The following is a 71,239-nucleotide window of genomic DNA, read 5'->3' on the forward strand; positions in this document are numbered from 1 at the left end:
TGAAGCTTTCTATGATTCAATTGATGAATTAAAGAAACTAGGGAAGAAAAACAAAGAGCTGAAATTGGAAAATCAGTCCTTAGTGAAACAAGCTGAAATTCTTTCAATTGAAAAATTCACATTGATTCAAGAAAATCAAAACTTTAAGGATGAAATTAACAAACTGAAATCTATAGTAGATAAGTTCACCTTAAGTTCAAACAAGCTAAATATGATCCTTGATAATCAGAAAGCTATATATGATAAGGCTGGACTTGGTTATAAACCCCTGAAGAAACAAAAATTTTTGAAGGATATTTATGCAAATTATTCAAGCAAAAAGCCTACAAATATTACTTGTTTTAAATGTGGAAGAATAGGACATAAATCATACACATGTCTTATTAACAAATATGCAAACACAAAGAAATATGGGTTCCAAAAGGAACCATTCTGACTAACCTGAAAGGACCCAAGAAAGCTTGGGTACCTAAGACAGAAACTTGATCTGTGCTTGCAGGTGTGTCTAGCATCCCAAGAAGGAAACAGGAAATGGTATCTTGACAGCGGATGCTCGAGACACATGACTGGTGATGAATCACAATTCATCACGCTTGATGCTAAGGATGGAGGGATGGTCACCTTTGGAGATAATGGCAAAGGAAAGATCATCGGGATAGGTAACATTGGTATCACTCCCTCCAAATACATTGAGAATGTTTTACTTGTTAAAGGTTTAAAGCATAACTTACTTAGCATTAGTCAATTCTGTGATAAAGGGTATAAAGTAAGTTTTGAATCATCTGTATGCATTGTGACGAGTCCTATTAACGATGGCATTAAATTTATAGGACATAGGCATGGCAATGTTTATATGGTAGACTTGAATGATTTAACTAAATTAGACATGCAATGCCTAGTTTCCTTAAATGCTAAAATAAATGAGACTAGTTGGCTGTGGCATCGTAGACTTGCACATATTAGCATGCATTCTCTTTCAAAATTAATCAAAAAGGATTTAGTTCTCGGTTTGCCAAAATTAAATTTTGAAAAGGATAGAATTTGTGATGCATGCCAATTAGGTAAACAAACTAGAATATCATTTAAATCCAAAAACACTATTTCAACTTCTAGACCTTTAGAGCTCTTACATATGGATTTATTTGGACCAACTAAAACCACTAGTCTAGGAGGAAAACGATATGGATTTGTAATAATTGATGATTACTCTCGTTTTACTTGGGTTTTCTTTTTAGCTCTCAAAAATGAAACTTTTCAAATTTTCACGAAATTTCATCGAAAAGTCACTAATGAAAAGGGTTTTCAATTCAAAATATTAGAAGTGATCATGGAACAGAATTTGAAAATCATGACTTTGAAAATTTTTGTGATGAAAATGGAATTGGCCACAACTTCTCTGCTCCTAGGACACCCCAACAAAATGGGGTAGTTGAAAGGAAAAATAGAACCTTAGAAGAAATGGCCCGTACCATGCTCTGTGAAAGCAACCTTCCAAAATATTTTTGGGCGGAAGCTATTAACACAGCATGTTACATTTTAAATCGTGCTTTAATAAGACAATTTTTAAAGAAAACCCCCTATGAACTTTGGAAAGGAAGAAAACCAAATATTGCCTATTTTCATGTTTTTGGTTGCCGATGTTTTGTATTAAATAATGGCAAAGAAAAACTTGGTAAATTTGATGCAAAATCAGATGAAGCAATCCTTCTAGGCTACTCCTCCACTAGTAAAGCATTTGGAGTGTTCAACAAAAGAACCTTAGTAGTTGAGGAGTCCATACATGTTGTCTTTGATGAATCTAACGATCTTCCTTCAAGGAAGAATAAGGGTGTTGATGATGCAGATCCACTAATAGAAGGTATGAAGGAGATCACTCTAAAAGATTCAGCAACTCCAGAAGACAAGGATCAAGAAGATGAACAAAATGAGAAAGGTGAAGAAATTCAAGAACAACCTCAAGGTACAAATGACTTACCCAAGGAATGGAGGTATGTTCACAACCACCCTAAGGAATTAATTATCGGAGATCCTATGCATGGGGTAAAAACACGTTCTTCACTTAGAGATGAACTTAATCATTGTGCTTTTGTATCTCAACTTGAACCTAAAACTTTTGAAGAAGCTGAAAATGATCATAACTGGATTAATGCTATGCAAGAAGAACTCAGTCAATTTGAAAGAAATAATGTTTGGACCTTAGTGAAAAGACCTAAAGATTATTCAATAATTGGCACAAAATGGGTCTTTAGAAACAAATTAGATGAGCATGGAAATGTAATTAGAAATAAAGCAAGACTGGTTGCTAAGGGATATAATCAAGAAGAAGGAATTGATTTTGATGAAACCTTTGCACCTGTTGCTAGATTAGAAGCCATTAGACTTCTACTTGCTTATGCTTGCTTTATGAAATTCAAACTATTTCAAATGGATGTTAAAAGTGCATTTTTAAATGGATATATTTCTGAAGAAGTATATGTAGAACAACCCCCTGGATTTGAAAATCATGCTTTTCCCAATCATGTCTTTAGATTAAATAAAGCTTTATATGGTCTAAAACAAGCACCTAGAGCATGGTATGAAAGGCTAAGCAAATTTCTACTAAATAATGGTTTCTCAAGAGGCAATGTGGATACAACTCTATTTATTAAAAGAAACCAAAATGATATGCTAATTATACAAATTTATGTTGATGACATAATTTTTGGGTCTACTAATGAATCCCTTTGTCAAGACTTTGCTAAGCTTATGCAGGGAGAGTTCGAGATGAGCATGATGGGAGAACTCACCTTCTTCCTCGGACTCCAAATCAAACAATCAAAAGAGGGAATCTCCATCACCCAAAGCAAGTACACCAAGGAACTACTCAAAAGATTTGGAATGGAGAACTGCAAACCAATTGGCACACCAATGAGTCCCTCATGTAAGCTTGACAAGGATGATGAAGGTAAAAGCGTAGACTTAAAATACTATAGAGGTATGATTGGCTCATTATTATATTTAACTGCAAGTAGGCCTGATATCATGTTTAGTGTTTGCTTATGTGCAAGATATCAATCTAATCCTAAGGAATCTCATTTGAATGCTGTTAAAAGAATCCTTAGATACTTAAATGGTACACAAACTATAGGGTTATGGTACTCTAAGGACTCACAAATTAATTTGTTAGGATATTCTGATGCTGATTTTGCTGGATGTAAATTAGATAGAAAAAGCACAAGTGGAACTTGTCAATTTCTTGGAGTTAACCTAATCTCATGGTTTAGCAAGAAACAAAATTCGGTAGCACTGTCTACGGCTGAGGCCGAATACATTGCAGCCGGAAGTTGTTGTGCTCAAATCTTGTGGATTAAGCAACAACTCGAAGATTTTGGAATCAAACTTAATGAAACACCAATAAAATGTGATAATACAAGTGCTATAAATCTATCTAAAAATCCAATACAACACTCAAGATCTAAACATATTGAGATAAGACATCATTTTATAAGAGAACATGTTCAAAACAAAAATATAATTCTTGAATATGTTTGCACTGAAAATCAATTAGCTGATATCTTTACAAAGGCCCTTAGTGAGGAAAGATTCTGTGAAATTAGGAGAAATCTAGGAATTCTAGATCCATTTGTCTGAAATTTCTCAATTTCCAAAGAATAGATGTCAAAATCTCTTAGAGCTCAATTTTCAACATCTATCCTGGTTCCAAAAGCTCAGGTTTATCACTCTAAAAACTTATCATTGAGCAAAATTCTTTCTCCCAAAATTTTGAATTTTTCTGGAATTTATTTGCATTTTTCCTGATTTTCTGAACTTCATGAGTCGACCCCCATGAGTCGACTCAATGGCAAACTTGTAAATCCCACCAACTTCCATCGGGTTCATTGTTTTTAAAACGGGAAACCTGTTTATGAGACGACTCATCTTCTCGTCGTCTTCCTTCCGAAAGCCGTCCTCTCCAAACTTCTGTTTTGCTCCAAATTCAAAGATTAATTTCGAGGCAATTCTCCCTCCTTCTCTCCACCAAAAATCGCCTCCTTGAAAAGGATTTTTCTGTGCTTTCTCGCAGTGTTTGGCGCGGGTGGAACGTGCCCTAGAACTTCATCGTTCATTCAAAATCCACTTCTTTTTTCCACCAAAATTCTTCTTTACTCTTTAGTGATCCCTCCTCCACTGAATTCAAGTCTTCTTGTCTGCTACCTTATTGGATATGGCTCCAAAGATGAAACTTCCCCAAAGAAGGAAATCAATCCGAGAGCCTGAGGAAATTGTCCGAAAGAAAAGGCATGCTCAGTCTTCCACTGTTCCCAATCCAGTTTCAGTACCTGCTCAAGGTCCCTCTCAACCCTCCATAAGCCCCAATGTAAATCTTCTTTCTGATAGAAAAGTAGAAACCGGGAAAAATATAGATTTTCGGTTCTTTGAGAAAGAAGGCTTTACTTTTGCTACCAAGATCAAAAATCAAGGATGGAAACTTTATTGCTCTCTTAAGGAAGTCACCTATGTTGATCTAGTCAGAGAGTTCTACCAGAACCTAAATTATGGAAACGGATCTGTGACTTCAACTGTAAAGGGGATTGACATCTGTTTGGATTCTAGGATATTGGGAGAGATACTTCAGTTGCCTAGTGAAGGATACTCATATATGGAACTCCCAATTAAAGAAGAAGGGATCAGAATTATCTTAGGAGAAGATTTTTCAGGAAGTTTAAACAGATTGGAAGCAAAGCTACTGTCCATTGAGATGAGGGTCCTGCATCAGATTGTGACAAAACTATTCTTTCCTAGGAGTGGTAGACATGACTTACTATCTGGCAGAGATGTATGTGTCATGTTTCATATCATCACTCAGACCCCCTTAAACCTCCCTACACTTATGATAGAGGCCATGAGAGAAACTTTGAACAGATCCAAGGCACACTTGCCTTATGGTATGGCCCTTACTAGAGTTTTTAGGAGGTTTGGAGTTAGCTGTGAAGGGGAGACACCTACCAAGCTCTCACATGTGGACACTTTCAACCAACACAGCCTGCACCGAATGGGAATTACAAAGACTGTTGGTGGTTGGATCAAGGGCTCTGAAGAAAGAGCTGAGGAGAGAGCTGAGGAAAGAGCTGAAGACAGAACTGAAGGCAGAGTAGAAGAAGAAGGTCCAACTTCTCCTGTACATGATTTCAGGGCAGCTTCACCAGATACCCAGTTCATTCATGATACTGAGGCTGGCCCTTCTGAGTTTACTAGGATGCCCACACCAGTGTATCAGCCAGAGAGCAGAGCACCTCATTCAGAGTTCAGACTGGCTGACGATCAGATCGAGCATATATCTCAGCGTGTGGCTTCTTTGTTGTCTAGCCAGTGGAGTAGTACTTCTTTTGCACCTGGAGCTACTTCTTCTGATCAGACCATTACTCCCCACATCTCCACTATATTTCAGATGATTTCAGATCAGTCCGTCAGGATACAGCAGCTTGAGGATACTGTCTGGAGACTTACTGGCAGAGTTCTTGACTTGCAGGGGCAAGTCCTTGCATTGGCCCATCCCCAGCCACAGGAGTCTACCATTGAGGTCACAGACCTCACTGCAGAGGCTGGCAGGCTCAGAGGAGCACTAGAAGGTGGATATGAGCTACTGAGGAAAGAGATCAGAGGATCGAGTGAGCATGCTACCACCCAGTTCACTGCTCTACTTCAATCTGTTTCCAGAGCACTGAACGTCCTTGATTCTATTAGACTCACCATTTCTGTTCAGTCCCTAGCATCTCAGCGTTCTCAGCCACCCAGTTCATCTCGTTCTCCTGCTCGTGGCAGAGGCAGACGGGGTAGAGGACGCACTTCTGATCCATCATCTCCTCACCCTATATCTGATGACTCCGATCCATGATTTGTCTTGATCATTGACTTATCTTGATCTTTACTAGGTTCTAGGAGTTAGTATCTTGTTCTAGGATCTATACCTTGGGGCCATGTATTGACATTTAGCTGGTTGAATTTTATGTATTGAAACAATTATGATATTAATGGAATCATCTTTCTACCTCTTTGTAATGATTATATTTCAATCTCCGATACATCTGTTGAAATATTATCTTCTCCTTATTGTTGTTTGCTATTGATAATTGCTATATTAAGGGGGAGCAAACATCTGTGAAAAACTCTAAAGAGGAAGAAATTAAAGAATATTTTTCAGAAAAGGAAAAGAAAGAGTTAACTATGTTTGATGATGTCAAAAAGGGGGAGAAATTAAAATTAAACAAAAATTGAAATTAGACAAAAAGCAAAACCCTAAATTATGAGAAAAAGGGGGAGAAATTAAATTAAAACAAATATTGAAAAAAAAATTAAATAAATATTGGAGAAATTAGACAAAAACAAGGATTGAAAGATTAAACAAAACTTTGAGAAATTTTGGTATCGAAATTTGGTATCAGACAGAGAAATTTGGTATCAGACAGAACTTTAATCCATCAAAAGCAAAATCATGAGTACAATGCAAATAAGTATTTTTTATATATATGCTCTGATATTCAAACTTGCTTTTGAAATTTTACTCACCTTGAGACATCAATAAGAAATTTATTTTACTCTGATTCATCCTACAATTTCTTTCAACTTGATCTGATACATGATAACATTTGATCCGATACAGTGTGAAGGTTTCTCTAAAATATTATAACATTTGCTCTAATACTGTATGAAATTTTCTCTGATACATTAAAATTTTCTTGCTCTGATACATTATAAAATCTTTTCTGATATCATTGTAAAAATTATTTTTGCTCTGATACATAGAAAAAGTTATTTATCTTCTCTTGCTCTGAAATATTTTGAACTCAAAATGATCTAATACCCTTTTCAAATCTTTAAGAAAATGGACAAACTATTTTTGCATTTATATTACATGCCAAAAGAATCATACTCTTTTTAAGCATATACACCCATAATGGATTCTTTTGAAATTAATGCTTTAACATAAATATTTTTGTTCATATGTTTTGTCATCATCAAAAAGGGGGAGATTGTTGCTCCTAGATTGATTTTGATGATTACAAAGCAGATTAAAGGGATACAAACAATTGAAAAAGTCCTTATGCTCTTCAAGGGCAAAATCGTAATTTTGCTAAAATCCTGATTTGATAATATCATTTGGTAGAACAAATGATTTGAAATCTATTGGTGAAAATTTCATTGTGTTTGGACTAATATTTCTGAAGTTATGAAGGTTTGAAGTGCATGAGTCGACTCATGAGTCAACTCATGGCACTATGAGCTGAATGGCACGAAAAAAAAAATTCCCATGGCACGCTGGATTTTTTGGCTTGGCACGACCTGTGAGTCGACTCATGAGTCGACCCACAAGGCATGAGTCGACTCATGAGTCGACCCCTGCGACGGGAAATGTCAGCAACGGCTATTTTTTTGCCCGTTTTAATTGCCATTTATGCTTCCTAAAAATCCTCTAACGGCTCTTTATCTGCCTAAATTGTTTTCTCTTGCTTCTAATGCTACAAAATGCTTTAAATGATGAAAAAAATTGCAGATTAAATAGCGGATCAAACGTGAAATCAAATGAAGAGAAGAAAAGAGAGGAAAAAGAGAAGAACAGAAGAGAGGATCCGAAATTTGCAAGAAAAAGCCTGAGATCAAAGAAATATCCATAGAGAAAAAGAGAGAGGATCCACAATATACCAGAGAGATTGTGAAAGAGAAAAGGAAGATCTTTCAAGGAGAGAATTCTTCACGCCTATCGTTTCAACCTTGATCTAGAGATCGTTCAAAGCTTTCAAGAGATCTTCAATCAACAATCAACCTCTTCTCAAGCGTTCAACCGTTCATTCATCTTGAGAAAATCTGAAAAAGGGGTTCTTCATTTGAGTAAAGCTTTTATTGTTATATTTGCTCATTTAAGGAGCTGTTTTTGTATTCATCTGTGCTCTAAATATTCTTACTCTTTGTGAGTTTTTGCTCTTGTTTTTGGAGGATTTCCAAAACAAGGAAAGGTTGATCCGAACCTGAAATCGGAGTGTTGTGGGTTGGCTTGTACCCGGGAAACAAGTGTTCTAGCTTGGGATAGCTAGGGTCAGAGTTTCCGACGTCCTGTATTCTAGCTTGGGATAGCTAGTGTCGGAGTTTCCGACGTTTTGTATTCGGGTTGAATACAAAGGATAGTGGATTAAAATTCCCAAGTGGGATCTTGGGGAGTGGACGTAGGTGCAAGGTTAGCACCGAACCACTATAAATCTTTGTGTTTGTGGTGTGCTTTATCGCTTTATCTTATTTATATCCTTGCAATACTGCTTTAGTTAATTAATATTGATTTAAAGCCATTATTTTGTTCTTCATAAGTTATCTGTTGGGCTTAAAATTTTTAGAAACCCAATTCACCCCCCCTCTTGGGTTGCATAGCTGGGCAACAGTATCCAGCGAAGGCGTCCATGAAGCTGAGCAGTCGAAATTCGGACGTCGCGTCCACCAGCTGGTCGATCTTTGGAAGTGGAAAGCTATCTTTTGGGCAGGCTTGATTCAGGTCGGTATAGTCGATGCAAATCCTCCACTTTCCGTTGGCTTTTTTGACCATGACAACATTGACGAGCCAATCGAGATACGTGGATTCTCGGATGAAGCCCGCCTCGAGCAGCTTGTCTACTTCTTCGTCGATGGCCCTCTGTCTCTCTAGAGCGAAGGACCTTTTCTTCTGCCTCACCGGCCTCATCGTCGGGTCGACGTTGAGTCGGTGGGTTATTGTCTCTGGGGGGATGCCCGACATATCCGCTGCCGACCAAGCGAATACGTCGGCATTGGTTCTCAGCAGCTCCACCAGCCGTCGTCGGTCTGGGTCGGGTAGTTGAGAACCGACCCATACCTTTCGGTCGGGATCCCCGGCAATCGGGATGGGGACGAGCTGCTCAGCCGGTTCGCCCCGTTCTCCCTCCTCCCGTGGGTCCAGCTTGTCGATCGTCAGGGAGCCTTTCAACTCGTCGCTTTGGGCGGAGATCTGGAAGCATCGTCGGGCGAGCTGTTGATCCCCGCGCATCTCTCCGACCCCATTTTTGGTCGGGAACCGAACAAGGAGATGGTACATCGAGACGATTGCCTTGAGGGCGTTAAGTCCGGATCTCCCAAGTATGGCGTTGTAGGCCGAAGGCACTTGGACGACCGTAAAAGTTAAGGAGACCGTGCTTTGTCGTGGTTCGGCGCCGGCCGTCACAGGCAGGGTAATTTCTCCTTCCGTCGTGACAGCATCCCCGGCAAAGCCGATCAAGGGCGTAGAGACCTTCTTAAGTCGGTCGGTTGACTGTTGCATCCGGGAGAAGGTCGAGTAAAACAAAATATTTATCGAACTTCCATTATCTACAAAAATTCTTTTTACATCGTAGTTTGCTATTGTGGCTGAGACAACAACAGCGTCGTCGTGGGGAGTTTGGATGCCCCGAGCGTCTTCTTCAGGGGCTCCCTCTCAGCAGACGTCCCCGGGCCGAGTTGTTTGGAGATCATATTGATGACCCCGACCGTCGGCTAATTGGTGGTCGCTTCCTCAGTCGGCGGGGGTCGTCGGTCGGCCACAGGTTGGGTTGGCGGGTTCCTCCGAAATTTACCGAGATACCCTCAGCGGATGAGGGCTTCGATCTCGTCCTTAAGCTGGATGTATTGCTCGGTATTATGGCCGTGGCCCCGGTAGAACCGACAGTACTTCCGTTGGTCGAGACCTTTTGCCTTCAGAGGCGGAGGCTGTCGCAGGTATTATTTCCCCTCGATCTCCATCAAAATCTGCGCACGGGGGGCAGAGAGAGGAGTGTAGGAATCATACCTGGGGCGTGTCGGCCTTGGAGTCTGCCGCTGGGGCGACTTTTGGTTCTGTCGTAGTGTCAAGACCCGACCGTCGGTCGGGGGCCTGCTGGGCGCAGCAGGTTCCCGACCCTTCCTCCGTTTCTCCTTCGGGCCTCTGGGCTCGGCCAAGCGTCGGTTGGAAGCTCCTTCATCCGCGCGCATGTACTTGTATGCGTGCTCCAGCAGCTCGACGTACGTACGGAGGAGGGTCTTGTCCAGGGAGTAGGTGAATCGGGACGCCCTCAGCCCCCGTTTCATGGCTGAGATAGCCATGTCTTCGTTGAGGTCCCGGACCTTAAGCGTGGCCGTATTGAATCGCGCCACGAAGAGTCGGAGCATCTCATTTTCTCTCTGTTTGAGAAAGAAAAGGCTGTCCGACATTCGCGGCGGCCTCCTGCTGGTGCTGAAGTGAGCCATGAAAGAGTGCTCGAGCTGCCCGAAGGAGTGGATACTCCCCGATCGAAGATCGGAGTACCAGGCCCTGGCAGCCTTGCGGAGTGTGGCGGGGAAGCCGATGCAAAAGAGAGCGTCGGTTGCCCCCTGAATCGTCATGAGAGCTTTATAGCTCTCCAGGTGGTCGATTGGGTCGGTGGAGCCGTCGTAGGGCTCCACGTGCGGCATCTTGAACCAGCTGGGGATCGGTTCATCAAGGATGAGTCGGCAGAGAGGCTGGGCGGTCTGAAAGTCGACGTCGTTCGAAGACTTCTGGTCGTCCACCTGCAACTGCGCAAGCCGACGGTCGATTTTCTCGAACCTGCATTCGTAGTCGTCCGTCCGCCGGTGCTGAGAGACCCCAGGGGTGGAGTCTTCAGAAGAATCCGAGAGAGAGGCGGACGGCGTCCGCGGGCGCTTCTTCTTCCTTGCTCGTTCCAGCCGGGACGGAGAGTCTCGTCGAGATCGGTGGGTGTCGCACCGCGGCCGTTCCCCCTCCTCCCGGTAGGAGTGCCGTGGTAGGTGCTCCTGCGAGGGCGATGGAGGTCGACGCGGGCGTTGGCGGCTGCTCCTGAAGGGCATCGGACGTGCCGCGTGCTGTTCGGCCGGTGGCGGTGGCAGTCGGACCGACTGTTGCTGAAGGCTTTTAACTGCATCTGTCAGCACGGTCATCTACCGCACGATAGCCGCGATCTGCACCTCCGTGGTGACCGCAGGGTGTGGGGAACTGGGTTCCGCCGCGGAAGATGGCGGAGAGGTCTCTTCCCGGCGGGAAGAGTGCCTCGCCGACCCAGTGATCCTCGAGCGCTGAGCCCTTGTCTTTGTCATTAGAACTGCTGTAAACGCTGTAGCTCCCCTACCTGGCACGTCAATCTGTTGCGGCCAATCCCCTCGTCGCCTGATCGCCGGGAACGAGCGCCTGCAAAAAAGGAAGTCCACACTGATCGGAGGTGACTCCGACGGGGACCCTCCGACGGTCAAGTCAGAGAGGTGACTGGGCAACAGTGAAATGAAGACATAGAGCTCAAACGAGAGAGAGAGAGAAAGAGAGAGAGAGAGGGAGCAAGCCTGTGGTTTTTCCCGTCCCCCTGCACTGTTGCCTTCCCCGATATTTATAGTGAGGCGCGGCATGGCGCCGTCATTAATGGCGCGGACAATTGAGGAATTGTCAACTCACTGTAGACTGTCAGAGTCGCCGTGAAAGCGTCATATCGCCGCGGGGCTGTCAAATCACTAGGGTTGACAATTCTCTAGGCGGGATAATGCCCTTGGGTGGCAGTGCCGCATATTGCTGTCAGGACTGACAGGCTCCGGCGGCTGCACGGCGATCGGAGGAGTCGACCGACCCTAGGTCGGTGGCCATCTGTGTGGCGTCGGGCGGAGATTCGGGCCCCTTTGACGGTCAGCCGGGCATGTTGCGAGAGTCGGCATGTTGCGAGAGTCGGCCCGGAGAGTGGAAACCCGACCGACATACCCACGGACGGAAGAGGGCCGTTAATCGACCGGTCGGTCGGTCGGTTCCTCCGCCAGTCGGTCGGTCGGACGGTCCCTCCGTCAGTCGGTCGGTCGGTCGATCGATCATAAGTTGGTCCGAGGGTGGGTCGGTCGGTATTCCCCAACAATCATTAAGCAACTTCGAGCCTTCATCGAGTCCTGAGCTTTTATTTATATTGAAGCATGGCCACTTAGAGGTACAATCTTTTTTTTATTTGCTAAAATTATCTCAATTAATCTCAGATCAGTAAAAGAGGACACCAATTAAAGTGGGAATCCATTTTTCAAACATGATCATAACTAATATTAAAAAGATCAGGCAGCCTCATGAGCTATGTCTAACGCAAGATCATCATCTGATGTGAAGACCGACAAATTTTATTTATCACGTGGATCGCGCATGCATATTCGCATGCCCGCAATGCCCTAGGTACGGTGCCAAGGCCACGATCTGCATGGGCGTTGGCACGTGACCACAGTCGGTCCCGTTGGTCCTGGCGCATAATTGCGGCACGAGCCGCCAAGCAGCAGGGTCGGTTATTGTGCCAAAGGAATATTAATTATTACATCTTCTTCAAACGCCTCCTCAGAAGGTATCGTGGGGCAGAAGGCAGAGAAAGACGGATAGAAGCCGGGGATGGGGAGGGAGAGCGAGGCGGAGGCAGGGACGAGGGCGGTGGCGAGGCTAATTGAGAAGGCCACCAATTCGACGGCCGGCGAGGTGGACCCGCGCCTCCTCAAGGCCATCAAATCCACCGTCCGGTCCTCCTCCGACGAGATCCACGCCGCTGTTGACTCCCTCATGGACCATATGAAGAAGCAACACGCCCAGGTCTTGATCAAAACCCTCTTCATCACACCTCTCTCTTTCCCTCCCTCGTCTTATAAATTCGTCTCCTTTTCCATCGATTGCCTTGAATTGACTTACGTTCCATCGTTTTACTTCATTTCTTCCCAATTATAATTGTTTAATCTAATTTCCTGATTGTAATTTCTTCAAGTGCATATAATTTCGATTAAGACCACAGACGGGGAGGTTTATCTGGAACGTACGAATAATTGTTGTTTGAAGGGGTTCTTTGGCTGTTTAGTTTTTCCTGGCGTTCATTGATGCTGAGGATTCGGTATTTTTGTTATTGGTGCGTGAGGGATAGAAGTTGGTATTAAGAGATACATGTTTTCTTAGGAGGAATTAGAGGAATTCTTGTTCTTATTTTTCTTGACCAATTATGTGGAGAATTAGGGATAATATGTGATACTTTGGATCATGTGTTGTGGAGATAGATTTTATGATAGGGTTTTTTTTCAACCGTTTCTCAGATGTTCTTCAGTTCTTTTAGGTTATGTTTTTGGTGGTGGGAACGGGGTGGTAGGGTCAGAGTATGCAATTAAAATGGGGAGGGACTAAATGCGGTAATCCAGTAAAAGATTGAAGCTTATAGGACTCATTTGTTGCTTCCTTATATTATTATAGATGAATATTAGTGATTGCCTATCAAATAGGTCAGTGCGCCCTTTGTTCAATTCATCAAGAACATTGCGAACGAAAGAAAGAGATGAATAGTGATGACATTAATTTCTGGACTTAGGCACGCCCTTTTCTATATTGGACACTGGATTGCTCAAGAGATTTTGGTTCGGTATGTTGGATGTTCTATGTACTGTTGATACATAGCAAAGGACACCAAAGTTGAGGGGAATTTGTTACTCTTTGGATGAACCACACTAGTTATGAGTTTTTTTTATCAATAGCTTATATTAACTTCTTTGCCTTCACATTCATGTGTTAGAAAAAAGCAGGCTAACTAACTTTGAAATTTAAATTATTTTTTTAATGTTATCAGTGAACAGGTTGTTTATTAGATTACTAAGAGATATTCCACATTCATATCATATTACAGGTGCGATTCCTAGCTGTTCTTATAGTTGATGAATTGTTCATGCGTTCAAAGCTGTTCAGGTCCGTCCTTGTAGTCAATTTGGATCAGTTCCTGAGCTTAAGCATTGGTTTCAGGAGAGACCTGCCTCTTCCTCCTCCTTCTTCCATTGCATCCCATCTGCGCTCAAAGAGCATAGAACTGTTGGAGAAATGGAATGCCTCTTTTGGAATTCACTACAGGCAGCTTAGATTGGGTTTCAATTACCTGAAGAACACCCTCAGATACCAGTTTCCTAATCGGTTGGAGAATGCCACTCGGTTGCAACAAGAGAGACAGGAACGAGAGATGAGGTCAAAGCAGATTTTGCTCGATAAATTTGAAAATCTTAAGGACAAGTTTTCCTCCATCCAGGCTGAAATTCAGTCAACGATTGATGAAATAGAAGAGTGCTTAGAAATTCTTAGTGTTAAACAAGAAGAATTTACTCCGAATCTGTCCACTGAGGATGATGAGGTGGAAGAATTTAAATCTCTTACATTGCAGCAAATCCGTCTTGACTCCTTGAAGGAGGGAGAGAAAGTCAAGGAAGACAGTGATAACAAAGTTATCTTTGATGCCCTCAGAGAATCACTTAAGCTTTTAATCTCAAAGCATTTGTCATCAGTGCAGGAATGGATTTCTGTTCTTGTCAGGGTTGATCTCACTGACAACAAATTCAGGGATAATGCATTAAAGGAGTTCATCGATATCCGCAATCTTATCCATTCCGTCAGGGCACGCTGTGGTCAGTTAGGCTGTTTTCTTGACAATCCCTCTGACCTCAAAAAGGATGAGGATGATGATGATTTGTGGGAAGAGGGAAAGATAGAACATTACATGCCTGCGACTTCTAGTGTACCTAACAGTTCAGTTGGGAATTCTGCAGATACTGCAACAAGCAGCAAGGGAAAGGATGTAGCACTCCCTGATGCAAACAAGTCATCAATTGGGCATGTTTTGAGCTCAACTTCTGAGAGGTCAAGACTATTGGTGGAAGCTCCTGTAGTGACATGGGGTCCATTCTTGGACAACTGGGGTCCAAACCAAGATGTTTTAGCTAATCATAGGGGTCTGGAGCTCCAGGCTCACTGGGGTAGGGTGGATTATGATGCTGTCATTCCTGCAGAGAAGATCGCAGAGCTGAATTTTCATCGAACAGTTTATAAGGAGGAACCTGTTGAACTTCCACCTTGCCGGGCTCCTTTGAAGAAAGGGGGACTTTGTCAGAGAAGGGATTTGAGGGTGTGCCCGTTTCATGGGCCCATCGTAGCACGCGACGACGAGGGAAATCCAATAGATCAAAATTCACAGGGTGATAGGGAAACTGAAAAAGAGTATCCTACAGCAGCAACGGACCTAAGAAGTGATTCGGTAGATGCCCATGGAACTCTCAATCTGGGAAAAGAAATGGTTGAGAAATTGGGGAGACAAGCAGTCAAAAATGTACGGGAAAGAGAGAGGGATATGAAGTCAATGAAGCGAGCGAAGCTGGCAAAAATTCGTGAACACAATGAAGATGTTTTGCGGGAAGCTGCAATTGCTTCAACTTCATACTCAGAAGCTTTTGCAGAACATCCAGCAACATCAGTTCGAAATGGAGCTGAAGTCAAGGTTAAGAAGCCGACATTGGCATCGATGCTGAAAAAGAAAATAACTGCAAAGGATAGATTAGCTCAAAGGCTTTTAAATAGTCGTGTAACCGATTCTGCAAGTAGACAGCTAATGCAGGGGGAGGATTCAAAATACCGAGAAGCTTTCCCAAATCAATGGTAGATGGAGACTTTGTTAGCTAATCAAACTGGTAAAATTTGAATTGAAGCCTGTATGCAGGTCGTAACAGGAGGGCGCAGAGTATTGTATTGTATTTAGTACAGATCAGATGTCAGTTATCTTGAGGCCTGAAAGATGGAACTCTAAAGTAGCTTTCTCCTGGGAAAGGCAGTCAAAGAAAACAGAACCAAGTCATTGATTCTTGAAGGGTCTTTTCATGATACCGCAATATATATTATGAGGTGATATTCACTGGCATCTTCCATCAGTACGACCTTTTTTTTTTTTTTTTGGGGTGAGGCCATCAATACCACTGTTATCAGAGCACCAAGGGTCGTTTTAGACGGAGTTGCAAGTGATGAGTTTCTGGTATTTAGAGGAATGACTGACAACTATTGTACAAGCTTTTTTTTTTTTATGTTTTTTTGTACAAGTTAATCAAACAAATAAACGTGGGAAACTGAAACTAGTTTCTCGACTGTTTCTTGGGAAATTGTGAATGAGGACTACACTTAAGTGTTCCTCTATTCCATTTCCACTCTGTGCTAGCCTAGCACCTAAAATAAACGCGAGTGCTTCTCAAGTTCAACGATGAGATCGGCATTCCTGATGCATAAACGATGAGATCGGCATTTCTGATGCATAAAGCCTTGGGTATGTTAGGTTATGTAGGTTAGAGAAATAAGTGCGTTGGGTGAAGGTCACACATGGGGTCTAGATAAGTATATGATAGATATTCCCTTTGGAGTTTTCCATTTTATATGGACAGAGCTGGAATATATTGATCATGAAGTTGACATGTGTCAAATTGTAATTACAACCTACATGTGTTATTACTTTATGACTACTAACATAACATAAAGTCGTCATTTTTAATCTCTCTCATTTTAATATCGCATGGTGAACAAATATCTAAAATTTCAATTATGTAGTTATGAAATTTAAGATTGTTATCATCTGCAGACGTAAGTGATCTTAGCTAACAGAGCTGAAAACATGTCTGATAAAATCAGATCATATCTGTCTTAATATCCAATTTAGATCAAATTTGGATGGAAAATCTTGTAACTGATAGATTCGAACATATATTTACAGTTAAAATTTGCCAGATTCAGATCTGATAGGTTTGATAAAATTCATCTGTATCCATTTTCGTATGCGATTTGGATGGAGAATCTGGTATCCTACTGGATTCGGATCTGAATTCAGCTATTTATTTTATAAATCTTGCTGGATTAGAATTCGGATTTTAAAGATTTTTAGAAATTAAATCTGGATGGACTATAAATTTTTTTAAAAAAATAAATGGTAAAATCTGGAATTTGAACATAGGATTTTTTTTGAATAAAATACAACTGTATTCTCTTTTGTACCTGATTCGGACGGCAAACTTAGCATCCAATCTGATCCAAATTCGAAAATATTCTACTTAGATGAAGGTTAAATAAATACCACTAAGAATATGATATTTTTATCTCATACTAGATTATCGAGTAGAGGTAATTTAAAATTATCGTTACTTGATGAAAATATCCCTATTTATATGATATTAATAGTATATTAATTAAATTATATATTTAATATATTAATTATACTAATAATATATTATATGTTCCATTAATATTTATTAAGTAATATATATATATTTATTATTAAATATATTATTATATTAAAATATATTATAATTATATATTTATATTTATTATTAGTTTATAAGCTATTACAAAGTAATAAATACATCGATTTTAATAAATATGTTAATTATATATATAATTTCTTATAATTAATATATTTATTAGTTATTCATTACAATCAGCATAATAAATTAATTTAATAAATTTGATATATTAAAATATTATTATTATTATTGTTTTTAAACAATATAACTAATATATATAATATATTTACAAATTTATAATTTGAAAATTTATTGATATGCCAAAAATATACTAAAATGTATTTATAATGAGAAGTATATTTGCTAATATATAAATAATTAATTTAAAAATATTTATGAACTTTTACAAATATATTTGAATATTCCAAATGGTTCATATTGATGGGCCATAAATACTCAAACAATAAATCGAATGAGAAAAATATCACTATTTGAATTATTTATTCATAGAAGCTATTGAAAATTTAATAATATTTTCATACAAGATTATCTTTAATTAAATATTCTAATTTTTTATAGTATTTTATAGATAATTTTTCACCAATCAAATATGGTAAATTTTTTTTTTCGTAAGTAGTTTCTCGTATAATCAATGTCCAAAATCTTGATAATTTAATAGACCCCAACCATACAAACTCTTTCTACTGACCTCTTGCAAGCCTTGCATGGGTATGGATTGATTCATTTTTGGACTTTAGGCAGTTCGTTTAGACATTTTGATCTTTTATCATTATTGTAGGATTTGATGGCTATATATTGTAATCATTTTTTTTTTAATTATATGAGTTGCTGTACACTGTAAAAAATATTCTTTTATACACCATCTTTTTGATACGGTGAGTTCTCTTTCTAGAACATAGACTAAAGGCCAAATTATATAAGTAGGGGTGAAAGTGGTATAGATAATATTCATCCAAATCTATTTTGTATACAAATTAATTCGGATATAGATAAAAATTTGAGGATCCGACTAATATCTGTATGTATATCCTTTAAAAAAAATTGATATGGATATAAATAGATGACTATTTATCCGTATTCGAATCTATCTATAATCTTGTATAATTTTATATAATACTTATTATTTTTTAAGAAAAATATGGTATTAATTTGATTTATTATCTATTTAGTAATATCTTTGATTCTGTAGTTATAAAATTCAGGATAAATTATATTTTTGATCCTTGAACTAAGTCAAATTTTTTAAAATGATATCTGAACTATAAAATTCTAAACTTTAGTTCTCCAACTAACTGAACTATTTTAATATTGCCCTCGAACGTAACTCTGATAATTTTCACTCACTAAAAATTTGATGTGACAATATCTGATATTTACATGATGCTTATGTGGTATTAAAATATAAAAAAATTATTGATATGATGCTTATGTGGTATTTTTTTTATTATATATTTTTTTCTTCATCTTCTTCCTCTGGTCTCTCTTCTTTGAGGAGGATGGGGTCACGAAGGGAAGGAATTTGAAATGGGAGAAGGATGAAACCAATGCCAGCTCAATGGGAGGCATGGGAGGAGGCGATAAGAGATGAATAAAAGAGAAAGAATCGAGCAAAGAAGGAGGGAGCCATAAAGGAAAAGGGATTTTTCTTTCTTTCTTCTTTTTTGATTAGGCTTTTGGGCATGAGAAAAAGAGAGATGGAAGATAAGAGATTTAAAAAAAGATGGGTAGGGAGAGTTCAGTGAGATAAAATAGTGAGAAATAAAGAAAAAATGATTATAAAAGAGAAAGAGAATGTGGCCGGAAGAAAGGGGTTCTTTTCTTTCTTTTTTTTTTATTAAGATTTTAGGAATGAGAAGAAAAGAGATGGAAGATGAGAGATTTAGGGAAGAAGATGAAGATTTGAGAAGATGAGACATTAGGGATTTTGGCATCTGGAGAAGAAGATAACATGGCTTAAAATATTTTAAGCTACATCAACGTCTGTTGAGCCATGTGAGCAAAGAATACTTCGTATAGGTATTAAATTTTGCTACATCAGATTTCGATGAGAAAAAATAATTGAAATCGCATCGAAGGGCATCATTAAATCAGTTCAGATTGTTAGAGGACTAAAGTTTTGAATTTTATAATTTAAAAATTATTTAAAAAAATCGATTTAGATCAGAAATATAATTTATGCTAAAATTTAATTATTCAATTTATATCCATACTTTCGATATTCAAATTATATCTATATTTATATTTGATAAAATAAATATGAATATAGATATACTGATATATAATTATTTATACTGCTGTCCTCAATTCTAAACCATCAGTCAATGTTGTTTTTAATTCTGATCAAACCTCTCAAACACGAACGGGAGGATGACTGCCGTCCGGGATCAGGCAGCTCGGCTGGCATCGGCGGCTCTCAACGTTATCCATTAGAAAGCCCGACATCATAATATAACAAATTACTGTAAGACGGAGAAACAGAGCCGGATACGTAATAAATACCCTTGCCACTCACCGGACATTTTTTTTCTCCCCGTTGCACATCAAATTCCAAATTAAAGCCCTTTTCGCTGCCGAATCCCCACGAAGTTTCATCCTTTCTCGTTTCCTCTCTCTCGCGATGTCCGCGGCCGTGAGATCGAGGGCCGTCGGAGCGGCGGCCGCAGTCCAATCTGTGTACGTCTCCTCCCACCGGATGCACGCCGGCAGGATCTCCAATGTCCACGGCAAGTACCGGCGGCGGTGGGACGACTTCTGGACCTGGGCCCCCCGCTATTTTCGCCCCCTCGAACTGGTTTCCGTCCAGGGCCACCTCGTCGACCGGGGCACCCTCTTTCCCAACGCCCCCTCGCTGGAGACCAATGGGCGTTCCGGCTGGGAGCCGCCCGAGATCTGGCAGCAGCCCGGGGATTCTGGGGTCACCGTCCACTCGGCCAGCCTAGGCCGGATTAATGTAATTAGGGTTGGAGGAGGAGGTGGAGGGGGCACCGGCGCTGGAGGCGGTGGCGGAGGGTTTGACTCGAAGGATGGATGTTGGGGCGGTTCCAATCTCGGGAACAAGTTCCCAACTCCCAAGGAGATCTGCCGAGGTCTTGACAACTTTGTGATCGGGCAGGAGCGCGCGAAGAAGGTAAATATCGGAGCTTTTGATAGAATTACGGGGTTTGTTTGTAGAGTTCTTGTATTTAAAAAAAGAAAAAATCTAAAATTAATCGTTATGCGCGTCTTTCAGGCCTCTTGACCAATTTAATTTGGTCTTTTATGTATCACTTCGTGTTTTAAGATTTTCTCTTATAATTTCTGGGTTAGCTGGTAGAATTCTTGGATGAATATCTCAATCAGACCAACTTAAGCTGATGTTTATTGGAGTTTTGTTGTCCTTCATAACTGGGTGTTTGTATTTTAGATCATTTATTGCTGTACTAGTCATATGATGCGGACAAAGGTCACAGAAAATGGTCGACGTCCTATGAATTTGGAATAATTTCTCTTCGTGGATATTGCCCTTGTCCGGTACTTGGGGGATTTGCTGCTTTTCTTTGGCTTGTTTTTCATTTATTGCATTAAATCTGTTAATGATCATGGATCCTCAGACATGAAAACATAAAGTTACAAAGTCACTGTTTATTACACTGGAGCTGTATCATGTATGAGCAAACCTTTAATAAACAACATGTGATCATATTTAATAAAAATTACATTGTTCCCTGCAGGTACTCTCTGTGGCAGTGTACAATCATTATAAAAGGATCTATTATGAGTCCTTATCGAAATGGTTAGATTCTCACTATGCTTGATACATTTTATATTGCAGAAACATGATCTCTGTTTTTCTTTATCTTTGTGGTAGATTTGTAAATCCATTGTTGGGGCATTCACAATTGAACTCACTTCATTATGCTGAATCTCAGGTGTGCAGCTGGTTCCAATGAAAATGAAGCTAGTACAACTGACATTGACACAGTTGAACTTGAGAAAAGCAACATTCTTTTAATGGGCCCAACAGGCTCAGGTATCTGCATCTGCTGTATATTTTAGTATGCGGTATTGATTTAATATTTATTTGAGTTGGTATGCTAAATGACCATACTAGATATGTTACAGCTGACTAATTTGTTAAGAGACTCTGGCACCTATGAGTTGACCTGGTCTGACTTTTGGATCTGATTACCTCATATTGCTGTCCATGTTTGAATATTTATTACTAGCATAAACAATTGAAACTTCCAGTATAGAGTTGGAAATTATTTCCTTTGCAATTTGGTTCAAAGCAAGACTATCTTTAAATGTAAAAGATATTGGACAATCTATTTTATCTTATGAAAACCAGAAAATGAATTGATTTCAATCTAATCTTAGCACCATGAGTTGGAATTGGAACGAGCCTAAATATTCTCTAATAATGAAACTCCATTTGGATCAAAGATTTCTATGCCATGTTGGAGACTTGGAGTATCATGGTCTCTTTTTCATCTAATGCAAACATTTTTCTTGTCTTCCTCACTTGTCTCCTTCATCCCAGAGAGCTTTTGATTTTTGTTTTTGCTTTTGTTTTTCCTGTGTGAGAAATGCAAAATACTTTAGTGATTTCTCTTTGATTAACTCTCTAAAGTCTTCCCGTTGTTTCTTCCTCTCATCTACGTAAAATTGGAAGTAACTAACTCTATATCTATTCAAGGATCAAACACATAATTGTCTGGAGGTTTTCAGTCTATAGCACTTGCGGTCTCTTCTTACTTTTTAGATAATTTAGAGGTGAAGACAAGCCAAGTTTTTGATTAACTTTGGATCTAAATGTAATATAGGGATGCCAATTTTAAGGCCTGTCTATTGGTAAATGGATATTAAGCAACACCGAATAAGAATTAATTGATTGGATGATTGCTGAGATCTTCCATTCCCTCACCTGAAAACCTGATATTCTGGATTTGCAGTGTGTGGCTGTGTGCATGTGGAAATTGGTCGGGGACATTTGCTCGTAGCCATTCCATGCCATGCAAACGACATTGAGAGAATGTTGTGCATGGACTATGTGCATCGAATGGTTACTGGATTCTTCGGATCCCTGCAAAGTCAAACCCTGATTATTTTTGTACTCATGAATCATGATAGTTTTCACTGGTAACTTATCTCTGATTTCTTATGATAATTAGTTTTTTTAATGTATCAAATCTGTATATCTTCTAACAATGATTTCATTTTTAACTGAAATTCTATTTTTTTATTTGATTGATGTCTAATAGGCTTGCATGTATTTTGGTGCAAATATGTAAAGATAAAAGTGCAAGTCTTTTAATGTTGTAGTCACTTCTCTGATTTTGAGAGAATAATGAGAGACAGTTGTTGTAGTACTATATGCTTCTTTTTACTTATATCCTTGTAACATTTCTTCAAAGACAGGGAAAACATTACTGGCAAAAACGTTGGCTCGATTTGTGAATGTGCCTTTTGTAATAGCTGATGCAACTACTCTCACTCAGGTAATTTTCCATATCATGTAGGAGTCTGATAACATAATTTTCGTTGTCGTTTAGCACTATGACAGGACTAATGACAATGCTTATATGGATATGGTGTTCCCATTGTTTCACGGCTTCAATAGTCGCTATTCCGACTTCGTTTGACTGGGAATTCGCCTTCTTTGCATGTACCAACATCTTTTTGCACCCTTTTCTGTCTTTCTCGCAGGACATCAGATGTTTCTTATGGAACAATTTTTTATAACTTGATTAATATAACTTTTAAAAAATTATGACTGTCTTTTCGATGCATGCTACATCACTTTTTTCTTCATTCATTTGGAATATACTTTTTTTTATTCTGGATTACAGTAGGCTTTGGGAAAACAAATGGCATGAATATAGGATAAGTGGGAATTTTGTATCTTGTGATATCACAATCATGCTATACTTTGTTAATATAACTGAATTCTGGCTTGAAAATTGGCATTAGTTATCCAATCTCTTCCCTTTGCATGATGCTCTCTTGATTATTATTTGTTAAACATGAAACATTTTGTTGTTGTGGAAATGGAAATGTAGATCTTTTTATGTTGTTATAGTTAAACTTGTTCATTCAGTTGTTTGAACATGACTGCTATATTGCTATGTGCAGGCAGGATATGTTGGTGAAGATGTGGAGTCTGTATTATACAAGCTTCTTGTGGTACTTGCCAAGCCTATAATATGAAAGCACCTTAAATATAATTCCTATATTTTTTTCTCTTTAATCATGTGGTTGACTCATGGCCGGTGAATTTGCTTATAAGTGGTACTTCGATTTATATAATTTGTACTTATTGAGTTTTTATTTCAATTTGCACCTTTGAAGATCTTACCAACAACAACTCTTAGATCATTGAGAATATGCCAGAGCAAGCCTGATGTGTTACCTAATCTGCTCTCAGACCAACAAAGAGAATTGTATAACTTAACAAAAGTCAATTATGGTGTGCTTGCTGCCTGGGGTATTGGTACATTAGTTGATGTTTGGGACAACTGGTATGCATGTTAGGAATCTATTTTTTTCTTTTCTTTTTTTTTTCCCTTTTTGAAGGCAGGGTGGGGGGTGTTGTGCAGGAGAAGTTGTATTGGCTTGGTGGTGGATTCTTTATCCTGAATCCCCCTAATTATGCCACTGATCATATTGTTAGATCATTTATTCATTCATCATTATCACTGAGTGGCAAATTCCATTGCTGTCCGATATATTTCATTCTACAATTGCTTCAGCTTCCACACATCTTATTTTAACTGCTGATTCCAGTTTTTATACAGTTTTCAGATGTATTAATTACATTAGGAGAGATCCTGTGACTTCAGCTAGTAGATGTCAAAACTGCATTTGAAGTACTCGAATATCTGAACTTTTGTTTTTTATGGTGCAAACAGCTTTTGTTACGGTGTCGGTTATTCCTAAATCTGGGAAAATTAGATACTCATTGAACAGGGAAATATTTCAGAGTTAACTTAGTGAAAGAAGCACAATACTCTTTCTTGTGATGTACTTCAGCTGGGTAGGTAGAGTTAATGTGTGATCACTGTAAGGTCAGATTTTTTTCAGTAGGCGCCTAGTAGTTACGTGCTTAAGACTTAGCAAATCTAATTGTTTAATTTGGATTCACATGGTTTATTGTTCTTCATTGCTTTCAGACTAAGTTCTTATACCCTGAACTTACATAAAAACCTCAAGTTTTTTTTTTAAAAATAAATTTATAGCTTGAGGTCTTGATTACTTGATCGTTTACTTCATGTAACTCTGCAGTCTGTATATTGAATATGCCAGCAGACATTTTCAAAACTACCACTAGATCTTCCTATAAGTTATGCATTACCAATCTGTGTTGTTGTTATCTCAGGCTGCTGACTTCAATGTAGCGGCTGCACAGCAGGGCATTGTCTACATCGATGAAGTTGATAAGATTACCAAGAAGGTATCTGTTAATCTAGTTGAAATATATGTTGCACTGTGTACTTTCTTTGCTCTAAAGAACTTAACTTTTTACTTCTTGAGCAGGCTGAGAGCCTCAATATTAGTAGAGATGTATCTGGTGAAGGCGTTCAACAGGCATTGTTGAAAATGCTTGAAGGAACAGTGAGCATCTGAACACTTATTTGAATGCACATGTTGCATTGTCTCTCTTCTATACTTATCTTTTTCAAAAGTTGATTTTTCTGCTTACTAAATTTTTCATGTACTACTGATGATACAAGACTCTGAAGGCAGATATGAAATTGTTCTAGAAAACATTCTTCTGATTGGATGTTTGGGTGTCATCCCTACTTGTGCAGTTTATGGTCTCTATGCTTGTGAGTTCTATGGTGCTGCGTGAATCATACTACTATTTGAGAAAAAAGTGATTAACATTACTGTTTTAAAAGGGGCAAAACCTTGACTTTGAGTCGCAGAACTTCTCAAGGACAAGGGATTTAGAAAATTAGATATGGCTACCCTGCTTTTAAGCCACTAAATCAAAATGTAAACTAGCTATATTACCTTTTTTTTTTGTTTGCCGGGGGGGGGGAGGGGGGGGCGCTACAAGATTGCATGCTAGGACATCGGGACTCTTAGTTTTTCGTAGCTACTACTAATCCTGGCTGTGGACCTCTGCACAGTTTTTAGGTATCATAATGACTGAACAAGATGAACTCGTGACTCAGAAGTAGGGGTGACTTTAGTCAGCTTGAAATTGATAATTCATATGTCTAAATTGTAGATATGTACAGTGACTTATGTGAAGAAAATGTCTTGGTTTACCTGAAAACTGGATTATAAACCACAGTAAGTCTCCTGAAAGGCATCACTAGTTGAAGATAATCCATCTTACTGCATATATGATGCGAAAAAAATCTCTGAAGCCGGCCATGCATAGGGAGTGAAAGTGCTTAGCTTGAGTAAGCCAAGCCTAACTTAATCTCAGCTTGTTTTGCAATTGAACCAAGATTGAAACAGCCATTTTATTTTAAGCCAAACTTGAGCTGCTCCTGAACAGCTCATTTAGGAGATCTAGTGGGAATGTGACATCCCTTGAGGCTTTCATATATTTTTCCATGGAGATAATATGCATTATTATATTTCTATATCATATAAGAATTCATTATTTATAAGGAAATCATATTGTTTTAATAATTATAATATAAATACGTTTTATGACATATTATATATTAATTATTTATTTTCTCTTGTATTGAGCATTTTCAAGCAAAGCTTGAACTGCCGAAGCCTAGATTTTAGGTTGGCTCCTTTACTATTCAAGCAAGCCTAACCCAAGCTGAACACAAGCTGTCCGCAAACAGGTTGCTCGTTTGACAGCCCTAGCCAAGTTGGATTGAGACCCTTTATGAAGTCCTCACAGGCTGGGCTTTTATGTCTCTATTAAGTTATTTCTGCCCTCTCCTTCCTCTCACCCAACCCTGCGACCAACAAAAATAAAGAAAGAAAGAAAGAATTGCACGAGCATTTGCCCTAGGGTAATGAAGAAGTGTACTTGCACAAGTTATCTGTTTATGGAGTCACATACATAATGGAGAAAAATCTGTATTCACTAGGGGATCACAATCATCCATTCTCTTTCATGTTCATTGCACCCTCAATATTGGTAACTAAAATGTAAACAAACAAGAAACCATCATTGACATTCGATTTCAAGTAAGACATATCACATAAGGTGTAAATAGGATAAATAGGTTTAGCCATTACTATCTTGGTCTTTGCAAACATAAAAGGTCTGATTCAAAATTCATTTACTAGTACCTTATTTAACTTGAGAACATTGTCTTAGCTGTCATTGTATTAGTTTTCTAATGAACTCAAAATGCTTATAAGATTTCCCTTCATCTGATTTGGTGTAAACACAACATTTACTGATAGAACAATGTTCACCTTCTATTCTCCAATAATTTGTCTGGCTACAGAGGGCACCAAAGACCACCAATATCAGTTCATAATGTGTAATCTTGAAAACCCTTGCAGACTTGGTAAACCCACGTTTACTGCATACTGAACAGTTGATCATATTGGTTGATAAAGCACAAGCTCTCAAACACTTCTATCGAACTACATTCAATTGCGACCGCAACATTTTGATCATGAATATTAATCAGCTATGGATGGGCTTGTTAATATTAATTATATGAGACATGGCAACATGTTGCTTATCGATTACAGTCTTTTGAAATCTTGAGGTTTATCTCAAAAGAAGGCTGGCATTTGTAGTGGTGGGATGGAATCTGAAGAGTGAAGACCCTTCGAGTTTCAAAGCACCTGGTCCAAAACAAGCCATTTGAAAATGGTTGTTAATTAATTTTTTTTCTCCTGCTAAGATTGAGTTCATATGCAGTAAGATTTAAATCCATGTTGACTCAAGATCCGGTCAGAAGTTCTCCATTTAGCCTTGTAGAGTTTTCTCATATGATTTAATGGATCTGAATTTGAAATTTTGCATTAGATTGGTACAGTCTTGGGTTATCAAGACATTACAGCCATATTTATTGTTTATTATATTTCTCCTTTCATGTATGCTAGTTTTATTGTGTCAATTTTAGGTTTATTATAGATGTGATGAAGGAGGAAAGATGTTTGAAGTAATTTTAAGAAGTGAGCATTATGGGAACATGTTTATGAGGATATCTTTTGCCCCCTTAAGTGAATTGTCATATAATGTCGATTGTCAAGGACCGGATGTAAATGTTTAGCCTTGGTAAGATATTGGGTCTGCCATCACTATGCTAAAATCTTATAGTGGAAATGAGATCCTCTTATTTCCTTTTATTTGGGAATAAAATCAAGGAAGATACTTTTGATTATTTTCTCCATCATCTTTTGTATGAGATTGTAAGTATGGTATAGAAATCCAATATATTTTCTACTGATTTTAAAAATAGGAGGTGGAGTAGAACTGGTATTTATAGTGAGCTTCAACTGCTCTGTTTGCATAGCTGACTGTGGACTGCCTTGCAGAATATAGGATTTCAGTTATTGAAGATTTGATGGGTCTATACTCTAGTTTTGAACACTCAGAGAAACTTTGTATAAGGTCAAACTCCGAATATTAGGATGTGGAATAAATGTGTCCAGAACTTCATTCTGGCTGGACAACTCAAGTGGTTTTGACAAGGAATGGCTGAAAAATGATGTATAAAGTTGACCATATGTAGATGTGGCATGGCTTACTGGTGCAGGATATGGAGAAAATTAGTGCAAATTTAATATTTTCCTACATATTGAACATTTTGGAAGGACATAGGCTACAGTTCTTAAAAAAAGAAAATATTTATTTTCACCATAATATTAGAAGTATGAGATGGACGTAGGATATTTTCAAATTCAAACTCATGAATTTCAACCGATCTTATCCACTGAAGAAAAAGCAATGCATGAAAGTAACATCAGTTTATGGGTGTTCATAACACTGTTCTCTTTTAGGACTCATTTAGACACTTCATCAACAAAAAGAATTTGGTCCATGTTATATCCTGAAGCTCCTTACCTTTTGGATTGTTGATCTCCTAAACAGCAGCATACTGAAATCTCAGTCTTATAGATTTCAGGATTAGCAGCCAACACAAATGCTGTATTCTGTAGCCAGCAAGGGCATGGGCATTAAATTCTATTGTACTTAGAAATTTAACTCAATCAGGGTGATATGCTGGCTTCAATAGATATATAAAATTGTATTTGGTTTTGATTTTCAGACTAGTTGATGGATCTGGAATTTTTTTTTTCCTTCACCCTTCTCTTGTTGTTTGGTTCACTTACAAGTCCACTACCTGGCATGGTACAAAATTATCTGTGATGTTCAATCTTTTTGTTGTGGTGCTGCAGTAGTTGAACGTATGTCCTTCCCTTTGGATTTTGATGTTGTTCCTTGAACTAGGTTGTTAATGTGCCTGAGAAAGGAGCTCGGAAACATCCAAGAGGTGACAATATTCAGGTATTTCTTTATTCAATATCAAAATCTTATTGTGATATGGAATATCATCTTTATCCAAATCAATAATTAAATAATCTTTTAGTCATCCCAATTCATGCTCAATATGCTTCTCTGTCGAGTTGAATTTCTTGCTACTTAAGAGTTCTTTTTACACACCATTGCCATCTCTGTTGGTAGTTAACAATCTAGTTTGTTGTCCTTGTCATGAATATCTATTTTGTCTATTGAGATCTTATAGGGGGGTTGATGCCTTGATGGACTTCAAAATGAATGCATGCACTTCTCAATGCTTGCAGTGTGGTTGAGTTGGTCCAGATAGCTGATTAGCACCCAGGCAGATTGTCCTAAGATAGAGATGCAATGTAAACTTTGATATATGTACTAGTAATTGAAAATGCAATTGCAGCTTTGATATATGTGGACTGATTGGTATGGTACATAAACTGTATTTTGCAATAGGATTAATAGTGAGGGAAAAGAATGAAACCTACTGTTGGACATTTTTAGGTGATCGTTAGGTAGTTGTTCATGCATTAAACTTTTCAGAAGGTTGGATGTGAAAGTCATACCAAAATGATTGTTTCCCATCAGAGACATACAGGTTGTCGCTTGCAACAACCATTCTATATCTCAAGCTGCAAAGGTTCAGTTTTATGTTTTGGAGCATTCATGTGATGAGTAAATGCTTCTGTGTATGGCATTGTAAATCCGTGTCATTTACATATATGAAGCTTTTATCTACCAAAAATATGTGAAGCTTGTATTATTTATTCTTGTCATTTTGCAGATTGATACTAAAGATATTCTCTTCATTTGTGGAGGCGCCTTTATTGACTTAGAAAAAACTATCTCAGAAAGGTTATATAACTATACCGAAATATGAATTTATGTGCTTAAATTCATTTCATCCTTGGGGCCTTCTTGAAGTCTCAAAATGGTTCTATCCTGTGCCAGGCGGCATGATTCTTCCATTGGCTTCAGAGCACCAATACGTGCAAACATGCGTACTGGCAGTGTTACAAATGCTGCAGTAGCATCCTCTTTGTTGGAATCAGTAAGTGCAACTCAGAATAGGTTGTAGGCTCACATCCCTTGGGAACATTCTGGTCCAGCGCTTGCTGCGAAGTTTAATGAGAAAAAAAAATCATTTTCTTCAGGTTGAAAGTGGTGATCTCATTGCATATGGTCTGATACCAGAATTTGTTGGAAGATTTCCAATACTTGTTAGTTTGTCTGCTCTGAATGAGGATCAACTTGTTGAGGTAAGCCTGATTTGTGCAATGTCATTCCTTGTCTCTATGCACAGGGTGTAACTGGTTTATTAAGTTTTGCTCAGGAAAAAGAAAAAAAGTATGTTGCATTCTTTAAGCATGTGTTTTATGCCTTGATAAAACTCTTTTCTGCAGCTACCATAAATGCTGTTGGTTGTTTCCATAATTATGCTTCTGTCTCTCATGATAAGTCAAGCCTCTACTGGATATGACTGGATATGCTCTCTCGACTAACTTCTGAAAACTGCTTTCTAACAATTATTTTAGGTTCTTACCAAACCAAAAAATGCCGTCGGGAAACAATACATAAAGTTGTTCCAAATGAATGATGTAAGTTCCAGATTTTTCAATTTTTTGTGTCAAATATTCAAGTGGATAACATGCCGTGAGTAGTCCCTCCTTTTTCCAACATGAGGTCTATAAAAAGCTAAGGTACCCGTTCCTGTTATCCAGGTTAGGCTGCATTTTACAGAGAAGGCTTTGCGGCTAATTGCAAAGAAAGCAATGGCTAAAAATACTGGGGCTAGGGGCTTGAGATCAATATTGGAGAATATATTGACAGAAGCAATGTATGAGGTGTGCAGTCTCCTCTCTGATATCTCTATTTCAGTGTGAATTATCTCACACCTCTTTTATGTTTCTTTGTTCTTGTAATCTTCTTTTTGCTGCATTAAGAAGTAGAATGACTTATACAGATCTGACGGAAAAATAATGAATAACCTTTAAAACTCCATGAACAACGTAGCCAACAATGTAGCTTTCTATGGTATGATGTACCCCTTCCCTATTACTGAAGCTTTAACCATGTAGGTGCATTACTATGATCTACTTACATATGCCATAGGGCAAAGAGGATTCCCAGTGTCCCATTGTTTCCTATTACAGAAATACTTTGGAAATATTGGTGTATGCACTGTTGCTAATCACAAAGTGTCCATTTTCTGTGGGAACTATCCTCTTCATTAGTGTTCTAATGCAAATAAGCCTAATATGAACCAGCAAGTTTTATTGATTTCTCCTTTTTATTGATATTTAATATTTACTCTTCATTGTTACTATTATGTCAAGAATTGTTGTCATTTTTGTAGATTCCTGACACGAGAACAGGGAAAGAGAAAATAGATGCTGTTGTGGTTGATGAGGAATCCGTTGGATCTGTAGATTCACATGGGTGTGGAGCTAAAATTCTTTGCGGTGAAGGAGCATTGGAGAACTATTTTTCTCAACAAAATCTGAAAGAAGCAGAAGTATGTGCCAGTAACTCTTGTCATACATCCATTACTATTCGCTTCTGATCATGCTAATTGTATGCATTCTGTGTTGCTTGTTCCACTATGTCCTCTTGCACATGGGTCTTCCACTTATGTTCTCGTGATTAATTGATATCTGCTATAACTGAGAAAGATCCTTTTATTTTTTTCGTTCTCCTTTAAGAAAGACCTCAAATTCCGGTGCCCTAAGGTCAATAGATGTGACCCTTCCTATTCACTAAACAGTATAGTGATGGGCAAGCAGTATATTGATGCACATGCTTGCTAGGCCCCCCTAAATGATAGGAAGCTTTTTGAACTGTCCAAAAGAATATGCGTTGCTTAAATTAATTCTTAAATCACATTCCTGTCGGTCATTCAGTGTAATTTTCTATATCCAGACCATTCTGAAGTTCCGATTGGATGTCGGGCCATGGAAAATTGATTTAGTGGCTCGTTAATTGGACTGTCCAAGTTTGTGGTTCATTATAGGAGTTCTGAAATGGAGCTTTGTATTTATTTGACACGTAGAATTAAGATTAGCTCCAGTTGTATGTCTTTGGAATCATGCACCTGAGCAGCTCAATAATATTAGACCCCATTATGGTCTTCAGTCATTGAATTTGCTTTGCAGGCTTGTTTACTTGTTTGTTGTTATGTCAAGGGTTGCTTAATTGTGATATCATGGTAAACAAAAGGAGGTCCATTCAAGTTTGTATAATCAAAACTATGCCTGGTTGTGTGATTCTCCTTCAACACTCTGCTGATGAGGCTCGGTTGTTATGCAGTATTAAGGACATTCAGAATGTTTTACGTATCTTCTTGTTTATCATCTGCGGAATCAGTCGGGTATTGAACTCTTCATCTTTACGTGTTATTTTGTTGCAGACAACGTTCGAGAGGTCTGAGGGAGAACCTGAAGCAGACTTGGAGCTTCCCTCCAGAGTTGCTAGCATGTAAACCTTTTAGCAACGATATTGTACACAAGTTATATTTATCTAAACACAGTTAAATTTCAATGGCAGCCCATTCAAATGTATCATTCTGGCCATATGTAAATTGATAATAGCATGCAGGCTTCATGGGCAATATCGGATATTACTTCCAGATATGAGTGCTAGTCATCTTCCAGTGCCAACTGGTTGGGGCCTTTTCAGGATTTGACAGGCTAATGAATGATATTTGGAACCTAAAATTGAGTAGGGGCTCATGTCGAGACGGGCATAGGTCGGATGGCCATTTTCAGTACTTGTTAGGTAACGTGACCAATACTTAGATTTTTTTTTTTTTTTACTGATAGGTTGTTGGTGCATAATTGGAAATTGAATTTAAAATCTGAGTGCAATTTGGAAAGAGGCTAGAAGAATAACCGGAGTACAGAGAATACAGCGAAGATGTCTATCCATGTCCAGCGGATTCATGTACTAACGGAGACGTTCTAAACAATGTAATGGCTAGTGTGTGTGTGTGTGTGTATTTTTTTTGCCTTCAAATTAAGTGAGAAATCGATCCTGTAGGGTCGTACTTGAGAGACCTGCTAGTTGCTAGTATGTGGGCATGGACCATAAAATTTAAAAATTGTTGATATAAGAATTCTATTTTTTTCCTTAAAAGATAGATCTTTTGTTGTTTTAGGTGGCCGAGTCTCAATTTATCAATATTTATCAGAATTCTTAGATAATTTGTCCATCCAATAAGCTTTTTCTGTGAATGCCTCTACTTTGTTGGTGGAAGATGGAGAGTAATTAATGCATTACATGTTTCATGAGCTACATTGGATTTGCCCTCTCTAATGACGATGCGCTATCTCTTAACAAACCGGGAAGTATTTGTACTGTTACTTGGTAACTCTTAATGTTTATACATTGAACTCCTACACTGAATACATATTAAATTCATGGGTACTTCATGCGCAAAAGATATTTACAAAGTAAATCATACATACATACAAGTGAAAAGTTCTCTATTGATTTTTAACCTAGCTATACCTGCAAAAGGTCACCGAATGATACTTGAACTCAGGTCTTTGTGAAGCCTGCGATGGCTAATCTTAAGCTTTTAGCCCTGAAATTTGAACCAATTTCTCCAAAAGCAAACGAGCACCCAAGCCACTAATTAATAAAACCATGGAGAGCACATGGTGTGTTCATTGCATCTTCCCCCAGTCCGCGCGGTCTCCACATCCTAAAACAAACAATTCCCTGACAACGGCGGCAAGTCACAAACCGCCCTGCACCAAGTATGCTCATCCCTCCTCCCTCCGCTTAACTGTCACATTGCCCTTTAGATTTCCCTCTCCTCTCGTATGCTCTATTTTATTAATCTCTTGAAGTTGGAATAACAAAATCAGTCAGAAGATAGAAATACTCTGTTCTACTTATGTTATACATCCGGCGGTGATAAGCGTGTCCCGTTTACCCGGTCACGTGCAAAGCCACAAAGGAAAGGGATCCTTTGGTGGCGGTTTTCCTGTCTCCCGGTTCCGCTCCGTTCCAATCCGTTTCTTTCCCCATTTCTAGAGAGAAGGAAAGAGAGGGGGCAAGAAAGAGAGAGGAGGGGGGAGAGGGGTAAAGGGGATGATGGAATTGGACAACATTGAATGCATCTCGTCATCGGACGGGATGGATGACGATGAGGGTGCCGCCCACCAGCACCCACACCCATTCTTGAAGCTCCACCACGGCGGCAGCGGGAACGCCTGCGGCGGCGTAGGAGGTGGGGGCGTCCCGGCGCCGGTGATCTCCCCGGTGACCAGCGTGCACGAGCTGCTCGAGTGCCCCGTCTGCACCAATTCCATGTACCCCCCGATCCACCAGGTCGGTTGCCACTTCTTGATTTTTGCGTCTGTCCTTGAGTCTCGGGGGAATTTTGATTTCTTGGTTCTTCTTTTGTTTTTTGTGGGATTGAATCGTGTGGCGATCTAAGGATTTGATCTCTCTCTCTGTTTTCGGATACGGGAAGGATATATCTCTTCTTTTTGGATGCCAATTGAGTGATGTGGAATTCTTCGGTGATCTTGATGGGCTTTTTGGTGTTTCTTTGATATCGGCGAGGGTGCGATGAGATTGGGGACAATGGCTGCTTTTTGGTTGAAGCATTGTCATTTAAATTCGATTTTTTCTCCTTTTGTTTCTTTTTGTCCGTTTCTTGAAAAATGGCACTTGCCGGAAAAAATGTTGGTTCGTTTCCTATTCCTTTTCCTTTTGTTTCCTTTGGTGAAATGTGGTTCTAACCCTGGCAGAAAATCTCACAATAGATTGAAAGTTACACACGTTTTCCATTTCTTTTCCTTTTGATGTTATAGAAATCTTCATTTTGGTAGTTCAGGCATGTGGTGTTATATGAATATTTTTCATCTACATTGTTGCTTGATGTGATAATTTTGAGTCTTGATAATCCATTTTTTCTTCTCTCTTTGGTTCGTTCTTTTGAATTTCTGGATATTTATTAATTCAGCCTTGTATTTGTTCGAGGGAACATGCTTCAAATAGCTCATCTGTTTCAATGGATTATTACACCGGGTAATCTGTCTGTTGAATAGTTTAAGCAAATAATTGATTTGCTCGATGTCTTTATTGCTTTTCTTAGTAGTTGGATACTCACGTTTTCTTCTTGCTGTGAAATTGGATAAAAAATGTTTTATAGCAGTTTAGTAAATGCAATTATTGTCCATTCAATTTGCTTCAAAGTACAGATTGTCTTGCTGTACAAAACATGCGTCTTCCCTGGGTGTTTGGGATCAGGACTAATGTGCTTTTCTCTTCTTCTGCCTCCTTTAGTTTTTATATTTGGCATTTTGTTTTATAGGAATTCTTCTTTATGCTTTTGGTATGTTAGGAGCCTTTCCATATGATTTTTTTTTTTTTCAAAAATCAATTGACGTTGGTGCTTCTAGGAATAGTGCTTATTTTATTTTTTTCCTTGTGGCTGTTCTTAATGCATGGTTGCTGGTCTCTCATCACCTTTAGTGGTGATTTATTGTAGATCTGTTATGCTTGCCTTGGCGATGTGTTGTTATCTTTAAACCTGTATACTGCATTAGGAAATCTTATTCTTTAATGTTTGTAATTTCATGGTTAGAATTGGAACTATTTAAATATTGTTGATTGTGAAATACTGGAACAGGACACTTCATCAATTTATTTTCTGAACCATGCTTTTAGCTAGAATATGATCTTGCTTTGCTGGTGATGATTCAAGATCTTGACGCTCAAGGGTTTCTAAATTTTTGCTAAGAAAAATGTATTGATACATGAATTTGAGTTAACAAATGTTCAAATACTGTGGTGCTTGTTGGTTGGAGAAATTTGACAGACAGCAAGCTTAAGGAGTTCAACTTTGTTACTTAAGCTCCTAAAGGACAAATCTGAATGCAGAGGTCGATTCGTTTAGTTGAAGTATGCTGAGAATCATAGTTTTTACTTTAGTGAGGCTGTTTGGCTTATAAATTATAGTCAAAGATGAATGCATTTCTTTTTATCAAAACTTGCCCTCTTCCCTCTTTCTCAGATGTTCTTTTATGTCTGGGCTAAACTTTACTTGCCAAGTAGCCATCTGTGCTTGGTAGTACGCTTCTCTGTTATTCTAAGATGCATTTGGCCAAGATTTAGGTACTGACTCTAGTTCGTTGATGTTAGTTTCTGAGGTGGTCCATCATGGTGATATGCAAGATAAAAAAGTAGAACAATACATGTTGGATCATGATGGATAATGCCAAATTGAATGTGGCAGTATATAGAGTAGCAATAGGCATTGAAGGGCTAACAAATTTTTGTGATACGATTATTTGTTAAATTTTCAAAAGGGGGATCAGTTATCATGATGATAACCAACATGATTGAGTTGCAGTCAGACCATGCAAAATTGTAATATGGTTAGGTTTGTTTAAGTTTTATTTTTTCCATGTAGTCTACAGTTCAGCCTTATGTTTTGATTCAGTGTCATTATTTCCTTACCAGGTTGCTAGATGTATCTTCAAACAAAATATCTCAGATGTTTGTACTGATATTTCTGTATTCTTGGGGTTGTTTTGTAAGTGATTGTTTCCAAATTAATTTTAGATCTGATGTTTTGTTCAATTTCCATTGGTTACTTTCATGGGAACAAGATATACCTAAGTCTATTCCAAGTTATAAAATTTCCAGTGAAATTCATACTATATTTGGTTACATGTCTCTGTTTGTTTGGTTGGCTAGCCATTTTAATGGCACGCATATAGCTCAAAACATCCTATTAATCTTACCTAATCTTTAGGATTTGCTGCTATATTTTCTATCTAGAGCAAGGGTTATAACGTCGGCTGCACCAGTATGCCCTAGCATCAGCTGAACCAGGCCCAATTTGCTTGTGTTGGCTTGAATTGGGGTTTGATTAAGCCATATCACCCTCAACTTGGACTCAAACTAAGCGGTACTACTCAGTACTGGCTGGAATGAGGTTTTTAAGTCGGATTTTAGCTCACTCTCCACCATTCAAAGGTGGGAATGAGATGAAGGAGAATCCAGAAGCTTACCATTCTTGTTTTTCACAGGATCCGAGCAACGAGCAACGAATTTTTGGGCTAATTAGCTAGGTAAATTCTCTCCCCCTATTTTTATTTCTTGAGAAGTTTGATAATAAATTGGTGTTTAATTGAAATAAAACTGGGGGGTTTTGTTAATTTTAAGGCGTATATGCATATAATCTTGAATTCTAGTAAATCATCTCATTAATTCAACAAATTTAAGCAAGTTACTGGCATTATAATTGTTAATTTTAATCAAGGTTTGAAGAATTGACTATTCTGTGGTATGTATTGTCTTGTACTGACATATGTATGTGGTATGTACCATGTCATACCATCTTGTCTTGACAAACTGTGCGTCAATACAGTGGCATACTGCAGTACATATTTGTGCTGGTATGTGACCAGTACGTTGCTGTATTGTAATACTTGAAACCTTCATTTTAACACATCTATGGTTTAAATGCATGTTTAACTCTTTTCTCAAGTATCTTTATTTCCAAGTTATGTGAAATTATGATATAAACATGCAATATAAAAGATGCAGCGGACATCGAAAACCATGACTAGGGCACTTAAATGGATGCTCATAGCATGCTTGCAAAAACAGAGCACTAAGACAATAAAAATAAGGAAAAAGGCAATAAATAATTGTGGAGGCTAAAATAGGCTGTACCAACCATGTCAAAGAGTCAGTCTAGCCTCTTCGTTAATAAAACACAAGATGTTGCATCTACAGTACTCACCTGTGGTTGATAAGAAAATGATACCTGATACTTTGAACCTTTTTCTAGGGCATTTTATTCAGAGGAGTCCTAATGACATTAGAAGTGATAGTTCTCTTGGTGTTTCTTTCTTCCAAATAGGATGGATAGTCCATGACGAGTCCTTTTATGTATATGTTTGCTTTTTGATGTCTTGACCGTAGGCTTTTTGTTAGAAGTTTTCCTTGGAAGAATGTAGGTATAAATCACTTGAGACTTCACTTTGTCTTCTTTTGCTCGGTTCTTTTAGAAACTTTTGGTCCTCATGTGGACCCTGCTGGATTACTCTATGGCCACAATATGGCTGTTGTAGTTAGGATATACATTTGTTTTGATTATCTTTGGAGAATGTTTGATTATCTTTGAAGAATGTTCGAATTCATATCGAAATGATTATCATGAGCTTGCTGTTCTTTGATTAAGAAACAGTCAGTATGTCAAATTTAAGTGGTATAAGGTGTTCAGTCCCATCAATTGTTTGCATTTTCACCAGAGATTTTCTTTTTGCGCACAATTTTTCAGCTGAATTGGAGAAAGCAGTAAAAGTTTTGTTTGCTTAAGCTAAGTTATGCTGAAATTATTGCATATTTTTCTAGTTTTGTCATTGTTATACTCATCATTTTGTATCAAGATAGGGATATCTTAGTTGCAATTCAGTATTTTCTGACTGTATAGACTGAAATCAGTTGTGTTGCTGACAATAAGTATTTTTGCAATTGTATGACATTCTTGGGTTGGCATGTGTTTAATACAATATAATATATATGTTAGAATACCATTTTAGTCATCTTACCCTTTTAACTGGGTACCGAGATTAATAAGGGCAAGGAGGAAGACATTGCAGAAGAAAGTATGGTATGCTGTCAACTGTTTAATATTGCTGCTAGTTTATCTAGAAGAGAGACTTCTGGCAAAGTTGTTACAATACATATTCAAGAACATTTAGGAGCTAATCAGATAGGATTAGTTGACTGAATGAAGTCTATAGGATACCCTAGTGAAAACAGGGGCTTGTTTTATGTTTTAATTAGGAAAATGAAGGCACGACAAAATAAAGCATGAAAAGTTGTGAACGATGATTAAAAGCATTTGTGTTGAAAGGGAGTGTCATTTTTGATAGGTAAAAATAACTCACAAAAGTCAAACCATATCTTCTATATTCACTATGGTGATAGAAATGGTTTATGCTGCCTATCCTTGAGTCCTGTTCTAAACGAGCTCCATTCCTTAAGAAATATAGTCCTTTTGATGCTTCACATGCACAGGAAAAGAAAAAACAAGAGAAGTATGTTAGCAAGAAAGATAGGATGGATGCATTATTGCCATTTTAACTTCTTCTTGATTTAATCGTGTATGACCAATGTGCCAAATGCTAGTTGATATGTAACTATATCACCAGTGTGACAATAAAGGGCATCCTAGCATGCTTCATGTTGAAAAATGATTTACAATTCATTATGGATAAACATACATCTCTTGAACTACATATTGTATCATTCTAAAAACATTAGTGCACGTACATTTAGGAAATAAGTTTTGTCCTCTTATTCCTTAGAGTATTTTACAAAGAAATTAACTGTCTTGTAGTATATCTACGTAAAGGTCGTGTGCATTTATCAGTTTCCAAAAATATCTTGGGGCACCTCCTATATAAACAGCCTAAGGGCTTGTTTAGAAAATCCAGCAGGATTGGGTTGGATTTCCCATTGGATCATGGATTACGCAGCTTATTTAAGTAAGACCCATATCAACCTAATCCCTCTCCAGCCCAACTTCTGTGGAAGGAAAAAAAAGGAACTTGTAGTCCAACAGGCTCATAGATGGGATTTAGGCCAAGACTAGGACAAGCCTTTAGAAAAAAGGGGTTGGGCAGGCTAACAAGCCCAATTCCCATACGAAATCCTGCCCAATCCTACTGGATTTCCCAAACAAGCCCTAAGTCTTTCTACATCCGACAGCTGTGCCATCATATTGCCTCATTAAATTCCTTCCTGTTAACAAGCACCTGAAATCATTTGGTTTCCCAGATATACAAAATCATCACCTCTTTTCCTCTTATTGAAGTCCTTTTAAACTTTCAGTTTCACAATTGAACCCATTATTCAAGGCAACTTACATTTGGAGCATGCAGAAGACTAGTAGATGTGATTAGGCAGGTTGGCTATGGACAGAGCACGACAGAAGTTTTCTTTATTTTTGTTTTTTAAAAAAAAAACCTTATTCTCCATGTATCTCTCTGGGCACATAATTATTGGTATATGATTGCAGAATATGTGAGTTACAGGCATCTCCATTGCATTCTACATATTTTTTTGCTTTCGATTATTCTTCTTTTCTTTTTTCTTTACTTTGTTTTTTTGGTTTGGGTTTGGGGGGGGGGGGGGGGGGGTAGGGTTATGCTTTATGCTGCAAGAAAATCAATTTTTTTCATCAGCACAGCAAATTGTGTGATATCTTGATGGACTGCATGTTCTTATATATGCCAGAAAATTTAATCTTACTGGCACTTTGAATTACTGATTATTGAAAATAATTGCACACTGATAGACCATAAATTTCCTTTATAAAACAATTTAATTATGTAGTAGATTCCTCTGCATTCTTGCTTTCAATTAACTATTGCGGAATTGCTCAAATTTTGTTCATCATCTGCATCCCCTAATGATACATAGTTGTGTTGAAAAGTCTCAAAATAAGGCAAGGGTGCTTACAATTGTTTGAAAAGGGTCTAGTGAAAATATGAGGTATCTCGGCATTATTTATTGCAAAATTCTGCCATCCTTGGGACAATTGTTGGTACATATAAAATTTCTCCTATGCCTAATCAACTAAATCCAACCAGCCAGTGATCTTTTGCAGTGCCACAATGGGCATACTCTATGTTCAACCTGTAAGTCAAGGGTGCATAATCGGTGTCCTACGTGCAGACAAGAGCTTGGAGACATCAGGTGTTTAGCATTGGAGAAGGTGGCTGAATCTCTTGAGCTTCCTTGCAAGTATTTCTCACTAGGCTGCCCAGAAATATTCCCATACTACAGCAAACTCAAGCATGAAGCCCTGTGCAATTTCAGACCTTACAACTGCCCATATGCTGGGTCTGAATGCTCTGTTGTTGGGGATATTCCTTTCCTTGTTGCACATTTAAGGGATTATCACAAGGTTGACATGCATACTGGGTGCACATTCAACCATCGTTATGTGAAGTCTAATCCTCGAGAGGTTGAAAATGCTACCTGGATGTTAACTGTAAGTATTCTCACATGCTTTCAAGTTGACTGTCTTCTGTATTTGCTTGTGTTCCTTGAAAGAGAAGTTAAAAAAAGCACTCCAGAATGGCTTCTTTTAACTACTTGTTCATGCAATATGCTTGCATGTATAGTATGTTATTCGAGAGAACTGTACCAAAGGAGAGATGGTTTTGCAATAAAATCCTACAGCTCTAATACCTTGAACAATAATAGAACATGTCATCTGATGTAGCACTCAGAAAAGTTTCCATATTGGTACCATACCTGAAAATCAATTGCCTATGTTCCAAAATTTCCAGGTGTTCCACTGCTTTGGGCAGTATTTCTGCCTGCATTTTGAGGCCTTTCAGCTTGGGATGGCTCCAGTTTACATGGCATTCCTCCGTTTCATGGGGGATGAGAATGAGGCAAGGAACTACAGCTACAGCCTTGAGGTTGGTGCTAATGACAGAAAGCTCACATGGGAAGGCACCCCGCGGAGTATCCGTGACAGCCACCGGAAAGTTCGGGACAGTCATGATGGCCTTATAATCCAGAGGAATATTGCACTCTTCTTCTCTGGGGGTGATAGGAAGGAACTTAAGCTGCGGGTTACTGGCCGAATATGGAAGGAGCAGCCAAACCCTGATGCTGGAGTGTGCATACCCAATCTTTGTAGCTGATAATTTTGAAGGTTTGTTGCAATTTGGTGTGTGTTTATCGTGTTGTGTTTGCGTCTCTTTTGCTCTGTTGTTCTGTTGTAAGCTGGCAGTTTGGTTGCATCGGTTGAATTATTGATGGGAGCAAGATATTTTGGGAAAGCTCTGAAATTAAAAATGCTGATACTGGGACTGAGCTCTCTTGATATATTGCTAATAATCTTTTTCTCTGCCGACTGCTGCTTTGTTGCATGTGCACACGTGTGCGGCATGCGCCCGTGCGTGTGTGGAATTTCGGGTCCCGTGCGCTCGCATATGCGTCTATTAAGTGCCAAAAGATAAGCATGAGCCATCTTTTTTGATGAAGCCTACATGTTGCTTATAATTTTTTTGAGTGCAGATAAGCACAAAGTTTATTGGATTATTAGGCCCGGATCTAGGCAAGTCTTATTTGATTGTAACATAGTTCAGCGATCATTATATCATTCCATAGTTGCTATTTATGTTCATCAAAGGATTGTTGAAACTGTGGGTGTCGATTGGCTCCATTCGTAAAAAATGCTTCTTGTTCAGTACCAGTAACCTGGGTTCAGATCCTGCATGAACCTGTTTGTTTACCCAAAAAAAAAAAAAAAGGTAATTCTTTACAAAGCCTTCATGGAAACACATGCGCTGGCCGTCACCTCAGCAATTAGTTCACTAAATATCAACATGCCCTGTTTAACTGAATTATTTATTGATTGCTAGGGTTTATGGTTTTATTGTTGGACGGTATGGGGGCTTTGTGCATCAGACGGCCAACATTCCATGATGGTTGCATCGTTTAATGTTTTGTTGATCATCAAATATTGTTTGCATCAGTTGGTTGAAGGTTGTCAAGATGACCCTTCCGCGAGGTTAATAGTACCGTGAATTAAGTTGTTTCATTTATAATACATTGTAGATTGAATTTGACGTCAAGACGACGTATGTCTCCAAGTCCCGAAAGATATTTTATATTTTAATTTTTTGAGTTATTTTTATGATAGAATGATGTAGCTGTCCGTCTGTATAAAAAAATAAAAAATAAAAAAAAAGTTGCTGGGGCAACATAGTTGGTAAGACTAATGTCCACTTTCTTTCTCCTTTTTAAGCAAGAGAAAGGGTAAATTGGCTTAAAATGAAAGCAATATAATCCATTTCTCAACCAACAAACAACAACAAGACATTTATCGTTTGATATCATCATGTCTATACTGTTAGGCAGTATTCTTCTTCCATCATGAATCATGTTGATATAATACAAGTTTGCTTAACTAAATGAGTCAAGCATCCATTAATGATTATAAGGATCTATCCAGTTTATTTGGGACACAAAACCTTACAAATTTTAATTTATAGTTCTAATCATATTAAAATATTCTTCGAATTAATAAAATATTTTTGAATTATTTTCAATTTTTTTCTTGATTGAATGATTTTTAAAAAATGAATCGATCTAGAACTATTCAATTAGTTTGAATTATATAAATTTTAAAATTTATTCACTATTGTTCTTGACTAATTCAAAAATTATGTTACAAGTTAATGACACTATATTATTTGTTAGAGTTTATTTTTGATATCATTGTTTACTTTTGTTTTTTTATTTTAAACAAATAAATTTATAAATACTTCTGAATGTTTTTTTTAATTTTATTATATTTTTATTTTTTTATAATTAAATTCTTATATTTTTAAATTTTAAATCATTATATATGATTAAATTATTTTTAAATATTAAATTTGTGATAAATTTGCATTAGCCCACTCTCTATATCCATCCGGGACATCTATGTCCAAATGAAAGCAGTGACGTAGCAAAAAGCTTAGTAAAAAATAAAAAACTCAAATTTGATCCTTTTTATGTCAAAATACATACTAGATTCTAATTGGTTATCAGATGATTTATCGCAAAAATTATCATAGTATAACCGAACTGTAAATCTAAAAATATATCAAAAAAATAACAAATTATTTTTTTTGAAAAAAATCATCCGGTTCGGCTCCCTAGGCCGATCAGACCGGACCGGACAATTCTGGTCGCGTTCGTCCAATCTAGAAAACCAGGTAAATCTATATTTCCGGTGGCAAAAAAGGCCGTCGCCATCTTTATATCCAATACCACTCTCTTCGGGGAGTTTGCGGGGGTTTTAGTGCCTCCCTCCATCCCCGCAATCGTTGCCATTTGCCGCTCCTCCCCATTTCTTCTCCCTCAAAATCATGGCGATCCACAATCTTGTAATCATTCTTTTCCATTGATAGATTCGCTGAGTCTTCTTCCTCCAATCCCTTTTCTCTCTTGCTATGGATGTCTCCAGTGCTCCACTCCTCAAAACCACCAATTTTTTCTGCAGAGTTTCTTCTCTCCGATCCAATCCTACCTCTGTGACTCTCTTTAAGAAGAATCCACTGAGGAAAGGCGCGGATCATTTTGTTGATTTCTCAAAAATCCCATCCTGGAGACCTTCAGCCGCTTCCATCCAAGGAGCTTTAGAAATTTCCGCCCATTTTCGGAGACCTTCGAGGCGTCGGAACACTCTCAGAGAGAAACTTATTCCTTACGGAGAAGAAAGGAAGGTAAGTAAGGTTACCGAACTCTTAAACCCTGATTCCAGTGATTCAAACTATATCAATGGCGAAACGAAGACAGATAATTCTGAGTCAAGTTCGAATTTTGATAGCGAGAGAGTGGTTGATGGTGGTAGTTCAGCGAACCCAAATCTTTCTGGGAAGTCGGTTTTGTTGAATAAATTGGAGAAATGGGTCGACCGGTACAAGAATGATTCGGAGTTTTGGGGAGTCGGTGCAGGCCCTATATTCACTATTTATCAAGATACTGATGGGAAAGTTAGCCGGGTTTCAGTAAGTGAGGATGAAATTACAAAAAGGAGCCAAATCCGAGTATGGTCTCTTGAAGAGAAAGAATCAACAGATGAATTTATGGATGTGAATTCTAAGATTTCACGTGCTAAACTCATTGCTAAACAGATTGAAAGTGGTCAGTATGTGCTCCCGAGAAATAGCTCAATCGCTAAGTTTGTGGTTGAGGGGAAAAAATTCTCTTTTGTTGATGGTCTTCGGTCCATATCTCTTCAGAGTGGGCCAATTTTGAAGATCTCCCCTCAGATTGGGTTCACAGTGTTGTGTGGTTGCTATGTTTTCTGGGCCATGACAAAGTTGTTTGCGGGAAATCACGAGGTGGAGCTGACAAGGGAAGAGGTTGAGATGCTGAGGAGAAAGAAAAAATCGAGGATGGAGGGGGAGGAGATGAAGAAGGGCAGCATCAAAGTTATTGAGGATGTACCAGAGTTCCCAACCACAAGAAGGCCTCAGTTGGATAAGAATGAACTGATGAAGAACATTATGCAAGCCAAGGCATCTACAGAGAAATTGGCCATAACAGATATCTCTAGTCATTTTTATCCTAGCAGTTCTGACTTCGATGATCAAGTTAGGGAAATCAGAGAGATGGTAAGCAAGGTTCATGAATTAGAGCAACAGGATTATTCCCAAAATGATAAGAAAGGTGAAGAAGATGGTGTAGCTTCTATTCTGTTGGGTGCAAGAGATCAAAATGTTAGTAATGAAAATAATGCTAACGCAGAAGCTGCATCCATAAAAGAAGGTTCAAATCATGACAATACTTCTGAAATTGATCTGCTTGAAGACCAGGAAAAGAATGGGACGTCTTCTGTATTTATTGAAAACAAGAAGCTGCTCGGAGAAAATAGCATGGGTAATATGAACGATGCTCCAGGTGCAGAATCATTAAACACCTCTGCAAACAGCAACCGTATTACCACTGTTAAGGTGGATGATCAAAATGAAGAGAAGACAACATGCTCGAAGGATGGAAAATCTGTTAAGGTTGATATAGAACATACTGTTCATTCTGGTAACACTAATGTTTTTAGTATTGTTGACTGGATCAATGAAGAGACATCTGGGAAAATGAAGATGGAGAGTTCCATGATGGAAGAGAAAGAATCTAGCAGAAGTTCTTCTGATTTTCTTAGAACCAGGCCAAAAATTATAAGGTCAGTGAAGGAAGCTAGAGAGTACCTAGCTCGAAAGCACGGGCCCCTACAGGGAAAAGTGCAAGCTGATCAGGAAATGCAAATTAAAGAGCTGGCAGCAAAAACCAATGCTTGCAGCTTTACTTATGATGACAATCCTATTGTAAGGACAAGTCAGTCAAGTAGGGAGAGTTCTAATGTTCCTGTGCCAAATAAACTGCATCATGATAATGTTTCTGACACTAGATCACATGGTGATGGTAGTATGATTAAGACTTCATCTATCATGATGGAGAATTCTGAAGTGCAAGGAGCAGAAACTGTGAATGATGGTAATTATAGAGGGAAATCACTGAAGCCCCTAAATGTTAAGGGAGGTGCGAATTCTTCATTTTCAGATGATTCTGAGATCGGTAAAATGTTAAGCTCAAATGAAATGTTGCTTGGAGATGTTGCAGAACAGCCTGTTTCTCATGCTTCTTCTAGCATTTCGAGAATGAGAAATCTGAGTGATGAACAAACACTTGTACAGGATCAGAATGACGGTTGCATCTTTCACACATCTGACAACAGTCAAGAATCAAAAGCCCATAGCATCTATTCTGATAAATCTACTTTAGGTGTTACTTCAGATGTATTGATGTCTGGAATGACCACGCCATCCAAAAATGATGCAGTTTATAATTCTCAAGAATCAGAGACTTTAACAGAAAAGGAGCAATCTGAACAGAAAACACAACTTAGAAGACTTAAAAATGATAGAGATATTTGTGACACCAGAAATAATGAAGATACTGATGGCAGCAAGGGTGGGATACTCAGTTTAGAAAGTAGAATGGCTGGATCATCAACTTTAGACATGACACAGAATGTTACTTTATCATCTGTCAGCTCTTCCAAAGAGCCCACAACAGACAAAAAGGAAATCGGAGATGATAATTGTAGATACTCTCTGTTTGGGGATAACATATCTGGAGAGAAAAGAACAGCCAGCTCTCCTAAGTTTAAAGAAGCACATGACATGAAAGTGCTTTCTAGGTCTGGAACAAACTTCTCAGGTGATTCTGATGGAGCTGGCTGTCTAGCTAACGAAGAACATCAAGATGCTGAGAACAGTTGGGTCAACAAAAATTTTCAGGAATTTGGTCCTGTAATTAAGAAGATTGGAATCGGCTTCAAAGAAAATTACATGGTGGCAAAAGAGAAGGTTAAAGAGCAGCAAGGTTTAAGTGCTGATATAAGGGAACTTGGATTAATGGAAGAGGATGAGGAACTGGAATGGCTGAATGATGAAAATCTTCGGGAGATCGTATTTCAAGTTAGAGAGAATGAGCTGGCTGGAAAGGATCCTTTTCATTTAATGGATCCTGATGATAAAAACACCTTCTTTGAGGGGCTTGAACGCAAAGCTGAGAAGGTGAATGAAAAGCTACTGGGTTTGCATGAGTGGGTCCACTCCAGGATTGAAAATCTCAACTATGGAGAAGGTACTCATTTAATTGGATCTTTTATATGTCTGTATGTTGCATCGGTCAAAATAAGGTACCAAAAATAAAAATATTATTAGGATCTAGAAATTTAAAACTGTGAACCACTATGTTTTTAGTACATATTATTCTTATCATCCTTCTCTTTTATCCTGTTAACCTCATTATATAGTTTGGTCATGCCACAACAAGCTAATAAATGATTATGGATTTGGACAATATCGGTGAGGATAATACTGTTAATTTGTTTATGTATTTCTTTTGAAACAGATGGCATCAGCTTGGATGATCCATTAGAGAAGATAATTCCTCATTGGAAAGGTCCTGTAATTGATAAAAATCTTCAGTTTCATAGCAAGCTCTCTGAAAATCAGACAGCAATTTTTGCTGAAAAGGGGGATGCTCAGAATAGCCTTCAAAATATGAAAGAGTCACCAAATTCTAATGATGCCATTTACTGTTCTTTTAATGGTAAAAGGAATATGTCTCCTGATAAGTCTTATGCAAACCCCAAGACACTTATAGAGAGCAGTGATGGTGCAAGTAGACCTGGCAAAAAGACTGGGAAGGAACACTGGCAGCATACAAAGAAATGGTCCGAAGGTTTCCTGGAAGTTTATAATGCAGAGACAGATCCAGAAATTAAATCTATCATGAGAAATATGGGAAAGGATTTAGACAGATGGATCACGGAGAAAGACATACAAGATGTCGCTGACTGGATGACAAGAATACCTAAAAGGAAGCGGAAATACATAGAAAAGAAAATGCAGAAAATTAAAGGGGAAGTGGAAATGTTTGGGCCGCAAGCAGTGGTTAGCAAGTACAGAGAATATTCAGATGAAAAAGAAGAGGATTACCTTTGGTGGTTGGATCTTAATTTCATCCTGGTAAATATTTAGTTACATCCCATTTCTATGCCATTCTTTTTGTTAATCTGGAGCTTTTTTTGGCCAGCTTGCATACCAGTAATGCAGTGACATGGTGCTTCATATTCCAAACTCCAGTTTCTACCTCTCATTGCCTTTTTCTAATCTTTATGTGATTTACTTTAGTTTTTTCTTCATTTTTTTGATTGTTATTTGTTGTCTACAGTGCATTGAACTGTACACAGTCGAGGATGGCAACGCGAAGGTGGGATTTTATTCCTTAGAGATGGCTGCAGACCTTGAACTGAATCCAAAGCAGTTTCATGTGATTGGTTTCGAGGATCCAGGAGATTCAAAGAATTTCTGTTATATTGTCCAGGCTCATATGGATATGCTTGGAAGTGGCAGAGCTTTTGTCGTTGCTCGACCTCCAAAGGTAGTGTTTTGGTAAACCCGCTTCTCGATTCATCAGAACTTGAATCAGAGCAGCTGATAGATAACATGTTCTTCCTTGTTTTTTATTGAATAGGCCTATCATTAGCCATTAGAAATTCATGCAAATGTTCTTGTTACCATTTCAATAGTTGTTGATATTATTGCCTTCTGCATAGAAGGGAACTATTACCATAAATCTTAGCTGTAGACCCATGTCTCTAACCTATTCATATGCAAGAAAAGCAAAAATTCTTTATGACATTAGTGCTTCAACAACTAAAAGCCTGGAATGAACAGATGTGGATCGTTTTTTTAAGTCAGTTAACAAAGTTCAGATATTTAATATTACTCATGGTAAATGGCCTCTGAAAGGGTCAGAACAGATTCTATGAAATTATTTATAGATTCATTTCATAGAATCTGTTCAGGAGATAGTGATGATGATTGATGAGGTCCTAAATTGATCTTTGCATGTAAGAATTGGCAAACTTATGCATTACCAATCAATACACTAGCTTATCTGTTGACACTTACCAGGAAATGTTGTGGCCATAAATACTTTTCCTGACCGTAGGGGGCTTAATGCAAATAGAGATTGATAGTAGGAAATAAAATTATTATGAAAGTTGTTGTGCCATAAGTATGATGATTGTGGGGAGTACTGACAGTGTCAGAATTTTATGCTTTTTGACTTCGAGAAACAGGCAAGGTCAAGATGTCAGTCAGACAGTATGATTGGCTTCTATTATATGACATTCAAGAGCTGTTTTTTGTTAATGCTTGTATTTTATCTGATGTTCAACTCATTTTAGTCTCCCCTTTAATTAATACCATGTGCAGGACAGAGGAAGCCGAATATTAAAGGGTAGAATAGATTACTCGAGGTTAGGGAGAAAAGATAGGTTTTCCAGCTTCTTAAAATATCCACTTTACTCAGAATAAATTGGTTACTTTTCTAGTGTTTGGACTGTTGAAGTGGAATAAAGGGGTTGAAATAGTCCTTGTTCCACTTAACCCTCTTTTAACCCTGAACTAAATGAAGCCTTCTTTTTTAAAAAAATACCTGGCAAATCAACTCATTTAGTACTAATCAGAGACACCATGGACTGCCACCTAGGCTCTTGATAAGGTTTGGTTGGCTGGTTTAACATCATATAATGTTTTTATAGGCTCAATTATTTTTTGCAGGACCACCTAGGTGGCTGCCTTCATTGCCAAATTACCTCCCTTTACATGGTAATTGTTTTACAACACTGTTGTAAGGATGTAATATAATTCGGGATACCTAAGTTACGTGATGATGAATCTATCATCATTAGGGGCTTCAGAGTGGCCATGGTTTTGTGATATTAATCTCCTTTGGCTATATTTTTCTAATAATTGTAGTTTTGAACTTTGTCACAATCTTTGGACTGGTATTTTTGTTAGGATGTTACCAAACAAGAAATAAGTGGCATGGCATCAGATAATTTTATGTGAAACTGCACTATTTCCCATCTACTTCTTGATGTAGTTGATCTATCTATGTGAATATAACTTAGAGTTTGTTGCTCTTTTACTTCTTATAAAGTTCTTCTCACAAAAGGAAATTCCAGAAGTTAGATTTTCAACAAGGTTTGCAATCTTAGTAACGAGTAAACCGAAGGTCCGATATTAATTCAGTACAGTATTATATGATACTGACACTTATATGCAGTGGCATACTTGTATGGCACTAGTTTGCTTTTTCTTTATTTTTTTTAATTTTTTGGTTGTTATGATTATTCTAAGATTTAGGGATATTCTAAATGTGACTTTTAAGGTTGTTTTATTATTATTGTTGTTATTGTGATCATCATCATCCATATAATGTAAAATTGTCCCATTTGCTCTGATAAGAGGTTATTTATCTCTCCAAGCAACTTATCATAGATATCCCTTACACTAGGAGGATGGAGCTGATAGCAAAATGGGTGTTATTTGCAGCATTTATAAGAATGTAGTTAGTGAAACCAAGAAACATTAGCTATCCATGCAGCCCTTTTTCTTATTCTTAATGAGTATGGAAGTAATACTCTAATGCTTTGAATCTTTGCTGCGGAAGGCATATGGATTTAAGTCATAAATGGTAGCCTTTTCTAGTATATCTATGACTTTTTTCCTTTTTGTCAGTAAAATTTCCAAACATAGATGCTATTCGGCTGCCACTCCTACCAACAACCTCTCTTACCGACTGGCTCTTCTTGCAGTTGGATCTTTCATGAAGGACCTAGAAAGAAAACCCTTCTCATATTGTAAGGATCCAAACTATGTCCTATGCCTGACAACCTCCTCCCTTTGCTAGTGATCATTCAGATTATTTTGCATGACAACCTAAATCTGAGTCTCCACCATTTTTTCTGGATTCAATGCCTTATGGTCATCTACATCCATAGCTAATAGTGGATTAGTTGCCCGATAATCAATCTTTGCTTGTTTCTCTATGCCCTTTTTTTTGCTCTTCCTAAAGCCATGACAGTGCTTCATCAATTGTTGAATCTCTGATTTTTTGCACCCAATCTCATCAGAGTACTCATTGATCAAATGCTGCTTCAATCTCGTCACTCCATCTCCTCCACTTTACATTGCATCATTGCATTATTTGCATATCTAATGGTATCGCCCTGAAATTATTATGCCATGCTCCCTACTCATGTTAGCATCCTTGTCTTTATTTTTTTTTTCTCTTCAATCAATTTTTGCAAGTTTGATGCACCATACATCATAAATCACTTTATTCATTACCATGAATTGTATATAATGGATTTGTATTTTTTTTTAGAAATTAAAATACATTTTAGACATATTAGAGATTTTTATAATAAAATAATATAAAAAATATGCACGTTCTAGATAATATATTCGAATTACCAATACATGTTGCCATATTTTTCATTATTTTTAGTCGAACAATTTTTAAGTTATTAAAAATTTATATAATTTAATAATCTATACAAATACATTAAAGGAGAAGCCAATGCTCTTTCGAAGCGACAAACGTCGCAAATCCATGAAAATACATGTCCATAATCTGAGATGCCACATGTCCTTCATCCAATGGTGTTGGCAGCCCACTTTGCCCCGTAGCTGCTTACATAAAAAAATAATAAAAAGAAAAGTGCGGCGGATCTAATGGTGGATTGAGTTCACATTACGCTGGACTGGTTGCATTAGAAAAAATAATTAAAAAAAGAGTATGGTGGCCTTACATCCATTTATCTGGCATAAAAAAAAAACACGTGCTCTACGTATGTTTGCTTGGCGATAGAGCCTTCCATGAACATTCATTGCAGGATGGAACTCGATTGAATAGAGTAATCTCCAGATAGTCTTTCTTGACTGATTCAAGAGGAATGATGGTCTGAAAATGTTGGATAAGATTGGAGGGGACTGCTTAATCAAAGAAGCAGAAGATACGATACGATGGAGGATAGTCAGTGAGGGAGGATGGGGTTATAAATATCCCTTTCTCGGTATTGGACAGCATGCTTGGGTGGAAGACAGGATTTTCAAGTGAGTTTTTTCACTATAAGTGAAATTTTGCTTGCATTATTTTCTCTCATCAGACTGTATGGTGTGGTTGTTGCAGATGTGCTGTAGGCATCTGTTCCCCGTGCTGCATCATCTGAGCAAGGGGAAGGTCCGGTCCTAATCGAGGTGTGGTTCATTAGTACTTTCACCATCAGAGCTACGGAGGATTGCTACATCCTTTGACAACCTTTCTCCTTTCGTGCTGCATCATATGGGAGATAGGGTTATTGTGATCAATGTAGATATAGGATCACTGTTGAACGCAATTTGAAAAGGTTGCTGCATGCGATAGCCTCCAGTTCTCGAAGATCGCCATGAACGATGCTTTAGCAGGCATTCATGGTGGCATTGAGGAAAAGGGAGAGGAGAACAAGGTTGGGATGGTTGTTGAACTTCAGCTGCCCCCTAGTCCCTTCGATTTTTTTTTGAAGGGTTTTTGGGTTTGGATCCGAAGGAATTAGTTTTGGATTTTGGGTTCGGACAGATTGGTTCGGGTTTTATTAATTGAACTAACGGGTTCAGGCTGAAGGATCTAGTTTTGATTAACCGACCTAACGGGTTTGGGCTATTGGGTGATAGGTTATTGGGAATTGTCTTGGGTGGATTCGGGTTGAACCTAGATTTTCTAATAGGGTTTGGTCTGAGCTTAGGGTCAGGGTTGGGTCCCTGATCAGGGTCAGTATTGGGTAGTCTAGGCTTAGGGTAATGGTTGAGTTGACCCTGGGTTTCCGAATACGGTTTGGTGTGGGCTTAGGGTCAGGATTGGATCCCTGATCAAGGTCAGCTTCAGGGAGCCTAGGTTAGGGCAATGGTTTGGTTGAGCCTGGGTTTTTCAATAGGATTCAGTCTGGGCTTAGGGTCAAGGTTGGGTTCCTGATCAGGGTCAGCATCAGAGAGTCTAGGTTAGGGTTTGGCTTGCAAAGAGAAAAATGGCGGAGGAGGGAGAGGATGACGGGTGGTGAGGGTCTAGGTTAAGGGGATCGTGGCGGTGGTCGGTAGGTTGACGGTCAGTGTAGATAAGGATTAGGGTTTGGCCCATGGGGGTAGCAACGACGATGGGTTAGGGCTTAGGTTACGGTTGGTGTTAGGGTTTTTGAGATGGATGTTGGGACGTCGGAGGGTTAGGGTTAAGTAGGGTCCAAATTAGGGTTAGGGTTTAGATGGGGATGGCGGTTGAGAGGGTCAAGATTAGCATCGAGGTTCGGGCTAGGATTTGGATTGGGGTTATGGAGATGGGAATGGCAACGGAGAAGTCCAATAGAAAATAAAGACAGGGGTAAGGAGAAGAGAAAAAAAATGAGATAGGGGTGTTGAATCCAGGACCGACGGAAGAGGAAGAGGGATGGGATGATGGAAGGTACCAAAGGCAGACAACTCAGCAGCGAGCTAGCACTTCCTCAACGGCAGTTGGCTTTAGGCTCCTCGGTGTGCATCCTTGGTTAGCGAAATCGGCCCATACCGATGGGATCCAACGAGAGAGAAGCGTCAGGTGCAAATCCGACGGGTGGTCGCAGAGTGGTGAGGGGCTTCGGGGGTGGGACAGGGGCTAAAGGGAGGGGGGTTTGTGGGAGGCGGCAGAGTAGAAACGGTTGAGAGAGGAAGCTGGCATTTGACAAGGGAGGATTGTCAGGTGTGGATTCGATGGGTGGTCGCAAAGAGGTGAGGGGCTTCTAGGGAGGGGCGGGGGCCGGGGGTGGGTTTGGGGTAGGTGGCGGGATGGAAGGGTCGAGAGAGGAGGCAGGATTATTTAGGGGGCCATTCGCATGGAACGGTTTATGCGTGTGCCACGCATAAAAACCCCATGCGCCCTCATAATGCCTGAGAGACCCTATAAAAAATATATGCGGGGACTGGCAGCATAAATATTGTATGCGGGTGGTTACATGTTCTTGATATTTATGGTTGTTTTGTGCTGGCATCCTCATATCTGTATCATGCGAAAATTACAATGAATATATATTGCTATGCTTTTTATTTGGATTTATTTGATGAAAAAAAAATCTGACAAGGTAAATGCTATACCATATTAGCATAAATTGATTTATTTTTTTTAAAAAAATGCTCATTAACATAAATTATCAAGGAATTTTTTTTAGAGGATAGAAAAATTGAATATGCTTATTAAATAATTTTTTTAAAATATTAGTATGAATTGATTAAATCTTTTTAAAAAAATGCTCATTAACATAAAGTGACAAGGAAATTTTTTTTGAAGGATAGAAAAATTGAATATATTTATTAAATAATTATGTTTTAGAATCAAGTTTATCATAATTTGATTACTTTTTTTAACAAAAAGCTCATTAACATAAATTACGCAAGGAAATTTTTTTTTAAGGATAGAAAAATTGAATATGCTTATTAAATAATTTTGATGAGATCAAGGTACTTTAATTCTGATGATTATATATATGCCCCCTTCCTCTATTTTTATTTTTATTATATTATAAAAATTTTACATTTGGATAATATGATTACAAAACATCTGTATATTTTTTCTATAGTTTGGGGGACGGATGCCCTACATACGAAGATTCATGATGTATTAGATGATGACATCAGATGGTACTACTTATTTTATATTAGATGTCTGTATTCTGTATAAAAAAATGAAGATGAAACCAACATGGCTTTATAGGAGATAGATAATACAATTTTAATTAAAATTATTAATTTCTTCAAATTATTATCATATTTTTATCGATCGTTTTTGCCTTTACTTGATTTCGACCTGTAGCGCAGTGTGGGTACATTGCTAGTTTCCATTGTGGTGCAAAAAAAATGATCAAATAACTTTAGAAAATACTTCCAAAGTACCTACAAAGAACACTTATTTTCGATATATTTTATTTTAAATATTTTTTAATTAATTTAGTTAAAAATTAATACTTATATATAAAATATATCAAAGCTTTTTCTTAAGGAACTTGCATATATATATATATATATATATATATTTATATATATTTGCCCATGAGTAAACCTTAATCATCACATATTTTTGAAATTTTTTGAATTTGAGCTTAAGTCAGGTAGTCTTAACCATGTGCAAATTTAAATAATTTATTATCAGAAAAAGAAAACAATAAAATATGAACATCCTCAAGCATGCTACATTCTTTTTAATTTTTGAAAGTTATTATTATTATTTATTAAACTTAAAATATATATTTTTATTTTTAAAGTATATGATCAATGAAAAATCATGATTTCTTCTCTAGTGCATATATCACTTTTAAATCTATAGCAAGGTCCGCGGAACTGGTACTGGGACCCGTATCATGTGGCGGTTGATTCGACTTGATGAACTAGACGATTTGGTCCAGTTCAGTAGACTGAGTTAAAGCATTTTTTTTCAATTTTTACTCCATACAAGTCGGTACGTTTCAGTTTGATATAATATAGGGGCAGTACACCTCGGTGTGGGTGGTTCAAAAAATAGGGTTGAATTGACTTAACCCTGCACCGGTTTGGCTTGGTATAGGATGAACCGGGCGGTTCAGTCCGGTTCAGCAAACGATGATCAATGGTATATCATAAAATCATGTAAAATAAAAAGATGGCTTGATTTAGTTTAGCAGTTTTTGGCCTATTTTTAGGTTAAAAAAAAAAAGAGAGAAGAGAGGGAAGAAGATTGTATCTTTTCTTGTTGATTCGAGCCGTCGGCCTTCAAAATCTCTCCTTCCAGAGTCTTTTGAAGTTCAAATGAGAGGAGAAAATGGTCGGCAAGTTTCTTTTACCACTCCCTCTTCAATTATTAGTTCGGAACCAATAGGAACCCATCTGAACCAAGTCGAGTTGAGCAACCATGCAATTCTACACAGTTCGAATAGGTTAGAAATTGTTATTGCTGGTTCCGAAAGCAATCACCCAGATGGCTTGGTCTGCATAGATGGTTCCACTTGTATTGAATCAGCTTGGATTGGTTCTTGCTAGTTCCCAATTTGATCACCTTTATGGACCTGGCTCCACATAGGTTTGGTATGGCATGCCACGAACTGGGTGATTTGGTATGGGACACCCAAATCAAGTGGTTGGAGTCAATTTTCGGAACGTTGGTCTTCAAAAGGCACCTTTTAGATAATATAATTAATGTTACCGTGCTTGTTTTAATGCAGCACTTTTTTGCTTTAAAATTTACAGTAGTGCTATTTTAAAGCAACACCAAATAAGTCCTTAGCATCTTTTTGTGTATAAAGTAAATTAATTGTGAACAAATTGAAGCTCCTTGCAATTACTGAACAACCTTAGCTCACTGCTCTGGAAGCCATGGAGCTCATCACATGGGTGGCTATAACACCCTAGCACTTTAAATTATTTGCTACTGGCCACCTGATCACCTTGTCATGATCTTACTCTTGTTTTGAACATAGTAAATGTTGGTGCTGGTTCTATATTGACTCTCTTTTCTGAGCACATTGCTTATTAGCCATAGATCCTTATCATAATCCGGTAAATCTGCATGAAAATGCTCTTCGATGCAACTTATATCTGAGATTAACTATCATAAAATACCATGCAGGATGCATTTCGGGAAGCCAAAGCCAATGGATTTAGTGTTACTGTGATCAGGAAAGGGGAGGTCAAGCTCAATGTGGACCAAACACTGGAAGAAGTAGAGGAAGAAATTACAGAGATTGGAAGCAAAATATACCATGATAAGATCATGCATGAACGATCAGTTGATATTCGCACGTTAATGAGGGGTGTAATTACTGCTGAAAGATCCACCAAGAGGTGATTCCAATTGTTTATGTCTGGTCATAATAAATCAGCACATATAATTTCACACCTTACTTATTTCAATTAACTGTTGTAAGCACAAAATCATATGCTTGGACAATGATAACTGGCTTCCAGGGTTAAATATTATGGAACCTGCATGCTTGCTTTCGTGTTCTAAAAGCCTTGTGTTTGTTATTGCTACTGAACTTGTTGGTCCAATCTCTTCACAGGTCAAAACAGATGCGTACAAAGCTTGCTAAATCCTAAAGACATCATCCAGAATGGCACAAGGAGCCACCAGCTTTATTTTCCTTTAAAGGTATTTCTGCTCCATAAAATCCTTGAAAAAAAAAATTTGGTACTAACTGTAAGGTAGGGACTACAACTTATGCAATTAAGTAGTTGTTCTCTTCATCAGTGACATTAAGATTGAAACCCCTAATCAATGCCAACGTTTTGATGTTGTTTTCATAGAAGATACGATTAAAGTTTAACAGACTTGCAAACTTAAATAAGTTTCTTCACGGATCACACATTGTACCCTGTATGACTGAGGACCCACAGCTGCAGGTGTCTGCTAATTTTGCATGCAAACTTGCTCCATTTTCTAGGCTCAGTTGGGCTAATCATATTTATTTGAGTTACCATTATAAAATGTGCCATTTTCAAGCTTATAATAAATTACCTACTGACAATTCAAGAAGTAAATTTTTTGCACAAAAATAATCCAATAGTAGCAACTGGAGTATACTGAATTCATCTAGTGATTGATCAAATATACCATGTGATCATATATAAGATGAATTTAATTTGAGATATGTTTTAGTTGTGATAAAAGTTTTCATGTCAGACCAATATCTAATGGGTATGGCACAGTAATCATATATGTACTTCAGCTGATGCTGTGAATTTGCACATCCTCAATAAAATCCAGAAATAACTAGCATTGGAAATGGAACAGGAGAGGTCACCATTATCCAGGAACTTTACAATACAAAGATGGTTTTGATGGTTACACACACACACACACACACACACACACGCATACATACATACATACATACATACATACATACATACATACATACATACATATCTGAAAGTAGGTGAAGTAGATATTTATTCTAGGTTTGTTTGATAGTTTTGATATCCTATAACATAGTGCTATTATTTCACAGAATGAGTAGGTGCTATCAGAGAGGTGGTTGACTATGTTACAGAGCAGAAGGCAATCACCATGGAGCCTTGTACTGTACATTATCCAAAGAAAAGCCTTTTTCCTGCTTTTCTAAATTGGTTTCTTTTAATCAGCAGAATTGCATACTTTATCCTTGATGCCTTGAATGTAAATTGGTTTTTGATAGTTTTGAAGTACAAGAAAATTCTTTATCTGGATGATATAATGATTGTACTCTTTCAAAACATGGCAAAAACTATATTCTAGTGCTAGGGCTGTTTCAAGTACATCATTTGCTTATTTAGCTTTTTGTGAGCTTGCTGCATGATTTTTGATGCCTATTAGAACCAAACTCAAAAGGTCTCTTTTTGTCTCTTTTCACTTGGAATTTGCTATGCCAAAGCAGGGTCTTTATGATGATAAACTTACTGACCCTATCCTCACTCAAACGTGGACAAGGAAAAGAATTACTGGATATAACAATAATATGCCTTTTGGCTGGGAAAATAATACAGAACACTTAGGTTGACTGAAATTGTTGGTCCGTCGATCTCGTTCCCTTTTTCTTTGAGATGAAAAGTTCCTTGTTTTTTAATGATCCGGCTATGTAACCTTTTCATAACCAGCTGTTTTTGTTCTTACTATTGGGGAATCAAAACACTATGCAGTACCTTTGCCTGGTAGGTGTTATCACCTCAAACATGGATCCATAGGGTAGTAACACATTTTAAGAGATGCCACTGGCTGGTGACTGATTCATCATAGATGTTCTTCTGAACATAGTGGAAGTTGCAGGCATGGTGATGGGAGAAGAATAAATTATTAGGGGAGAGTGCAAGTGCGGAAGCCGGAGAGCGGATAAACAAGACAAAAGCATGGTGAAGAAAACCTCTAGAGCAGGTAAAAGATTTATCTGAGAATCCATACTTTCCTGATAAATATTTTTCAAGCAATATTTAGATAGAAAAATAATTTATTTATATTCTTTTACACAAAAAAAAGTGACTTCGAAATTTGTTATACATGTCCTCTTACATTACTACTTTCCTGGATAAGTTGGTAAAATTTATCCATATTTTCATGATATCCCTTATGCTTTTTAGATTTGATTAAGTTATTAAGTATTGAATGATGGAGACATTGGAAATGAGAATGGGCATTTTAGATATAGCATTAAATATTTACTTTACTGGCTGATGGAAAAATGATTTAGCAACCCTTTAAATGGATAAATTTTTTTTCTATTTTATGGATAAATGTTGTCTATGGTAAAGTAACTTACCCATCTTGAAAAGTGTGAAAACATGGGTAAGTTGGTCAATAGAAAAATTGATCAATTTTTTCATGATATTTATCCACAAAAGAACGACCCCCTAGAGATTGGATTTGCAAAACCGGAGCCTCTCAAACAACCTGTATCTTCTAGCTCGCATCAATTACCGATTTCAATGTGGGAGTGTGGGATACACCCAGTGGCATAAAACACAACCTTATTAATTCTGTTACATCTATTTTCTTCTTTAATTTCCAGTATCAAGAAATAGTTAAATAGATGGAAGCTATTGTTCCAAGGAAAAATGTTATATGAGTGCAACCTTTTCACAAATGAATATAGCATCCATGAATGTATTCACAATTTGCATTATTTTTTTATCATTTTTTGAAATTTCCTATTATCTGATCTTTCCCCCTGCATACTTGGCAAATTTTCTGCAAATTTCTTTTATAAAATTTGAATCTTGCTAATGTATAGATAATTCCTAATTAAGCTTCTAATTATGCAATGAAGCTATATTATTTGAGCTTAGACAATTCTTGTGAGTGTAGATGGGCACTCCTTGAGTATTGGACCTTTTCATAAATTTTTTTTTTTTCCTTTTCATAATTTTTTTTTTTCTTTTCCCAAGTAAATTCATACTCTTTTGACATTTTGACTAACAGAACAATCTTTCTGGCATGACCTCTTGAACTATTTCTCCAGTTTAATACAACCTTGGTTTGATAAGTAAGCAGACCTTCCTTGATTAAGACAGACATACATATATATCTATATCTATATCCACACACACACACACATACATATAACGAAAGACTTGCTTTTATGAGATCTTTGTGCATTATTAAAAAAAACCATGCCATTGTGAGAGTAGCAAGTGAAGAAACATGCAAGAGTCTGCAAGAGCGAGACTTCTTATTGTTGTAGAGCAAGCCAAACCTTACGTTAAATTAGAACTGCATCAAGTTATGGTAAACCATACTGGATGATCCTGAAATTGCATCAAAGCATACCAATCCATGCTGGTCTGCAAGACTTTGCGTTATATAAGTAGGAATGCAGATTTCCTCTCCATACCTCAGGGTTGAGGATTAGAAGCACTACCATGTTTTGAAAGCTTGCTAGGATCTTACCGGAAAAAAAAAAAAAAAAAGCTTGCTAGGTGGATGCCTTTCATAATTCTAGGCTAGCTCCAATAATACTGGCAGCAGAACAAGAGTATTTCAGAATAAATCAATATTGCTCAGCAAAAGAATATCGGAATGAATTTTTTTTATTTTTTTTTGAGTAAATAAAAATCCTTGAGCTTAATTCAGCAGTTTTGATTATCTGAACCCAAGACAAGCAGGCGTGCCAAGCCTGCTTCAGCAGTTTTTAAGTTTTGATTATCTCCCAAGCACAAGCCCTTGTAGGAGGCGTGCCAACCAGCCGAACTAACAGCTGCAAGCCATAGATTTTGGCAATTATTAATATATTATTTCCATAAAGAAATAACAACAATGATTGTACTAAGGATTAAGAATATTTTACATGAAAAATCCACCTCTTATCATTTTACTGCATAGGTGAGCCACCCCATCCTAATGAAAATTAAATATATAAACATACTGCTTGTAAATGAAGGATAAAAATTCACAGGATGAGATTTATATTGCATCCATTTGCAATGGCAGATCAAATAGACTCTTGCCTGTTGTTGCACTCAATATGCCTCTTTGCATGTGGCAGCATTATAATAGTTTGAGTATCCACCCAGTAGCCAAGAAATCCTTACTTTAGAGAAAAAAAATTCAATGTTAAATACTCAAAATTCTGGGCGAAATACTCAAAATGCTATGTTAAACAATTGCTGTATTGTGTTGTATCATGATAAAAGCTTTTACCCATACCATAGTCTAAAATCTTGATTTAAGTAAACATGGATGCTTTATATTTAAAAAATAAATTGATGATACTAAATATATACCTTTGCTTGGAAACTTGGCATTTGAACTCTGATTAGATATACCAAAAAAGCTTGACTTTGGACAAGTCAAAAGCTGAGATAAATTATCAATGTTTGAGTTGATAGATGAATCAAAGATAAAGGTACAATTATTGTATTCATCATCAGTAGATCATAGTAGTGTAGACTGTTTACACAACTGTAATAAAATATTTTAAAAATATTTTATAATTATTAATCATATTTACCATGGGTAAAATATCTTAAACAAATTCAACTCTCTTTTTGGAGGACTTGGAATAACTACTTAAGCATTATTCGTGGAATGAATGTTCTCTTTAGACTTTATTCCTTTCCCATCTTCAGATGGACAAACATGCCCTCAGCCACAGAGTTGTTCCAACTAGGAATGAAAATATTCTGTCACAAAACTATCATGGAATGAATGAGATTTTCCTCATAAAAGGCCCTGAAAAGGAAGGAGATGAGAGAGAGAGATTACTGGTATTGGAAATCTGAGGTCGGTCTGAATTGGACCTCGAGCTTCAGTTGCCTCTCTCTGTTTAGCACTCATAAAACAGATCTTTGCTCTCCTTACCGTTCCTTGTTTTTTCCATTAATGCTGTTATCATCTGTATCATCGATCCTTCGAATCATATTATTCGTGCAATAATTTTTTTTATTTTCCTTTTTCATTTTGTTTATGATTCTTTCAGAAGCACTAAAAAGAAACGAGTCATATTGGAGTCCGCTAGAAATAAAATCTCTGTCAGAGACAAGTGATGATATGTGCTTTATACTATTAGATGTTATAACAGTTGGGGTTTATCTTGGATCAAGTGTCAGCATGGTTAATGGAGGCTTTGGTGTTGGATATTTGAAATTTCCTTCCCCACTAAGAGGGTTTTCCCCTAAAAGAGTACTTCTCTGTTTGATTCAATTCCAGGATTTTATGCTATGCTTTATGTACATATTCATCACTGATGAATTGATTCTTTGCTGTAATCTTCTTGTATCAGATAGTCAGGCAAGCTGGCATCAAATTGTGGATATATTGAAGGAATTATATAGGCCGATTGCCCGTGTATGAGCTAACAAGATACTCCTGTGATGTTCTTTATCCACAACCAATTTCATTCTCAAATCAGCAATGGAAGCATGTAGCTGACCGATGTACCTAAAATTTGAGGACTCTCAAAGTACTATGATTTTTCCGTTACACTGTGCTCTGGGCTTCAGGATTAAGAAATAACTCAAGTTGACTACTACTCATGAACTTCCAGTAACTTGTTGTACCTTCTTAGCAATCCGTACATATTGGAAATTTGGAAACTTTACAGGGGTTACATCTCTTTTGTAAATATTAACTTTGTGGTACTTGATATTAATATGTTTCATGATTTCAATTTTTCTTCTCTGTGAAGGGCTGCAAGCTCGGTGTTTTGTAAAGTAAATTATTTACATGAAGTTTGATTAGTTACACCTTTATACTGTGTCTTTACCCCGGAAGTGATGAATCATAACAACATATTTTTTGTCTACTTTATCTTGATTTTTCTTAGGATCCAGAAATTAGGGTTAGGGCAAGATTGAACGCAGGAAGTCATTACTCCTAATGAGCACGTAGAACACCGACCTCAAGACTAGATCCGTCGCTGCTTCCTCCCCAAGGCTCACTGCGAACAGCTCGAACGGGTCAGTGAACCTGTTGGATCTACTGCTTTTCAGCGAAATGTGCTGCCCCTTCGACCAAAATCACCGGAACCAAAAGGAATATCTGAACAAGAATCATCCTTCCAAGCCAAATTCAGCAGCAAAATCTCATCTAAAAAAAAAAAAAATCACCGTTTTAGGAGGCGAATTTTATCTGATCGGACCCACTGAGGAGAGGATTCCCGAGAAGGCGACGCATAATTCACGCCGCGGATCATGTCATCGTTCTCCTCTCTTTGCCCCAAGAACAGGGGCACGAACGGGGCCCCATTCGGAGCGCTAGATCAGAATTAATCAAGAAAACTGAGTTCCTGAAGAAAGACTCGAAACCTAAGACGAGGAACTGGAATCTTCATAGGTCGGGAGGGTTCAAGAAGGGAAGAGAGAGAGAGAGCACGGACCGAGGTAGTCGACGATGATACGGCTGTTGGAGAAACGGCCCGTGGGATGGTGGTCGTCGAAGTCACGGCCGTAGGGCGAGCCATCGGCGTGGGAGAGGGTGCCGAGGAAGTTGTTGGTGTCGACGGTGGAGCCGCCGAGGACGAAGAGCCGGGGGGTTGGGGGGGGGGGGGGGAGGCGAGAGGGAAGCCGTGGGACGTGGAGAGGCCGGGGCTGCCGCCACAGACGGCGGGATGGGCTCATGGGCTCGACCGCGGAGATGAGAAGATCGGCGGGGAGGTGGTGGCGTTCTTGGAAGGATGGGGAGGGTAGGGAGGAAGAGAACGGGAAAGAGACGGAGACGAGCCGGGCGCCAATTCTTTCTTGGTTCGAACATTCGGAAAAGGTCGATGGGGTTCTGTATGTAGGCATTGCTGATCGATTCTTGACCGTCCGATCGATGGGCTCTAAGATTTTGATTAAGATATGATTATTGCCGCATCTAACCGTTGATTAGCTTACGCATCAGAAAAGTTAAGTGGAAGGTCTGGTATAATATTTGAGTGGCAAGATTGATGTTATCAAAACATGATTCACGGCTACTAAGAAAACACACATGTTAGTTCTTTTATGTAAAAAATTGCAGTAGCTCTTATAATGTGTGCAAAATATATCATACATGGATAGAAAATGCCATGTTGCTTATTTAGTTTTGCGCGTACACACTGAGACTATTGTTGATTTGCATTTTTTCAAGAATCATGTAGGAGTCCCGACAGAAAGAAAATAGATAGAAAACCTTCAGATTGATTCTTGACTGCCAAAATATAAGTGTGACGAGCAAGATTAGAATGATGATCCTCTACAATGATTCAACCAAAATTTTAACTATGCTAGGATGTCCTTCAATCATAACTTGGCAAAGTGGAAGTATTGTATGGCATTAGAGCAATCTTAACTAAGGATCCCTCTGCTAAAATCAAAAGTGTTACAAAACTTAGCATGTGCATTCCAGAATTAATATATATCCACCAAAATCGCTCCTGTCCCCAAGATTGAGTGGCTTCTGAAGACTAGCATATGTATCGAGGCAAAGCCACTATATGTGATGTAAGTCATACTTCATCCTCTCAAGCATGTTTGAATGTATAATAGCTAACCATCACCTAACTAGCTAACCAGTGAATAAAATTATTCATTATTTAATAGGTGCTCCCATCACACTGGGATAACATAGTGGAAAAGGTGAAAATGTGAAGAGAGAGCATTCTGGGTGGTTAACTGATCCCAATTTAGCATTTTTTGGATCCTTGATCAAATAAGTTTATCTATCATTTTTCCAGTGGTATTTGGGTCGTTAACTAGATAAGTTTATGTTATCCATCTTTAAACCAGCATCTAGATATAGTCTAAGGATTGTTATTTGACTCACATGGGATGCAATGCATATCTTTAGAAGGAAAGGCCATGCTATAAGTGCAAGAAAGTTTCTCTTCTTAAAGTTTAGCTTTCTCATTTTAAATTTTTTATTCTTTGGTAAGATAGCTCTTTCCCTTCGAGTAAAGTGTGTGGCAGATAGCTCAAGTGCCTGGGGTAAGCTAGAGTATAGATGACCAGATTATATTTCCCTGTGATTTGAAGGAATTCTTCGACTTGTTGCAAGTCCATTATAATTATATACTTGCGAGCATGAAATAACTACTATTATCTTTCTACCATGTCACAAGCTTCATTTTATTCAGTATTTCTCAAGGTTAACGAATTGACGATATTTTAACCGGTGGAACTAAGTGAAGGGATTTATAAATTTCTTGAATCAATTAAATTTTTATAGTCATGTCAAATATCATTCAGTTGTTATGAATATATATAGAATAAAATTAGCTTTTTCTGGTTGTTTAAGATTGTAAATTGACGGGCTTAGGCATATTGCTTATCAAACATATACATTCCTAAGATACTTTATGTTGCGGCCAATCCCCTCGTCGCTTGGTCGCTGGGAACGAGTACCTGCAAAGGAAAGTCCACACTGACCGGAGATGCCTCCGGCGGAGACCCTCCAACGGTCAAATCAGAGAGGAGACTAGGCAACAGTAGAGAGGAATCAGGGGACTCAGCGGTGGAGAGAGTGAGAGAGAGAAAAAAGCCCCCCTCAAACTGCTGCCTTACCTCATTTTATAGTAGGAGGTGGTATGGTCCCGCCGTCGGTGATGTAGACAACTGAAGAGTTGTCAAATCGCCGGGGGTTGTCACGTCGTTGACGAGCTGACAGGTTCTAGGAATTAATTCGCGTCCTTGACAGGACAGCGTCCCAGATTTTCTGGCAGGACAACGCCCCCCGGCGGTTACACGGCATGTCCTTGATAGGACTGCAGTCCACGTCGCTCGTTCGGCATCCAGAAAGTCCTGTAGAGGTCGGAAGCCGATTGCCCAAGCCGACAGGGAGTCGGTGATGTGAGATCGACTTTCAGGTGATCGGAGACAGTGTTGGCCTGTTAGGCCGATACGTTCCGGCCGGACATGATCGGTAGTTACCGTTAGCGTTGCCCGTCGTCAGATGGGCAAAGTCGGTCGGTCCATCCTCGAGGATGGGTCGACATCGGGACCCGTCGGTGAGTTGGCGACGAGGATGGGTCGGCGTCGTAACCCGTTGATGAGTCAGCATCGGTGAGTCGGCATCAGGATCGGTCGGTATATTCCAATACTTTATAACATATTGTTAAAAAAAGGTTTTCCTCAAAACAAGCTTCCTCACAAGGTTGCTGCAACATAGCACCTAGAAAATGAGCCTTGAGCCCAGGAAAACCTTCCCGCTGGTATTCATGCCATTCAAATCCAAATCTAAATATGAGACTCTCCAAGCTACACACAAGCTAAACAAGAAAGACTTTGAATCTCTAGTGACATCTACTTTTCTTTGAAGTACCTCTAGGGCTGGGCCACCATGCCAATTGGCATCTACATTTGCCGTTACGCATCTCATCAATGTGACACCCACTACACCTAGGAACATGATATCCTATGAATAGTCACTGCAAGCTCGGAGACCGAAAACTTTGCCCCAATTGCCTTCTATTCTTAGAAGGGGACACCTCCATACACATCTAGGCGATCCAAATTGCAAGCGTGTCACGCGGTTCTCTCTTCCAAAGCCCGCATATTGCTAAAAAGAAGCCGACCAGATGGTCCCTGTCCATCGACTGCCTGTGCCCTTCCAGGGCGAAGCCAAAGCCAGAGCTAACTTTGAAGTAGATTTTATCTGAAACACCACCGCTTGCTAAGATCCATCACCACTCAATGAATCCACGTGCAAGCATCTCGCTCCGTTCGCTCTAATACTTTCCCAACTGAAAATAAGATTATTTTATTTATTTAAAATATATAGAATGCGGAGCGGAAGGTGGAAGAGCTGGAGGAAGGCGCGCTAGATCTTCTCCCCCCGATCAGATCTCCCCCGCCGGGTCTTTAGGGTTTTAGTTCCGCCACCTGCCGCCGCCGCTGCCCAAAAGGCCTCGCCTTTTTCTAGGGCTCCGGGAGCGCCGCCTGCGCTGCTGCCGCTCCTCTCTCTCTCTTGCTGTCTCTCTCTGATGCAAGCTCTCAAGGCAGTGGACAAGGAGGACAATAAGTTCGTCCACAAGAAGCCGAGGCTCGGCGAAGAGATGCCCCTCACCGACGCGAACGACGACTCGTTTTTCTTCCCGGTGGAGGAGATCGTGCAGTACCCGCTGCCGGGCTACGTAGCCCCCTCCTCGATCAGCTTCAGCCCCGACGACCGCCTGATCTCGTACCTCTTTAGCCCCGATGGCACCCTCTACCGGAAAGTCTTCGCCTTTGACCCCGTGTCCCGGAGGCAAGACTTGATCTTTAGCCCTCCAGACGGCGGGGGCCTCGACGAGAGCAATCTCTCGGCGGAGGAGAAGCTGAGGCGGGAGAGGTCTAGGGAGAGGGGGCTGGGAGTTACTCGCTATGAGTGGAGAGCCAGGTCGCCATCCTCTTCTTGCTGTCCTCCACGGAAGCCTACCATCATGGTGCCCTTGCCTGCCGGGGTTCGTACTTCGATCCTCTTTATTCCTATTTCCCCTCTATACGATTATTTGATGACTTGGATATCAAGTTAACTGTACTCTAAATCTGTTGTTGGGCTCTAACGGTTGCAAAAGTTGGAATCTTCACATTCTGTCCTTCTATTATTTTATCATCCCTGTTCACTTATTTGATAAGTTGGATATCAAGTGAAGTGTAATCAAAATTGATTTTTGGGCTACCATGATTGAAAAACTTAGGAATCTTTGTTTATATATCGGGGTTTATTGATGTAATCAGGAATCTTCTTTCGGGCCTAGGATGGATACTAAGTGAATGTTCGCTTTTTGAACAGGTCTATTTCCAGGATGTATGTGGCTCAGAACCAGAGCTCAAGCTGCAGAGTGTAGCTTGTTCGCCAATCATTGATCCTCATCTGTCTCCAGATGGAAACATGCTTGCATTTGTGAGAGATGATGAGCTTCATGTCTTAAGTTTGTCTGATGGAGAAACCAAACAAGTGACATTTGGTGCAAAAGGAAATGGCAAGGTGAGACGCTCTTTTGATTTTTACAATGTATAATGTATGCTGTATTTACCTTAATCTGTAGTCTGTACAAACTCATATTGCTTGTTTCTTGTTCTTATTAAGTACAAGAAAGTTACTTTTTATTTTTTTAAGTGTCTCTGAATATGATTTCCACTAGGAATATGTGTTAATTCATGGAAGCACTATAACCACATTTCATTGTATTGAACCACATAAATTGTTGCCTTTATAACTACGTTTGGCAATATATTAATTCTACACCATGATAAATTATGTAACTTTAATTGCATCCTTTATGGACTTAAATTCTAGGATGTTTTATTTTCTATCAAAAAAGAATATAAATACTGAATCTGATGATGAAAACCTAAATACTTCCCTACTCGCTAATTAAGGAATATTGTGTCTAAAGCACAGCAACATCTTGTTGAGCATTACATTGCTGGAAGGTGATACAATTGAAGGCACTTATCAGGAAGGGGCAAATTGTCGATGAAGATGGCTTTGCTATTGTTCAAGGATATGAGCCTGTTGGATTTAGCCAGCAACGATGCCTAAATGCAATATGCAATAAATTTCTTTTATGTGTACATATTCTATATATGATTAGAACAGTGTTACTTGCTTCTTTGAGAGTCTCTGCATGAAAATTTTTGGGTAACTAGCTGTCTGTGATCTACTTCATCAGTTGCTGAAACAATAAGCTTCATTAGATTACCTTTCTCAAGTGTTTGTATCGATGAGAGCTGGGTTGGGATCATCTTGATAGGATTTTCACCCTTCCAACACATAATGCTAGTGGAGTACTTAAGTTAATCTATGATAGTTGGTCATTCCTCTCTCTCATGCACTTCAAAAGTATTCACCTAATCAGTCGTTAAAACCTCCTCCATCCTCCTATCCATCATGACTTCCTCTATGATGGCTTACCCTCCTTTCCTTCTTTGTTAGATAGACCGTATCAACATGTCTAACAACTAGCATGGTTGAATGGGATAATGAATATAACTATTAAAGAGGTAGGAGTGCCAACATACTGTGCTGGCTTGGCCAACATGAAGATCTGGATTGAAACAAATAGTGACCTAGGCTTAGAAATTAGACCTTCAGGCTAGGTCTGGGCCTAAGAAGTTGATGTTGGGAATAGTTTAGGATGGGGTTGGAGTTTGGACACTGAGAAAATCTAACCAGGCCTCATTCTGCGCCAAGCCTGACATGACAAATAGCTGTGAAAATAAGGAAAAGTCCATGTCTAGGCCTTGTAGTTCTGGCCTTAAGCTAGGCTTGGTTGGTTGACACCCTATGTTGGGGGCTGTAACCAATTGAGATTTGATCTAAATGGTGGAGTCTATAGTTGGGGTCATCGCTTAAGAGATTGGAGCTTGGCTGCAGGTTTTTTGGAGGTGTAATATAAACTAGTCATTATGGTGGTAGAGGGTGGGAAAAGGAGATGAGATGTGGAAAACTAGAGGGGTGTCCAAGTAGTTGCTATCTATCACACAGAAGATACAAGCTAACACCATCATATTCAAGTTTGACCATCATCATATCATAAAAAATGGTAGATTGTCTTGAAAATTGAAAGTATCGCAGTCTCTCTCTCTCTATCTCTCGCTCGCTCTGTGTTAATGACTGTTAATTGAGAATGATACTAATATAAATTTTTTCTTTTGCAAGAAAGATCAAGATATTATTTTGAGTGTAGCTACTTGTATTCAGGGTTTACTATTAGGACTAAAAGTCTACTAAAGTTTAGATGTTTTGAGTATATGACATCAGTCAAGTGTTGGTGCTATAAATTTTTTTTTTTTAATAAAAAAATTTAAGGGGGGGGCAAGGCCACCCAAGTTTATTAAAAGGAAGTAAAAGGATTACAAGAAAGGATGCACTATAGATGAGACTGAGTTGTTAGATTCTTCCACCATTGAAATATGGGATTTTATGCAGGCATCTTTGGGTTTTGGGCCAATGCATGCATGCAATCTATCGTGTTGTTGCCAACAAAAGAAAAGGGGATTTTTTCATCCAAAACTGGTCTTCAAGGATATGTCTATTACTAGATTCTTGGTATTCCTTACATGTGCTTGATAGTGTACTGTACCTTAATAATGTTGCTGGTCAAAAGTAGCAAAGAATATAGAAGGCATATGATTCTTTAAGGATTGGTTTTGGTTAGGAGAACCTTGAAGAATCTTGCAGAATTGATGCTTATATGGGAGTAGATGTGTTACGAAGTAATCCCTTGGCTAAGTAAAGAAATCCAAAGCTTTTTTTAAATATAATTATTTTTTAATCCTTGCCTGCGGGCACTTTTTGGACATGGATTACTGTTTTTTTTTTTTTTTTTTGAAAAGTGCTTCTAAAGAACAAGTATTGCATCAAATGGTAAGTGATAGCCCTAATAACAAAAAACCTAACTACCAAAGCTTGTCTGCACTATTTTGAGTCAGCTTTTCTAAACGATTTTGCTTGTACATACATAGTAATTCAGTTGAAAGTATGCATCTGACAATAAAGGGCTTTTTCTACTTGTCAACCTTTTGATGACCTATCTTCATTTACTTACAGAATCTGACAGGTCTGATCTGTTTTGTCTTTTCAGACTCATGGCCTTGCTGAGTATATTGCACAGGTGCGCTCTCTCTTTCTCTCAATGTATTCATGTATTTAGATAATTAGATGCCGACGCAGCTTCATCTCATTACAATCTGTTTGATAACTATAGGAAGAGATGGATCGAAAGACAGGATTCTGGTGGTCTCCTGATAGCAAATACATTGCATTCAGTGAAGTTGACTCATCTGAGATACCTCTTTTTAGAATTATGCACCAGGGTAAAAATTCTGTTGGTTCAGATGCACAAGAGGACCATGCATACCCTTTTGCTGGAGCAGCCAATGTCAAAGTTCGACTTGGAGTTGTTCCTGCTTTTGGAGGAGAGGTTACTTGGATGGATCTTCTTTGCGGAGTGCAGGATCAGAACAATGGCGATGAAGAATATCTAGCCAGAGTCAATTGGATGCCTGATAATTCTCTCACAGCTCAGGTTCTCAATAGGTCCCACTCCAAGTTAAAGATTCTTAAGTTTGATATTAGGACAGGCCAAAGAGAAGTTTTACTGGTAGAAGAGCAGGATATATGGATCGCATTACATGACTGTTTCACACCTTTGGACAAAGGAAGGAATGAGTTTTCTGGGGGTTTTATTTGGGCTAGTGACAAGACTGGCTTTAGACATCTATATCTACATGACAAGACTGGAGCTTTGGTCGGACCTATCACTCAAGGTGATTGGATGGTGGAACATATTGCTGGTGTGAATGACAATGCAGGGCTTATCTACTTCACTGGTACCATGGATGGACCATTGGAAACTAATTTATATTGTGCAAACCTATTTCCTAATCATAACCTTCCATTGCAACCCCCTCGAAGGTTGACTCATGCCAATGGAAGACATGCAGTGATTCTTGATCATCAGATGCAGAGGTTCATCGATGTCCATGACTCTTTGAATACTCCACCTAAGGTCTTGCTTTGTTCATTGCATGATGGAAGCATAATAATGCCTCTGTATGAGCAGCAACTTACCATTCCGCGGTTCAAAAAGCTCCCACTTTTGTCACCAGAGATTGTCCAAATATCAGCAAAGGATGGTACTGCTTTATATGGGGCTCTGTATAAGCCTGATGCAAAAAAGTTTGGACCACCTCCCTATAAAACATTAATCAGCGTCTATGGCGGTCCAAGTGTCCAACTTGTATGTGATTCATGGATCAGTACGGTTGACATGAGAGCTCAATACCTACGAAACAAGGGGATTTTAGTGTGGAAGGTACCTTTGTTTTTTTCCCTTTTATTAGGCAGATGTGCAACCTCATGTGGTAGTTTATTGTTCTG

General features: G+C 38.4%; 5 protein-coding genes and 1 long non-coding RNA gene across 7 annotated transcripts in view; all 6 read left to right on the plus strand.

Moving 5' to 3' along the window:
• The first annotated feature begins 12,323 nt into the window (after positions 1-12,323).
• Positions 12,324-16,254, plus strand: LOC105040903 (UV-stimulated scaffold protein A homolog). Its single transcript, XM_010917654.4, has 2 exons — positions 12,324-12,577; positions 13,647-16,254. The coding sequence occupies exons 1-2, from the start codon at positions 12,383-12,385 to the stop codon at positions 15,435-15,437; spliced, it is 1,986 nt and encodes a 661-aa protein (XP_010915956.1). The 5' UTR covers positions 12,324-12,382; the 3' UTR covers positions 15,438-16,254.
• A 3,269-nt stretch (positions 16,255-19,523) lies between these two features.
• Positions 19,524-32,061, plus strand: LOC105040902 (CLP protease regulatory subunit CLPX1, mitochondrial). 2 transcript variants are annotated; one of them, XM_010917653.4, is made up of 15 exons: positions 19,530-20,200; positions 20,784-20,845; positions 20,982-21,082; positions 22,471-22,550; positions 23,185-23,235; positions 24,428-24,502; positions 24,586-24,663; positions 28,445-28,501; positions 29,289-29,359; positions 29,456-29,555; positions 29,659-29,763; positions 30,040-30,102; positions 30,226-30,348; positions 30,861-31,019; positions 31,911-32,061. In XM_010917653.4, the coding sequence occupies exons 1-15, from the start codon at positions 19,691-19,693 to the stop codon at positions 31,980-31,982; spliced, it is 1,707 nt and encodes a 568-aa protein (XP_010915955.1). In that variant the 5' UTR covers positions 19,530-19,690; the 3' UTR covers positions 31,983-32,061. The 2 variants fall into 2 exon arrangements, with proteins under 2 accessions (XP_029119150.1, XP_010915955.1); XM_029263317.2 differs by lacking the exons at positions 30,040-30,102; positions 30,226-30,348 and having other exon boundaries at positions 19,524-20,200.
• Positions 32,062-33,298: 1,237 nt separating this feature from the next.
• LOC105040901 (E3 ubiquitin-protein ligase SINAT5) lies at positions 33,299-41,412 on the plus strand. Its single transcript, XM_010917651.4, has 3 exons — positions 33,299-33,838; positions 40,149-40,535; positions 40,837-41,412. Exons 1-3 carry the CDS (start codon positions 33,599-33,601, stop codon positions 41,197-41,199), a joined length of 990 nt encoding a protein of 329 aa, XP_010915953.1. The 5' UTR covers positions 33,299-33,598; the 3' UTR covers positions 41,200-41,412.
• Positions 41,413-43,299: 1,887 nt separating this feature from the next.
• On the plus strand, positions 43,300-57,779 carry LOC105040899 (uncharacterized). The gene is made up of 6 exons (XM_010917646.4): positions 43,300-46,699; positions 46,970-47,589; positions 47,795-48,004; positions 56,075-56,289; positions 56,508-56,596; positions 57,456-57,779. Exons 1-5 carry the CDS (start codon positions 43,501-43,503, stop codon positions 56,542-56,544), a joined length of 4,281 nt encoding a protein of 1,426 aa, XP_010915948.1. The 5' UTR covers positions 43,300-43,500; the 3' UTR covers positions 56,545-56,596; positions 57,456-57,779.
• Positions 57,780-58,360: 581 nt separating this feature from the next.
• LOC140856597 (uncharacterized) lies at positions 58,361-62,092 on the plus strand. Its single transcript, XR_012139995.1, has 2 exons — positions 58,361-61,594; positions 61,695-62,092. It is a non-coding gene; the product is annotated as an uncharacterized lncRNA (long non-coding RNA).
• Positions 62,093-66,177: 4,085 nt separating this feature from the next.
• Positions 66,178-71,239, plus strand: part of LOC105040898 (uncharacterized) — a 9,351-nt gene continuing 4,289 nt past the window's right edge. The window contains exons 1-4 of the mRNA XM_010917645.4: positions 66,178-66,812; positions 67,145-67,339; positions 69,942-69,971; positions 70,065-71,174. Coding sequence (XP_010915947.1) covers positions 66,354-66,812; positions 67,145-67,339; positions 69,942-69,971; positions 70,065-71,174 — 1,794 coding nt within the window. The 5' untranslated portion in view covers positions 66,178-66,353. The remainder of the gene's footprint in view (positions 66,813-67,144; positions 67,340-69,941; positions 69,972-70,064; positions 71,175-71,239) is intronic.

Source organism: Elaeis guineensis, chromosome 3, assembly GCF_000442705.2.
Source record: "Elaeis guineensis isolate ETL-2024a chromosome 3, EG11, whole genome shotgun sequence".
Lineage (NCBI taxonomy): Eukaryota > Viridiplantae > Streptophyta > Magnoliopsida > Arecales > Arecaceae > Elaeis > Elaeis guineensis.

Bases quoted from the DNA above. Each gene is read 5' to 3' on its own strand.
- LOC105040903 (XM_010917654.4), top strand. From the start codon at position 12,383: ATGGGGAGGGAGAGCGAGGCGGAGGCAGGGACGAGGGCGGTGGCGAGG. The intron at 12,578-13,646 runs GTCTTGATCAAA...ATCATATTACAG, and splicing joins TGAAGAAGCAACACGCCCAG to GTGCGATTCCTAGCTGTTCT.
- LOC105040902 (XM_010917653.4), top strand. From the start codon at position 19,691: ATGTCCGCGGCCGTGAGATCGAGGGCCGTCGGAGCGGCGGCCGCAGTC. The intron at 24,664-28,444 runs GTGAGCATCTGA...TCCTTGAACTAG, and splicing joins TGAAAATGCTTGAAGGAACA to GTTGTTAATGTGCCTGAGAA. The intron at 29,360-29,455 runs GTTATATAACTA...ATCCTGTGCCAG, and splicing joins GAAAAAACTATCTCAGAAAG to GCGGCATGATTCTTCCATTG.
- LOC105040901 (XM_010917651.4), top strand. From the start codon at position 33,599: ATGATGGAATTGGACAACATTGAATGCATCTCGTCATCGGACGGGATG. The intron at 33,839-40,148 runs GTCGGTTGCCAC...GATCTTTTGCAG, and splicing joins TGTACCCCCCGATCCACCAG to TGCCACAATGGGCATACTCT. The intron at 40,536-40,836 runs GTAAGTATTCTC...CAAAATTTCCAG, and splicing joins ATGCTACCTGGATGTTAACT to GTGTTCCACTGCTTTGGGCA.
- LOC105040899 (XM_010917646.4), top strand. From the start codon at position 43,501: ATGGATGTCTCCAGTGCTCCACTCCTCAAAACCACCAATTTTTTCTGC. The intron at 46,700-46,969 runs GTACTCATTTAA...CTTTTGAAACAG, and splicing joins AAATCTCAACTATGGAGAAG to ATGGCATCAGCTTGGATGAT. The intron at 56,290-56,507 runs GTGATTCCAATT...ATCTCTTCACAG, and splicing joins GCTGAAAGATCCACCAAGAG to GTCAAAACAGATGCGTACAA.